The sequence below is a fragment of the Nicotiana tabacum genome, chromosome 19 (assembly GCF_000715075.1).
Source record: "Nicotiana tabacum cultivar K326 chromosome 19, ASM71507v2, whole genome shotgun sequence".
In the NCBI taxonomy this organism is placed as follows: Eukaryota; Viridiplantae; Streptophyta; class Magnoliopsida; order Solanales; family Solanaceae; genus Nicotiana; species Nicotiana tabacum.
Genome location: NC_134098.1, coordinates 109,148,501 through 109,220,589, shown reverse-complemented (window position 1 = coordinate 109,220,589; position 72,089 = coordinate 109,148,501). Strand labels below are relative to the sequence as shown.

The window sequence follows — 72,089 nt, the reverse complement described above, 5'->3', positions numbered from 1 at the left end:
GCGTGGGAGGTTGTTTTAAGTGTTTTATGTCCTGTAAATACACCTTCAAGTTTTTAATATCAACCCTAGGTGATTTCAAGTCTTCTAAAGTAATTCTAGTGCCGAAAAACCCGAATTAATTGCTAGTTTTGCTTCCTTGTTCTTGTTGCAGAATTGAAGGGATATTTCATGGAAAATTAAGGTCAAATTGGAGTTGTTCTTTCTGTTTAAAGGTAAGTAACCTCTTACTCTATATATATTTAAGATTATCCAAGTTGGAACTAAGTCGTTGAAGCTAGAACTTGTGAAATATATATCGAAAGGCTTGGTAGTAATGTTGTTGGTTGGTGGACTATTTTGGAGGCTCAATATGATTATTAATGATGCTGTTTGGGCTGTTTGGTGATTGTATTGACTTGTGGGAAGTCATATAAATAGGGGAGGTGCTTTCCGTTTCATCGTAAAATAGGTTGTGGTCGATACATAATAGTTACGACGCTTAAACGATAATGATAGTGTCATTTGTCTTATTGTAGACTAAGGAGTCGTGACATTTGCGTAGCTTGAGGTTGGGCAGTATATACAAGGTATGTGAGGCTATCCCCTTCATTCTTTTGCACGACTCCAATTGTACATAATGTAATGAACGAGCTCCCTAAGATACTCTACTCTTAGAAGCTAGCAGTACTTACATTGCTGCCCTTCTTATGAAACGATTGATATTGATGTTACTTCTCTTATTCTTATATTATCAATGTTGTTGGTAGTTCCTGATTCTTATAAGATTCTTGATGAAGAGTTAATCCTAATAACATGTACGAAGGATACCGACCTTACGTCACTCCGAAAGGTTCAAAATGTGATTCCAATGAGTCCAGCATGCATCATATATATGTATCTATTTTACTCTACCGAGCCGCGCTATAGTCGGCCGGGTATGGCACCTATTGTGCAACCACTGATCAGTTGGGTTTTACCGAGCTCCACGTGGCCGGGTACGATTCTACCGAGCCCTATGATGGCCGGGTATGTTTTACCGAGCCTATTATGGCCGGGTACGATATGATGATGGTGATTCCCACAAAGGCGTATGTTTTAAAAGTTTATGTATATATATGTATGTATCATGTATTTCATGTCAGTAGCCCTCAGAGGTACCCAGATGTCACAGGTTGTATATTCTCTATCCCTGTTTACATTACTGTTCTCACTTATGCTTTCCTGCCTTACATACTCAGTACTTTATTCGTACTGACGTCCTTTTTATTTGTGGATGCTGCATGTCGTGCTGCAGGTCCTGATAGACGGGTAGACGCAGCTCCCCCATCACAGTAGGCTATCCGGTTCAGCGGTTATTGGCGAGATCCCTTCTCCGGACTTGCCGTGGTCTTCGTATGCATTTTTGTTATAGACATTATGGGTATGTCGGGGCACTGTTCCGGCAATGTTGTAGCATTTATGTTCTTTTAGAGGCTCATAGACAGGTGTCGACTTATGTATGGTTTAGAATACCTTGTCGGCTGATTTTTGTTGTATAGTCTTTCATGGCACCATGGTAGCTCGTACCTTATATATAGTTTCTTGACAGTCTTGTCGTCCCATGTTATGAATGTTCATGACATTATCTTTCATTGTTGGATGTTCATGATCCATGTCTACTATTTATATTGATCTTGCTGGCCCTTAAAGATAATAAGGAAGGTTAGATAAAATGTACGTTGGTTCTCGGCAAGTATGGCCCGGGTGCTAGTCATGACCCTCCAGTTGGGTCGTGACAACGCTCATTTCGTTCTTGCTTGCTTTCATTCTGTTATGAGAGAGAGGTGTTATACGTCTATTCTCTTTAGACAAATGACTGTCCGCTGAAAAATATAAAGTAGGATTCATCCGTGTGGTGAATGAAAGAACATTCATTGAATGAGTTGACGCTAAACCTCCTGCTCTTTAAGAGAGTCAAGGTTGTATGCATTTTTGGGTTAATTAGAATTAATAGTAATAGAAACTAGGGTCCATGTAGACTATTCAGAGGAGGTATGCTAATCAATGATCTACTGATGTAGCTAGTGTTACTGAAGCGTTTGCTAGATATGCTATTGGCTTAACTAGCTCTAAACCCTCCCACCGGATAAAGGAATGGAATTTCAAGTACAAGTAGTCGTCTACACTTAAAAGCTTTCTTGTCTTCACTGATCAACATTTAGTTTGGCCTAAGATTTTCTAAGTCCGACACATCGCTTACTTTTCATCATCGTGGGTCTATAACCATTTTACTACCTATTTATGTGGTTGATATCTTGATCACTGACATAATCACTCAGCCCTTGAGGATGCCGCTTCTACGAATTGAGGTTATTCCCTGCTAGAACTGGCTAGGTGGGATGGGGGAGCGGCTGAGCGTGCAAAGGCGCAAGTCGAGAAAGGTATCTGAACTGAAATGTAAAAAAGCGTGCAAAAGAAAAGATCGGCTTTTCTTTTTGCTAACGATTCCAAAGATTCTATCATCAAATATCGAATTCTTGGCGGCTCTTTCCTTGATCCCTTCCTTGCCTCATCTCCCTAATCTCTCCTATACAACTGAAGACATGGTTCGAGGGGTGTTAAGCCACTTGACAGTAAGGAGAGGGGCTGTTGCTGTAGTTTCGCCGCTTGCATTGTAGTTCTCGCAAGTATTTAGGGCGGATAAGAGGTACCTTTTAGCATAAGAGCACTGTAGTCACGCCTCCCATCTCATTCTCCTGTCACGTATTCGTCCTATCTGTTCTAGGTCTCACTCATGGATGCTTCTGTTGGCGCTTAGTCGATTTTCAAGGAAAGATGTAGGAAGACTCTACGTGCGCATGAGTGAAGTGATCCCCATCCGGGAATCACGAACAGAGCTGTACTTTTTGTATAAAAGTAAGGGACTAGGGCTCTCAAGTTAGCCTTTCTCTAAGGTTAAATAGCTAAATATCCCTTCTCACAGTTCTGTCTTGAAATTTTTCTATACGTTATTATTCTCTTGAATGAAGAGTGAAGTGATTCCAGGGCTGGGATCACAAATAGGGATCTAAATAGAAAGAAGGCCAAGGAAAGAGATAGATCACATCTTCGCCAAATGCGAATCCTCTTGGTTTGAAAGAGAAAATGAGTGGAGTTTCTAGAACGAGAATCATATATACACTAAGACGCACCCACTACACAACACACACTCAGACGAATAGCGTGGTCCTTCCCCCATCAAAGATCCACGTATCCAGGGTTGACCACATCATCACTATTTTATCAAGATATGGCCACGGTCTCAATTGGGTCATTTGTTAGTATGGCCAAGCTTGACAATAGCTGTGGATATTTTGAGCCCCTCAAAATGCAACTCCATTATGAGTTGGAAGCCAAGACAAAGGGATTCCACTTCATAGATACCGTTCACGTCACGTGAAGGCTCTCATAACACACACCAAGGTTTTATTAGAAAGAAAGGAAGCGAACAAAGAGGAGTGCTTCACTCCGAAAGAGAAGGAACGGAAAGAGTAGGCGGCATCTCTCGTCGTCTTCACGGAATTTATTCATCTGAATGAGCGAAAAACGAGAGCCGGACTCTTTTTGTTTCATGATCGGAAAGGTCGGCCGATCAGGATCAAAGATAACTGCCCAGTGGCGATGAGCCCACTAGGAAGACCCCACCTTACAGAAAAAAAAGATAGAAGGAAGGATGAATTTCTCTCAGAATTTCTCAATTTGGCTGGAGAGGCCAGACAAGCATTTCGGTTAGACAGAGCATTCCATCTATCTCTCAATGCTTTGGTGACACCGAAACTAGAATTAGCTTCAGACTTCTTGATCACAGCCAGGGTCAGCTCTAGGTTGGCAAGTAACGAACCTGAGACCAAAGGTAGGATACTAGGAAACAAAGCCTAGTTTAAGGAGGACGGAAGGTAGAGTGTGGAGCATTTTCTTATTATGTACTTCTTTTTGACTAAGTCTTTTCTTTTTCCGGCTAGGTCTAAACCTTCTACACTTGAGTATCTCGTACTTTATTTATCTTCACCATACTTGTTACACCCTATATTTTCGTATGTAAAAATGCGTCGTAAGCAAACTAATGTAGGACAAAAAAATGAGATAATATTTAAAAGTATATAAAGTAAGTTAATCATGTTACCTCTGAGGTTACAAATATTGAAGATCATGAACAACAAGTACAAAGAGGGTTGGACAGTTCAGAAGCTAAAGCAATTAAATAAAACAATGTTTCATCGAAAGTCGACAAATTGGGAATGTTATAACATGTACCTTTGGGGTGAGACTAGGGTGATTAACATGATAAGGAGATTATGTTATGATTTATATTAGTCGTATGACATCCGTGTGTTATGTTTTAATGTCAAGCGAGTTGTGGAACAAAAGTCGATGAAAGTCATCACAAGTTACACTCATAAGTTTTACTGAAATTTTGGGTCAAATGTAACTGCGATTTTCTCCCAATATACTTAGAGTTATGGGGTGTTCCACCCATCCAATTAAAGATCTATGAGTCTATTTTCCAACGCATTAAACCGTTTGTCAATACGACATTGGAGTAGAAAGATATGGGCATTTGTGCGATACTGCGCAAGCTGCTAGGTGACAAGTAGGTGTGTCACCTACTTGCTTAAATGAAAGCCCAAAAATGGGCCATTTCGGGTCTTTTAAGGGCCTATTTTCTTCATATATTAGACTTAAAATAGAGCATAATAACCAGACATAAGCTCTGCAAAGAATCCTCCCAAAAATTTCCCACAAACCCTAATTGATTTTCTCTCCCTTTCAAGTTCCAATTGGAGGTAAAACCTAGAGTTTGAAGAACCAAGATAAGAGCTGAGTTATTCAAAAAATAAGGTGAGTTTACTTCTCTCTTTCATCCAATTTTTCTTCTGTAAATTCATGGTAAGTCGTTCTATACTTGTAAGAACTCACGGGACGGTGATCGGAAGCCGTGAGTTCGAGTTATTCACTTGTAGCGGACTGTTTTGTGGACTGTTTTGTGTTGCTGTTGGGCTGCGTGTTTTACTACTATTTTGTGGAGTTTTGGAGGAGGAAGGGGGTTTATAAACACCATATAAATGTAGGGTGGTTGGCTGGTCGTTCGTCATAACATTTTCGGGTCGTTTGACACTACTACGGTGGTCGTTTTGTGTACGAAGAGATTGGGGTGTGTTGGGCTGTTTTGTAGTATTTGATGGTGTATATAGGGCTGGAAAATGATGTATATATGTTGTTATTGTTCTGTTCTTGTATTGTTGGTGTTATCTTGAATTTGGAGGAAGTAAGGATTATAGGGGAGATGCTGCCCGTTTTAATACAAAATAAGTTTGTCGTTCGTTGTGCGATAGTTGTACCTTTCGTAACTTAACGATAGTATTATTATCGTTCTTGTAGATTAAGGTGCAAAGAGGTGAGTTCAACTTGGTGATTGGAAAGATTGTGATAAGGTATGTTAAGGCTAAGCCTTCCTTCATTTTGGCATGATCTCTTAGCTACATGTGTTAGTAATGAGACAAAAAGAGAAGTTCATATTCATGAATTTATTCACACTATTCTAGTCTCATAAGTTACAATATTATTCCTTATCGAGACTCTATATTCAATTTTAGTATTGTCTTCTTTCAGTCAAGAGAGCAGCAAGCCTATATATACAGTATTACAGTATTTTCATTACCATCGAGCTATAATCGATGGGCAGGCCCCTATTGGGCAACCTCTGATCAGATGGAAAGTTATATACCGAGCCTACTGTGGCCGAGCGCCTATGAGCGAGCCCAGCATGGTCGAGATACATAGCCTAGTATGGCCGAGCGCCTATGAGCGAGCCTACTATGGCACAGCAGTTATATATACCGAGCCTTATAAGGCCGTACAATTATTTTACTTACTACATTGAAGGAGTTGAGTCAGTATCAACAGGTAAGTATATCTCCAGATCATCTTTGACTCCCAGTTACTTCCAGTTATTATATTATCAGTTCAGTTTCGATTTTCAGTTATGTTATTGCCTTACATACTCGGTACATTATTTTGTACTGACGTCCCTTTTCCGGGGATGCTGCATTTCATGCATGCAGGTTCAGATAGACAGACGAGTAGATCTCCTCAGTAGGTGTTTCCCGAGTTCAGCCTGATCGGTAAGCTCCACGCCTTTCGGAGTTGCCAGGTCTAGAGTGTTGTGTACATCTTATGTATATCTGTATATATGTTATGGGTAGGTCGGGGCCCTGTTCCGATCATAGTACATCTATCAGTAGAGGCTTGTACACATATCCTGTTGGTTAGTGCAGTATGTTGGGTTTGTAGGCCTGGTATGTATAATTTGGTGGTTTTTCATCTGTAGTAGCTATGACGACCTTTTCAGCCTAGCTTTATATTGATGTTTAGTTAGCGCTAGTTTCCATTCAGTTTTATATTTTGCTTCGCAAATTGTCTTGCAAGGTGGCCCCATGGCCAAAGTATGACATTATGTGTTCAGAGTCCCTTAGTCACAATTTGGTACGCCAGGTTAGGTGAGGCACCGGGTGCTTGTCTCGCTCCTAGGTTCGGGGCGTGACAAACTTGGTATCAGAGCAGTTCTATCCTAGGGAGTCTACAAGCCGTGTCTAGTAGAGTCTTGTTTATAGATGTGTTGTGCACCACATTATATAAGCACGGCACTACAGGGCATTTAGGAGTTGGTTACCCTTCTTTAAAATCTAAATCGTGCTATAGAACTGAGTTATAGGAAATTTGAATTAAACTTATGTGTTGGTGTTTGCATGCACAGATGACGGTGACTAGGAAGACTACGGCTAGCCAGAGGAGAGATACAGTAGTAGGTGAGGGGACCAGCAGGGTACCCCCAGTAGATGGGGCCCAGTCTGAGGCTTAAGGTGAGACCCCTACTCAGCCATTACCGGCTCCTCCACCAACTACGGAGATTCCTAGGGAAACCGCACATCCAGTTCTCCCTCCACTTCCATCAGATCGGGACTTAAGGAGTGCGGTGCATTTGTTGACACAGTTGGTAGCTACCCAGCAACAGGCTAGGGCATCAGCTAGTGCAGGATACTATCGGAGGTTCGTAGAGGGTTTTTCTTCCCTTTCGGCACCATTGACGAAGTTGACACAGAAAGAAACTAAGTTTCAATGGACAGAGGCTTGTGAGCGGAGTTTCCAAGAGCTTAAGAACAGGTTGACCTCAGCTCCAGTTCTAACACTTCCAGAGGGTCTAGAGGGTTATGCCGTGTATTGTGATGCATCAGGTGTCGGGTTAGGATGTATCCTGATGCAACATGGGAAGGTAATTGCATATGCTTCAAGGCAGTTGAGGAAGCACGAGAGGAATTATCCGACCCACGACCTTGAGTTAGCTGCGGTTGTCCATGCACTTAAGATATGGCGGCATTATTTATATGGTGTTCATGTTGATATATTTACTGATCATAAAAGCCTACAATATATTTTCAAGCAGAAAGAGTTGAATTTGCGACAGAGGCGATGGCTTGAGTTATTGAAAGATTACGATGTTAACATTCTCTACCATCCAGGGAAAGCTAATGTTGTAGCAGATGCCTTAAGTCGCCGATCTATGGGTAGCTTAGCACATGTAGAGCCCGAGAAAAGACAATTAGCTAGAGATATTCATCAATTGGCTTCGTTGGGGGTTCGGTTAGTAGATTCTGAGGATGGTGGAGTTGTAATCCAAAACACTGCAAAATCATCCCTCATAGCTGAAGTCAAGGAAAGGCAGTACGAGGACCCAGAGTTGGTCGAGTTGAGAGAGCGAGTTCCGCAGCAGAAGAAGCCATTGTTAGAGCTCAAGGGAGATGGGGTTCTCAGATACAAGGGTCGTTTGTGTGTTCCAGATGTAGCAGGGCTACGAGACAGGATTATGTCAGAGGCACATTATTCATGGTATTCTATCCACCCTGGATCGACGAAGATGTATCATGACATTAAGGATATGTACTGGTGGAATGATATGAAGAAGAACATTGCTGAGTTTGTCGCCCAATGTACTAGTTGCCAGCAAGTGAAGGTAGAACACCAGAAGCCCGGAGGGCTAATGCAGACTATAGAGATCCCGACATGGAAATGGGAGGCGATAAACATGGACTTTATCATGGGTTTACCTCGTTCTAATCGTAAGTTCGATTCCATATGGGTGATAGTCGATAGGCTCACGAAATCAGCTCACTTCCTACCGGTCAGATCTACATATACAGCAGAAGATTATGCAAAGTTATATATTAAGGAGATAGTGCGGCTACACGGAGTACCAGTTTCTATTATATCTGACCGTGGGGCTCAGTTTACAGCACATTTTTGGAGGTCATTTCAGAGAGGTCTAGGGACTCAGGTGAATCTCAGCACAGCTTTTCATCCACAGACTGATGGACAAGCCGAGCGCACAATTCAGACGCTCGAGGATATGTTACGAGTATGTGTGTTGGATTTTAAAAGAAGTTGGGATGAACATCTACCTCTTATCGAGTTTGCATATAATAACAGTTACCACTCCAGTATCCAGATGGCTCCGTACGAGGCTTTGTATGGGCGTAAGTGTAGATCTCCTATAGGGTGGTTTGATGTTGGAGAATCTGGGTTACATGGGCCAGACCTGGTTCAGCAGGCCATAGAGAAAGTAAAGGTTATCCGGGAGCGACTGTTGACAGCTCAGAGTCGTCAGAAGTCATATTTTGACGTGCGGCGACGAGACTTAGAGTTCAGGATTAATGACTGGGTATTCTTAAAGGTATCACCTATGAAGGGCGTGATGAGGTTTGGCAAGAAAGGAAAGCTTAGCCCACGGTATATTGGGCCTTATAGGATCATTCGGAGAGTGGGCCAACTAGCTTATGAGTTAGAGTTGCCCTCAGAATTGGAGTCTGTCCATCCGGTTTTTCACGTATCTATGCTACAGAAGTGCATTGGCGATCCTACCCGAGTGGTGCCCACGGATGATGTACAGATTACAGAGGACTTGTCATACGAGGAAATTCCAGTTTCCATCCTAGACCGACAAATCCGCAATCTACGAAATAAGGAGGTAGCTTCCGTAAAGGTTTTATGGAGGAGCAAGAATGTAGAAGAGATGACGTGGGAATCGGAGGAAGAAATGAAGTCTAAATACCCCCACCTATTTCAAAATGAAGATATGGTTCGAGATGGGACGCTACAACATAGCTCTATGTAGGCTAGCAGGTCATCAGGTAAGCTTTTATTTTTCACTTTCAATATTTATGATTTACGGTCGGTGAGGCAAATTGCTGCTATTTATAAAGATTGGCCATGTGTGGCATGCATAGTATGTTTCTGGCTACGTGCAGGTTGGTTTTAACCTAGTGTACGAAGGATACTCTGGAAAAAGTTTCCAAAGTCTCCAAGAGTAAACATTCGAGGACGAATGTTCCCAAGGGGGGAGTGATGTTACACCCTATATTTTCGTATGTAAAAATGCGTCGTAAGCAAACTAATGTAGGACAAAAAAATGAGATAATATTTAAAAGTATATAAAGTAAGTTAATCATGTTACCTCTGAGGTTACAAATATTGAAGATCATGAACAACAAGTACAAAGAGGGTTGGACAGTTCAGAAGCTAAAGCAATTAAATAAAACAATGTTTCATCGAAAGTCGACAAATTGGGAATGTTATAACATGTACCTTTGGGGTGAGACTAGGGTGATTAACATGATAAGGAGATTATGTTATGATTTATATTAGTCGTATGACATCCGTGTGTTATGTTTTAATGTCAAGCGAGTTGTGGAACAAAAGTCGATGAAAGTCATCACAAGTTACACTCATAAGTTATACTGAAATTTTGGGTCAAATGTAACTGCGATTTTCTCCCAATATACTTAGAGTTATGGGGTGTTCCACCCATCCAATTAAAGATCTATGAGTCTATTTTCCAATGCATTAAACCGTTTGTCAATACGACATTGGAGTAGAAAGATATGGGCATTTGTGCGATACTGCGCAAGCTGCTAGGTGACAAGTAGGTGTGTCACCTACTTGCTTAAATGAAAGCCCAAAAATGGGCCATTTCGGGTCTTTTAAGGGCCTATTTTCTTCATATATTAGACTTAAAATAGAGCATAATAACCAGACATAAGCTCTGCAAAGAATCCTCCCAAAAATTTCCCACAAACCCTAATTGATTTTCTCTCCCTTTCAAGTTCCAATTGGAGGTAAAACCTAGAGTTTGAAGAACCAAGATAAGAGCTGAGTTATTCAAAAAATAAGGTGAGTTTACTTCTCTCTTTCATCCAATTTTTCTTCTGTAAATTCATGATAAGTCGTTCTATACTTGTAAGAACTCACGGGACGGTGATCGGAAGCCGTGAGTTCGAGTTATTCACTTGTAGCGGACTGTTTTGTGGACTGTTTTGTGTTGCTGTTGGGCTGCGTGTTTTACTACTATTTTGTGGAGTTTTGGAGGAGGAAGGGGGTTTATAAACACCATATAAATGTAGGGTGGTTGGCTGGTCGTTCGTCATAACATTTTCGGGTCGTTTGACACTACTACGGTGGTCGTTTTGTGTACGAAGAGATTGGGGTGTGTTGGGCTGTTTTGTAGTATTTGATGGTGTATATAGGGCTGGAAAATGATGTATATATGTTGTTATTGTTCTGTTCTTGTATTGTTGGTGTTATCTTGAATTTGGAGGAAGTAAGGATTATAGGGGAGATGCTGCCCGTTTTAATACAAAATAAGTTTGTCATTCGTTGTGCGATAGTTGTACCTTTCGTAACTTAACGATAGTATTATTATCGTTCTTGTAGATTAAGGTGCAAAGAGGTGAGTTCAACTTGGTGATTGGAAAGATTGTGATAAGGTATGTTAAGGCTAAGCCTTCCTTCATTTTGGCATGATCTCTTAGCTACATGTGTTAGTAATGAGACAAAAAGAGAAGTTCATATTCATGAATTTATTCACACTATTCTAGTCTCATAAGTTACAATATTATTCCTTATCGAGACTCTATATTCAATTTTAGTATTGTCTTCTTTCAGTCAAGAGAGCAGCAAGCCTATATATACAGTATTACAGTATTTTCATTACCATCGAGCTATAATCGATGGGCAGGCCCCTATTGGGCAACCTCTGATCAGATGGAAAGTTATATACCGAGCCTACTGTGGCCGAGCGCCTATGAGCGAGCCCAGCATGGTCGAGATACATAGCCTAGTATGGCCGAGCGCCTATGAGCGAGCCTACTATGGCACAGCAGTTATATATACCGAGCCTTATAAGGCCGTACAATTATTTTACTTACTACATTGAAGGAGTTGAGTCAGTATCAACAGGTAAGTATATCTCCAGATCATCTTTGACTCCCAGTTACTTCCAGTTATTATATTATCAGTTCAGTTTCGATTTTCAGTTATGTTATTGCCTTACATACTCGGTACATTATTTTGTACTGACGTCCCTTTTCCGGGGACGCTGCATTTCATGCATGCAGGTTCAGATAGACAGACGAGTAGATCTCCTCAGTAGGTGTTTCCCGAGTTCAGCCTGATCGGTAAGCTCCACGCCTTTCAGAGTTGCCAGGTCTAGAGTGTTGTGTACATCTTATGTATATCTGTATATATGTTATGGGTAGGTCGGGGCCCTGTTCCGATCATAGTACATCTATCAGTAGAGGCTTGTAGACATATCCTGTTGGTTAGTGCAGTATGTTGGGTTTGTAGGCCTGGTATGTATAATTTGGTGGTTTTTCATCTGTAGTAGCTATGACGGCCTTTTCAGCCTAGCTTTATATTGATGTTTAGTTAGCGCTAGTTTCCATTCAGTTTTATATTTTGCTTCGCAAATTGTCTTGCAAGGTGGCCCCATGGCCAAAGTATGACATTATGTGTTCAGAGTCCCTTAGTCACAATTTGGTACGCCAGGTTAGGTGAGGCACCGGGTGCTTGTCTCGCTCCTAGGTTCGGGGCGTGACAGACCTGCCAGACCGTTGATCTCACTAAAGCACTTGATGTCACAAATAGCAATAAGAAGGGGCAGGGTCAATGATCACTCACGTCAAGGGCAGCAGATCCGACGAGCTCAACTTCCACTGAAAAGAGAGGCTAGACCTCAACCTCAGATTCGAAGCCTGATGGTAGAGATTCCCCTGATCTTCTTCTTGGTGGTACGGCTCCAAGGGCTAGGAATTTCCTCTACAAGCCTATTAAGTTAAGTAAGCCACGTCAGTACTTAAGTTGGAATTCACTAGCCAGACCTCCGGGAGGACGCCAATCTTTTTCTCTTCTATGTTTATTATATTTTCGACAGAAAGGCAGGAATGCCAAGGACTCCCCCCCTTCCTCTTACCTGAATGGGAGGATTGTCCATCCCTTGTCTATTCATCAGGCTTTGGCACGCTCTCTCTCGGGGGCCGATAAACCTGGACATCAGTTTAGAAGGCAGATTTTTCTTTCTCTAGGAAATTTCTCCTCTTTGAAGGCTAGAAGCATTCTCAGGTCATTAAGGATGGTCAAAGCAATGGAGTTTTCCGAGGAGAGCAGAGAATTCCACTCCTTGATTAGGAGGTTACATCCCTGATTATGAATAAGTCGTGAATATGAATAGTCAGGAGCGAGGTTACGAGCTGGCAGAGATAAAAAATTTGGGCACTGGTGACTAGTTGAAGGTGTGCTCATTCCCCAAGAAAGGAAAGAAAGAAGAGGATTCTTGGGTAGTATATCAGCAGGTTCATCGCACAGCTAGCTCCCTTTTGGGAGCCCATTTTTTAGCACTTGTTGAAGAAGAAGAGGAGTAGAACGATGCCATAGACTTACTATGCACTGTGCCTTCGAGAAGATTAAGACCTATCTTTTTTATTCTCTGGTCATGGAAGACCCCTCTTGATATACGTCTCGGTCACGGAAAACTCCATGAGATGCGTCTTAGGCCAGTATGATGAAAGGTGAAGAAAGGAAAAATTACTACCTGAAAAAGAAGCTGACGGACTACGAGTCGTCATATTCGACCTTGGAAAAGACGTGCCTCGCCTCGATGTGGGCTAGGCAGAGGCTTCGACATTACCCACAAGGCCTATTCCATTCTCTTGTTGGAAAGGATGGATCCAAATATCTCTTTGAAAAGTCGGCACTCACTTTCCATCCACACTCAAAACTGTCTAACAAGTAAATAAGAACATTAGGTTCGCTATACACTCACGGAGCACTAACATCAAACCTGGGACCAGATAGTGCAAAATGAAAACCAATGCAAGGCAAGAACTCGATTATCGATGCTCTTCTAATAGACCCCCTCCTTTGAACAAAGATCCAAACTCCCACTCATAATGGTTACTTGAAAAGGATTGGTTGTCTTTCGAACATCGGATCTCGAGTACAAGCCAAGGAGAAAGACTTCCATCTCAGGCATACCATAGACAAAGTAAGAAAAGGACAGGCGAAAAATGCGCTACTCAAATCATATCCCTTCTTAGTCCCAGCTAACCAAGTTCATTCCAGCTCCCTATGAGCTCATAGTCGCTAAGAGGAAGAAAAGCTTATTCCATCATTTCCAAGGGAAAGCGAACTCAAGTGAAGTTTAGCCGAGTTTGCTTCACACCTTTTCTACCGGTCATTCACTGCCAGTCACTCCTAAATATACCTGGTATTGACTGCCAAATTGATTCTAATTAAAAAATCCTCTCTGAAGCCCATGCATATAAGTCAAAGATGTGACTTTCACAGGTCCGATTGCTCGTTGTCGTCAAATGGAAAGTTAGCTCACAGGGCTTTTCTGGTACTCTATGGAATATGTGTGAATTAGCCTGCTGAACCGATTTTTCTTAGGGCAGGTGACCATCTTATAATTGAAGATAAGCACTGAAAGTAAGAGTAGTGAGGCGTTCGAGACCTATTCTAGTAGAGGAACCAACCCCAGAAAACCTGACAATAAGTGGACATATAATAGTTGCGTCGTTGCGCCTAAAGTCTTATGGCCGAAGGTCCCCGGTATGTCATAATAGCCTACTGGTATACAAGCACACCGTGCTCTAGGTTGGTTATGCCTGTGAGCATAAAAAAGGAATTCTGTGCCAGAGATCCCTCTACACGAGATGCCGTGTAGAAACATCTTGTGGTCACCGAGTATAGGAACTCAATAAGACAGGCCTCTCCGAGCAACCTCATCATACCGGAAGTTTCTTAAGAGTCCAATTATATGTGCAAGCAATAGAATTTATAATACGAATAGTAGTAGGTTTGACGACAAGATGTGAAGGTATCATAAAAGAAAATACCTGCCTACTGATAGAAGCCTTTCTTCATAAATCATGCCACTGGAGGGGTCCTTCTCTGCAATGTATGTAGGAGGGTCAACTTCTACTTACTTACTTCTAGAAGCGAAGGTTGGAAAGGAATACTTATTCAGTATACCAATGTTAGAGAATCAAAATCTTTCAAAGAAGAGTCGGTAGGGGTAGCAAATCTAGTATCCAAATAAGTCAGAATCTTAGCGGAAGCTCTTCCTTTGATAGCTATTCCTATGTCAGCTACTACTTTGTTAGAGGCTAAGTTCCCTCTATCTTCTGGGAAGGGAGTAGAAGATGATGTCCTTGTGACTTGGCTACATAAATTATCACATCATCCGAATAGATTTACATTATCAATCAAATAGAGAAAGATAGTTTTTTGTACTTACCTTCCTACTAGTAATAGATATGATCGGTGATGCGGTCCACTTTCCTACCTAATTTAAGACTAATATTAGTTTACAAGAAGTTTTCTTATGAAAGAAAGTGGACGTTTCTTTTTACTCAGTGAATGTTGCCAAATCTCTCGTTCTATAGGAGTAATAAGCGAAAAGAGGATACATTAGGCTACTCCGCGGAAGAGTCAACGTGAAAGAATGGTGGTGTTCAATTTTCTATTGTCAATGTTCAAGTTCTATGTCATTGCTTATCTTATTCTTCTTGAATTTTCTCGAATTACCTACTGAGTTTGAGGGGTTCACTAGATTTTTGATTCCTTCTCCATTTCTGAGAGCTTGGAAAGGTAAATATTACTATATTCTTTCATCTCTCTCTTCTTCCTCCCTGACTTCATACTCGTTCTAACCCAATAAAAAGGGGCAGAGTTCTATTTGGTGGATGGGTATAGGGCGAACAAAAGAGATGTGTAGAAGAGGGCAGGTGAGGCATTGTGTCATGGAAGAGAAAGAAATTGGCTCTTCCATTTCTTATTTGGAGTGCCCCTGTGTTAGTAGGACATTTTGTCCAAGAACAAGGTTTGAGTTAGTGCACTAACTACCTTCTTTTTTCTCGCCTAATGGCTCTATCTCTAAGGTAACCCGGACTAGTAGCAACCGATTCTAATTAATAAGATATTCTTTAATAGAATTGGTTGCTCTTTCTCTCTCCTTTCTTTTATAGGAATTGAGTCCTTCATTTTGGTCTAACTTCCTTACTCTACCCCGGTCGCACTCCGACAGCGTACTATCCAAGAACAATGTCTATCCCGTCATTGATAGAAATTCATAGTTCTAGTACTTGCATTGCGGTCCGTCCACTAGTTCGATGATACTACAGCTACTACAACAGCTACTAGAAAAAGATTCAACACTATAGTCTCGCCCACAACGAGGAAGTTTAAGATGAATGGGAAAACGAGAGTCATGGAAATGATATATAGGAGAGCGGCTGAGGCGATCAAAGAACGAATGTAAGATAAGAGCATATGATCAAAGATAAAAAAAAATGGGATGAGGAAAGGCAAAGCTATTAATCTACCTTTGAGGTAGAGGTGAAATTTCACCTTCAAGATTTTGATTAATTGAATCTCCCGCCTCTACTTCTACTTAAGCTAGCTCCCCCTTCATCGTCCCTTTTTATTTCTTAGTTGCGACTTCCTCTCTATACACAATTCCTTTTTTGTGGGTTGTGTTGTAATAAGAAAGATCTTGCTATGACCATACCGATTCTCTCAACGCTCTCGACAGTTAACTATTTTGATTCTTTTAGTGTGGGCTAAGAATTTTTGCGTTACTTTATATTAATTGAGACCTAGCCTCTCTCATTTGGTTCGTAGCCTTGGGGTTATACACTTTTCCTTAAGACGGAGGTTTTTCCGCGCTAAGAAAGAATGGAACTTCAAAAACATGTACTTCATCGAAGGCAAAGAGGTTTCAGCAACCCTAGAGCTAGTTCAGCTTAAAGACTGTCTTTTTCTTTATACAGAATTCCTAGGAGTCCACAAAAGAAGGCAGTACCAAATAACCTAGAATAACGAAGTTTTAGACCCACTCAAGGGAACTAGCAAAGAAGCAAGATGTCCAGCCACCTGGTCTTTAGGATTCTTACGGTAGAAGGCGAGACTAAGCAGAAATACAAAGTGTAGCTAATTCTTTATCCACTCTACCGGATCAATCACATTTGACACCTAAGAAAAGAGAATTAGCGGCATCTCATTCGAGAAGAGCCCATATTATTATAGTAATACTATGAGATAGATTAGGAAAAACTTTATTTTCCTCCAACTCCGGGTCAATGTTTGCATTTAGCTGAGTTAGAAGTTCGTAAGCAAGTGGAAAGTCAAAAATGGGTCATTCTCTTCTAATTGAACTCCCCCCCTCCCCATCTTGTACAGAGGCTAAGCTTACTTGAATTCCTTCAAATTCAAGGGTTATAAAAGCCTCCTTTTCTTGAAGAAGAGGTGCATCCCCATTTCCTTCCGCCTTATTTCCATTTCCCCCTTCGGCATCTCCCTCTTCGAGTCGTCTTCGCTTCTTTTGAGAAGAAGGTTGTTCAAGCATAAGGTCATCGTCTCTTTTCTTTCTTTTGTTTAATTGGCTTCTTCGATAGAGGCTTATTGATAGGAATTGAAAGGGCGGTGAGGATTGTTCCTAGAATCATAGGGGAAAGGAATCTCCATTTCGAACTAAACAACCAGCGCGCTTGTTCCTATTTCATTTTCTTCTTCCAAGTCCTTGCACTGAGTTACTTACGGAATCTCAAATCTTGAGGCCGGGGCTCAGATGGATTAGGCAAGGATGGGATTTGAACCGATTACTTAAGTAATTTCTTATTATATGATATCTTCACCATGGAGGATAGGATTCCTCTTGGAAGTGAAGGTAGGAGAAAAGCCTATTGATTCACCAGTTTGCTAAACTACTTGTCGACTACCCACACTTTGTAACCATAATAGGTCTCTGGACTTAAAACCACCAGCTTTTAGAAGTTTGGAAGGCGGCGCCTAAACTAGTCGGACTTGCTTGAATCGAAAGGCTTACCAGACTTCTCTGTCTATTCAATTGATTTTGTTGCAGGCTCTTCCCCATGCCTATTTATTCCCCCATCCCTGTAGCTAAAGTCAAGCCTCTTCATTCATTCATGGCAATCGGTCTAGTAAGGAAGAAGTGAGCTCTAGCCTTAGTCTTAGTACGCGCACTCCGACCTATGGCTTTTCAATGATTTCGATTAGACAAAAGCTGAGAGTGGTGCTCTTGTTCCCACTAAGCTCTCCTCATTGTCTAAAACTTCTACTAAGATTGAAAAGAGTGTAGTCTTGCCTCCAAGGATGGAAGGATCTTCCACAAAAAGTAAGGTACCTGTCGTTCGTACTCATCGCTAACCTACTACCACTACCTTGGTCACGATTCCAGTTCCTATGAGTCACAAATGATGACACAAACCTGTATGTGTTGTCAAATTACAGATTCGACCTTATTTGCCCGGTTTTGATTATCGGAACCCTTCTTAACCACTTAAGTGACTAGTTTAGCAAAATCTCATCCGAAACCTTTAGATATCGATTTGACCAGTCCCGATAAGTCATAAATGACGGCTTGAACCTACAGGTTTGGTCAAATTACCATTTTTCCCTCAAAATCCAATTTTGAGGTTTCGGGTCGTCACAAAGAACATGATAAGAACAAATGAAGAATCCAAAGTGTAACAATGCAAATGAAGAAGAAAATTCCATTTGCTTATCCTAGCATGGCAGATCTGTATCCCCTGATAATGATGATTCTTATTCGATATCATGAATAGGTATGCCTGTCAACCATTTCTATATAGGAGATGGAGGGCTGCTTTGGTTTGGAGCTATTCCCATTAGGCTGCTTTCTCCTCGCCTTGTCGATATAACGCATCTTACAGCGCGCCTTTCATCAAGTAAAGGCTCGTGATAAGGCTCTTGTGGAACTAGGCTCTCTTAAGATCATGAAAAACAGTTCTTCTTTACCGAGAAGATTGGCATGACTATTTTTATAAGTAATAGAATGTATGAAGTCAGCTTGAGAAAAAGAAAAAAATTTACTTTTTGAAGTCAATAACAGATTGTATAATAAAGTGGCGGGATAGATAGCAAGAAAAACTAGATCAGTAATGGAAAGGGTGACTAAAATGGATAATTCTGTTTTACTTGGGGTCTAACTGGATACCTTGAAAAGCTCTCATCTTTTTGTCTAGAACAACAGAATCAAGAGGAGCAGAGCGAACAAAAGGCATTCTTTAGGCTACTCCGCGGAAGAGTCAACGCGAAAGAATGGAAGTATTCAACTTTTTATTGTCAATGTTCAAGTTCTTTGTCTTAGCTTATCTTATTCTTCTTAAATTGTTTCGAATTACCTGCGGAGTTTGAGGGGTTCACTAGATTTTTGATTCCTTCTCCATTTTTGAGAGCTGGGAAAGGTAAATATTACTATAGTCTTTCTTCCCTCTCTTCTTCCTCCCTGAATTCATACTAGTTTTAACCCAACAAAAAAAGGCAGAGTTCCATTTGGTGGGTGGGTCTAGGGCGAACGAAAGATATGTGTAGCAGAGGGTAGGTGAGGCATTGTGTCATCGAAGAGAAAGAAATTGGCTCTTCCATTTCATAGTAGGAGAGCCCCTATGTTAGTAGGACATTTCGTCCAAGAACAAGGTTTGAGTTAGTGCACTCACCACCTTCTTTTTTCTCGCCTAGTGGATCTATCTCTGAGGTAACCCGGACTAGTAGCAACCGATTCTAGTAAATAAGATATTTTTGAATAGAACTTGTTGCTCTTTCTCTCTCCTTTCTTCTAGAGGAATTGAGTCCTTCATTTCGGTCTAACTTCCTTACTCTATCCCGGTCTCACTCCGACAGCGTACTATCCCAGACCTCTGTCTATCCCGACATTGATAGAAATTCATAGTTCTAGTACTTGCATTGTGGTCCGTCCATTAGTTCGATGATACGACAACTACTACTGCAACTGCAAGAACAACTACTGGAAGAAGATTCAACAATATAGTCTCGCCCACAACGAGGAAGTTTGAGATGAATGGGAAAAAGAGAGTCATGGAAATGATAACTAGGAGAGCGGTTGAGGCGACCAGAGAACAAATCGAAGATAAGAGCGTGGGATCAAAGAGAAAAAATATGGGATGAGGAAAGGCAAATCTATTAATCTACCTCTGAGGTAGAGGTTAAATTTCACCTTCAAGATTTCGATTAATTGAATCTCCCGCCCCTACCTCTACTAAAGCTAGCTCCCCCTTCATCGTCCTTTTTACTTTTTTTGCTACGACTTCATCTCTATACATAATTCCTTTTTTGTGGGTTGTGCTGTAGAAAGATCTTGGTATGACCATACCGTTTCTCTCAGCCCTCTCTCTTCTTTTTGCTAGTTAACTATTTTGATTCTTTTAGTGTGGGCAAAAACTTTTTGATTTTCTTTCTATTGATTGAGACCTAGCCTCTCTCCTTTGGTTCGTAGCCTTAGGGTTATACACTTTTCCTTAAGGAAGAGGTTTTGCCCTACTAGGAAAGAATGGAACTTCAAAATAATATACTCCGTCGAAGGCAAAGAGGTATCAGCAACCCTAAAGCTAGTTCAACTTGAAGACTGTCTTTTTCTCTATACAAAATTCGTAGGTGTTACACCCTATATTTTCGTACGTAAAAATACATCGTAAGCAAACTAATGTAGGACCAAAAATGAGATAATATTTAAAAGTATATAAAGTAATTTAATCATGTTACCTTTGAGGTTACAAATATTGAATATCATGAACAACAAGTACAAAGAGGGTTGGACGGTTCAGAAGCTAAAGCAATTGAAGAAAATAATGTTTCGTCGAAAGTCGACAAGTTGGGAATGTTATAACATATACCTTTGGAGACCAGGGTGCTTAACATGATAAGGAGATTATGTTATGATTTATATTAGTCGTATGACATCCGTATGTTATGTTTTGAAGTCAAGCGAGTTGTGGAACAAAAGTCGATGAAAGTCATCACAAGTTACATTCATAAGTTTTACTAAAACTTTGGGTCAAATGTAACTTCAATTTTCTCCCAATATACTTAGAGTTATGGGGTGTTCCACCCATCAAATTAAATATCTATGAGTCTATTTTCCAACGCATTAAACCATTTGTCAATATGACATTGGAGTAGAAAGATATGGGCATTTGTGCGATACTGCGCAAGCTGCTAGGTGACAAGTAGGTGTGTCACCTACTTGCTTAAATGAGAGCCCAAAAAAAGGGGCCATTTCGTGTCGTCCAAAGAGGCCTTTTAAGGGCCTATTTTCTTCATATATTAGACTTAATATAGAGCATAATAACCAGACATAAGCTCTGCAAAGAATCCTCCCAAAAATTTCCCACAAACCCTAATTGATTTTCTCTCCCTTTCAAGTTCCAATTGGAGGTAAAACCTAGAGTTTGAAGAACCAAGATAAGAGCTGAGTTATCCAACAAATAAGGAGAGTTTACTGCTCTCTTTCATCCAATTTTTCTTCTGTAAATTCATGTTAAGTCGTTCTATACTTGTAAGAACTCACGGGATGGTGATCGGAAGCCGTGAGTTCGAGTTATTCACTTGTAGCGGACTGTTTTATGGATTGTTTTGTGTTGCTGTTGGGCTGCGTGTTTTACTACTGTTTTGTGGAGTTTTGGAGGAGGAAGGGGGTTTATAAACACCATATAAATGTAGGGTGGTTGGCTGGTCGTTCGTCATAACATTTTCGGGTCGTTTGACACTACTACGGTGGTCGTTTTGTGTACGAAGAGATTGGGGTGTGTTGGGCTGTTTTGTAGTATTTGATGGTGTATATAGGGCTGGAAAATGATGTATATATGTTGTTATTGTTCTGTTCTTGTATTGTTGGTGTTATCTTGAATTTGGAGGATGTAAGGATTATAGGGGAGATGCTGCCCGTTTTAATACAAAATAAGTTTGTCGTTCGTTGTGCGATAGTTGTACCTTTCTGTTACAACCCAAATTCGCATATCATAGATCACGCCGTAAGGTAGTCGACATAAATCCAAGAAGAGATTATCTTTGAGATGATAATAAGTTAATCCTATTGGTCTTAAACGATACAAGGGTGTATAAGAGTGGTTAACAAGTATTTGAAGTTAAGCTAATCAAGGATGTTGTAACCCGTATTTTCGGGTAACACTAGAGGTGATTAATTGTCCCAAGAGGTAATGTTTTAATGTATTTAAATCATATAATATCCGTATCATAAGTTTTGAAGTCAAGCAAGTTATGAAACAAAAGTCGATAAAAGTTGTCGCAACTTAGGTTTATAATTTAACTTAAACTTTAGGTTAAATGTTACTGCATTTTACTCCCAATGTGCTTGGAATTATGGGGTGATCTACCTATCAAATTGAAGATCTATGAGTCTAGTTTCCAACGCATTAAACCGTTTGTCGATACGATCTCGGAATAGAGAGATATTCGCATTTTCGCGAGAGTGCGCCAAGCTGCTCTCTATGGGGCCCACAAAGGCGGTTTAAGACATTTGGACATATATAAGATAACTCAACCCCGTTTTAAGTCATTATTTTTCAGTATATTCAGACCTTATAACCCTAAAAACATTCTCTCAAGGTTCTCTCATGATCCAAGACCCAAACAAAGGGCAAACAACACAAATCAAATGTCGGGAATCCCGTGGTGCTAGTAAGTTTCTTGTTTTTCTTGTTGTTGCTGATTTTTGTGTTGTTCCAGCTCGTGTGGGAGGTTGTTTTAAGTGCTTTATGTTCTGTAAATACACCTTCAAGTTTTTAATATCAACCCTAGGTGATTTCAAGTCTTCTAAAGTAATTCTAGTGCCGAAAAACCCGAATTAATTGCTAGTTTCGCTTCCTTGTTCTTGTGGCAAAATTGAAGGGATATTTCGTAGAAAATTAAGGTCAAATTGGAGTTGTTCTTTCTGTTTAAAGGTAAGTAACCTCTTACTCTATATATATTTAAGATTATCCAAGTTGCAGCTAAGTCGTTGAAGCTAGAACTTGTGAAATATATATCGAAAAGCTTGGTAGTAATGTTGTTGGTTGGTAGACTGTTTTGGAGGCTCAATATGATTATTAATGATGTTGTTTGGGCTGTTTGGTGATTGTATTGACTTGTGGGAAGTCATATAAATAGGGGAGGTGCTGTTCGTTTCATCGTAAAATAGGTTGTGGTCGATACATAATAGTTACGACGCTTAAACGATAATGATAGTGTCATTTGTCTTATTGTAGACTAAGGAGTCGTGATATTTGCATAGCTTGAGGTTGGGCAGTATATACAAGGTATGTGAGGCTATCCCCTCATTCTTTTGCACGACTCCAATTGTACATAATGTAATGAACGAGCTCCCAAAGATACTCTACTCTTAGAAGCTAGCAGTACTTACATTGCTGCCCTTCTTATGAAACAATTGATATTGATGTTACTTCTCTTATTCTTATATTATCAATGTTGTTGGTAGTTCCTGATTCTTATAAGATTCTTGATGAAGAGTTAATCCTAATAACGTGTACGAAGGATACCGACCTTACGTCACTCCGAAAGGTTCAAAATATGATTCCAACGAGTCCAGCATGCATCATATATATGTATCTATTTTACTCTACCGAGCCGCGCTATAGTCGGCCGGGTATGGCACCTATTGTGCAACCACTGATCAGTTGGGTTTTACCGAGCTCCACGTGGCCGGGTACGATTCTACCGAGCCCTATGATGGCCGGGTACGTTTTACCGAGCCTATTATGGCCGGGTACGATATGATGATGATGATGCCCACAAAGGCATATATTTTAAACGTTTATGTATATATATATATATATGTATGTATCATGTATTTCATGTCAGTAGCCCTCAGAGGTACCCAGATGTCACAGGTTGTATATTCCCTATCACTGTTTACATTATTGTTCTTACTTATGCTATTCTGCCTTACATACTCAGTACTTTATTCGTACTGACATCCTTTTTATTTGTGGACGCTGCATGTCGTGCTGCAGGTCCTGATAGACGGGTAGACGCAGCTCCCCCATCACAGTAGGCTATCCGGTTCAGCGTTATTGGCAAGATCCTTTCTCCGGACTTGCCTTGGTCTTGGTATGCATTTTTGTTATAGACCTTATGGGTATGTCGGGGCCCTGTTCCAGCAATGTTGTAGCACTTATGTTCTTTTAGAGGCTCATAGACAGGTGTCGACTTATGTATGGTTTAGAATGCCTTTTCGGCTGATTTTTGTTGTATAGTCTTTCATGGCATCATGATAGCTCGTACCTTATATATAGTTTCTTGACAGTCTTGTCGTCCCATGTTATGTATGTTCATGACATTATCTTTCATTGTTGGATGTTCATGATCCATGTCTACTATTTATATTGATCTTGTCGGCCCTTAAAGATAATAAGGAAGGTTAGATAAAATGTACGTTGGTGCTCGGCAAGTATGGCCCGGGTGCTAGTCATGACCCTCCAGTTGGGTCGTGACAAACTTGGTATCAGAGCAAGTCTGTCCTAGGGGTTGTCTATGAGCCGTGTCTAGTAGAGTTTTGATTATGGATGTGTAGCGCGCCACATTTATAATCAGGAGGCTACATGACATCTAGGGTTGTTACCTTCTTCCTGAATCTAGATCGTGCGTAGAGTTGAGTCGTAAGTGTTCATATCTAATATTCACCTTGTTTTTTTTAGCGATGCCTTCGACTAGGAAGCAAGCGATTAGTAAACGGCTTGATACAGCTGTAGGAGAGGGTAACATTCAGGTGCCTCCAGCCATAGCAGGCCAAAGTGAGCCTCAGAGTAAGATGCCGTCTCATACCTCTCTGTCTTCTCCAGAAGATATTAGGAGGCACCCAGTACATCCAGTTCCTCCGTCTGGCACTACAGACCACGATATGTGCAGTGCAGTGCAGTTGTTGAGTAGCTTAGTAGCTGCTCAGGCTCAGAGGCAGAATACCGGTGCTGTTGATAAACCGGTTAGTGCAGGAGTTCATGATTTTATTAATCTAGACCCTCCAGTGTTTACCGGATCAAGCCCCAAGGAGGACCCGCAAACATTTATTGATCAGGTTCATTGTACATTGCGTGTTATGCATGCTAGTGATACAGAGGCAGTAGAGTTGGCTTCTTATCGGTTATGGGATTTAGCGATTTTATGGTATGATAGTTGGGAGAGATCTAGGGGTCCGAACGCTCCTCCAGCCGTGTGGAAGGAATTTTCTGAGGCCTTTCTTCATCACTACTTGCCAGCTGAGATACGATGAGCTAGAGCTGATAAGTTCTTGAACCTTCGACAGGGTAATATGAGTGCATGAGAGTATAGTATATAGTTTGATTCTTTATCAAGGTATACTCCCCATATGGTGGCCGAGATGAGTGATAGGGTGACCACATCTGATAAATGAGTGCACAACAGCCTCCTTGGTAGAGGGCATGGATATTTCCCGTATTCAGGCTTATGCCCAGACCCTTCAGGATCATAAGTTATATGCTAAGCTCTCTAAATGTGAATTCTTGCTGAACTCAGTAGCATTCCTTGGCCATGTGATATCTGATGAGGGTATTAAGGTCGACACTCAGAAGATCGATGCAGTGAAGAATTGGCCGAGACCTACAACACCGTCAGAAGTCCGCAGCTTCCTGGGGCTAGCAGGATATTATAGGCGGTTTGTAGAAGGGTTTTCCTCTATATCAGCACCATTGACTAAGTTAACACAGAAAGCTACCAAGTTCCAGTGGTCTAATTCTTGTGAACATAGTTTTCAGGAGCTAAAGAATCGATTGACATCTGCGCCAGTGCTCACTCTCCCAGAAGGAACAGAAGGTTATGTGGTATATTGTGATGCCTCAGGTATAGGTTTGGGGTGCGTATTGATGCAACGTGGGAAGGTGATTGCTTATGCATCACGACAATTGAAGAAGCATGAAAAGAATTACCCGACTCATGATTTGGAATTGGCTGCAGTAATATATGCTTTGAAGATATGGCGGCACTACTTATACGGCGTCCATGTTGACATCTACACAGATCACAAAAGTTTACAATACATCTTCAAGCAGAAGGAGTTGAATTTGAGGCAGCGTAGGTGGCTTGAATTACTGAAAGACTATGACGTCGAGATATTGTACCATCCTGGTAAAGCCAATGTTGTGGCAGACGCTCTCAGCCGTAAGTCAATGGGAAGCTTAATACATATTGAGGCAGGTAGACAAGGGTTGACCAAAGAGCTTCACCAGCTGGCCAATATGAGAATCAGATTGTTGGACTCTGATGACGGAGGTGTTACTGTACAGAATACAGCAGAATCATCTTTGGTAGCCGAGGTAAAAGCACGGCAATATGAAGATCCTACCTTAGTAAGATTGAGAGAGGGAATTCAGCAGTGTAAGATTACAGCTTTCAAGATCGGAGGAGATGGGACACTGAGATACCAGGGCCGATTATGTGTGCCTAGTGTGGCAGGGTTGCGAGAGAAGATTATGATTGAGATTCATCAGTCCCGATATTCTATCCATCCTGGCTCGACAAAGATGTATCATGACGTTAAGGAGCAGTATTGGTGGGACAACATGAAGAAGTCTATTGCAGAATTTGTAGCCCAGTGTCCTAATTGTCAACAAGTAAAGATCGAGCATCAGAAACCCAGTGGATTGATTCAGAATATAGAGATTCTGACCTGGAAATGGGAGGTGATTAATATGGACTTCATTATTGGATTACCTCGCTCTTATCATAAGTTTGACTCCATTTGGGTGATAGTTGATCGACTTACAAAATCTGCCCATTTTCTACCAGTTAAGACAACTTACACGGCTGAAGATTATGCGAAGTTGTATATCAAGGAGATTGTTAGGCTTCATGGTGTGCCGGTATCTATTATATCAGACCGAGGAGCTCAATTTACGGCTAACTTTTGGAGGTCTTTTCAGAAGGGTTTAGGCACACAAGTAAATCTCAGCACTGCATTCCATCCGCAGACTGACGGACAGGCTGAACGTACCATTCAGACGCTTGAAGATATGCTACGAGCATGTGTTCTAGATTTCAAGGGGAATTGGGATGACCATCTGGCACTTATATAATTTGCCTACAATAATAGCTACCATTCCAGTATTAAAATGGCCCCGTATGAGGCACTGTACGGGAGGAGATGTAGATCACCAGTTGGATGGTTCGAAGTCGGTGAGACAGAATTATATGGGCCAGATTTGATTTACCAAGCCATTGAGAAGGTGAAACTGATACAAGAGCGGCTGAGGACGGCACAAAGCAGGCAAAAATCTTATTCCGATGTCCGACGTCGTGATCTGGAATTTGAGGTTGGTGATTGGGTTTTCCTGAAGATCTCGCCGATGAAGGGTGTTATGCGTTTTGGGAAGAAGGGTAAGTTGAGTCCACGGTATATTGGGCCGTACAAAATTCTTCGACGAATTGGACAGGTTGCTTACGAGTTAGAATTGCCATCTGAATTGGAATTTGTCCACCCGGTATTCCATGTATCTATGTTGAGGAAATGTATTGGAGACCCTTCTCGGGTCGTCCCTATCAAAGATGTACAAGTTACAAAGGATCTATCATATGATGAACTGCCAGTGGCTATATTAGATCGACAAGTCCGCAAGCTGAGAACAAAGGATGTAGCTTCCGTGAAAGTATTATGGAGGAACAAGAATATAGAAGAAATGACATGGGAAGCAGAAGAGGAGATGAAGTCTAAATACCCTTACCTATTCCAGAGTGAAAATAACGAGGATACCGGGGGAAAGAAGGACGCATTATAAGGTGAAACGGCTCTATGAGGTAAGCAATAGCTTGTGAATACTTTTTTTTTAACACAAAATGGTGATATGCAGATAATGTACATATCCATAATGCTTTGTATAGTCTTGTATGGCCATAGGTTGGGTTTAACTGCTTGCAAGTTTGGCTAGTGTCCATTTTATAAGGGAAACTCAGCCGGAAATCTCCGTCGGAATCCACGATGAGTTAGACACCCCATAAACCCTTACATTCGAGGACGAATGTTCATAAGGGGGAGAGGATGTTACAACCCAAATTCGCATATCATAGATCACGCCGTAAGGTAGTCGACATAAATCCAAGAAGAGATTATCTTTGAGATGATAATAAGTTAATCCTATTGGTCTTAAACGATACAAGGGTGTATAAGAGTGGTTAACAAGTATTTGAAGTTAAGCTAATCAAGGATGTTGTAACCCGTATTTTCGGGTAACACTAGAGGTGATTAATTGTCCCAAGAGGTAATGTTTTAATGTATTTAAATCATATAATATCCGTATCATAAGTTTTGAAGTCAAGCAAGTTATGAAACAAAAGTCGATAAAAGTTGTCGCAACTTAGGTTTATAATTTAACTTAAACTTTAGGTTAAATGTTACTGCATTTTACTCCCAATGTGCTTGGAATTATGGGGTGATCTACCTATCAAATTGAAGATCTATGAGTCTAGTTTCCAACGCATTAAACCGTTTGTCGATACGATCTCGGAATAGAGAGATATTCGCATTTTCGCGAGAGTGCGCCAAGCTGCTCTCTATGGGGCCCACAAAGGCGGTTTAAGACATTTGGACATATATAAGATAACTCAACCCCGTTTTAAGTCATTATTTTTCAGTATATTCAGACCTTATAACCCTAAAAACATTCTCTCAAGGTTCTCTCATGATCCAAGACCCAAACAAAGGGCAAACAACACAAATCAAATGTCGGGAATCCCGTGGTGCTAGTAAGTTTCTTGTTTTTCTTGTTGTTGCTGATTTTTGTGTTGTTCCAGCTCGTGTGGGAGGTTGTTTTAAGTGCTTTATGTTCTGTAAATACACCTTCAAGTTTTTAATATCAACCCTAGGTGATTTCAAGTCTTCTAAAGTAATTCTAGTGCCGAAAAACCCGAATTAATTGCTAGTTTCGCTTCCTTGTTCTTGTGGCAAAATTGAAGGGATATTTCGTAGAAAATTAAGGTCAAATTGGAGTTGTTCTTTCTGTTTAAAGGTAAGTAACCTCTTACTCTATATATATTTAAGATTATCCAAGTTGCAGCTAAGTCGTTGAAGCTAGAACTTGTGAAATATATATCGAAAAGCTTGGTAGTAATGTTGTTGGTTGGTAGACTGTTTTGGAGGCTCAATATGATTATTAATGATGTTGTTTGGGCTGTTTGGTGATTGTATTGACTTGTGGGAAGTCATATAAATAGGGGAGGTGCTGTTCGTTTCATCGTAAAATAGGTTGTGGTCGATACATAATAGTTACGACGCTTAAACGATAATGATAGTGTCATTTGTCTTATTGTAGACTAAGGAGTCGTGATATTTGCATAGCTTGAGGTTGGGCAGTATATACAAGGTATGTGAGGCTATCCCCTCATTCTTTTGCACGACTCCAATTGTACATAATGTAATGAACGAGCTCCCAAAGATACTCTACTCTTAGAAGCTAGCAGTACTTACATTGCTGCCCTTCTTATGAAACAATTGATATTGATGTTACTTCTCTTATTCTTATATTATCAATGTTGTTGGTAGTTCCTGATTCTTATAAGATTCTTGATGAAGAGTTAATCCTAATAACGTGTACGAAGGATACCGACCTTACGTCACTCCGAAAGGTTCAAAATATGATTCCAACGAGTCCAGCATGCATCATATATATGTATCTATTTTACTCTACCGAGCCGCGCTATAGTCGGCCGGGTATGGCACCTATTGTGCAACCACTGATCAGTTGGGTTTTACCGAGCTCCACGTGGCCGGGTACGATTCTACCGAGCCCTATGATGGCCGGGTACGTTTTACCGAGCCTATTATGGCCGGGTACGATATGATGATGATGATGCCCACAAAGGCATATATTTTAAACGTTTATGTATATATATATATATGTATGTATCATGTATTTCATGTCAGTAGCCCTCAGAGGTACCCAGATGTCACAGGTTGTATATTCCCTATCACTGTTTACATTATTGTTCTTACTTATGCTATTCTGCCTTACATACTCAGTACTTTATTCGTACTGACATCCTTTTTATTTGTGGACGCTGCATGTCGTGCTGCAGGTCCTGATAGACGGATAGACGCAGCTCCCCCATCACAGTAGGCTATCCGGTTCAGCGTTATTGGCAAGATCCTTTCTCCGGACTTGCCGTGGTCTTGGTATGCATTTTTGTTATAGACCTTATGGGTATGTCGGGGCCCTGTTCCGGCAATGTTGTAGCACTTATGTTCTTTTAGAGGCTCATAGACAGGTGTCGACTTATGTATGGTTTAGAATGCCTTTTCGGCTGATTTTTGTTGTATAGTCTTTCATGGCATCATGATAGCTCGTACCTTATATATAGTTTCTTGACAGTCTTGTCGTCCCATGTTATGTATGTTCATGACATTATCTTTCATTGTTGGATGTTCATGATCCATGTCTACTATTTATATTGATCTTGTCGGCCCTTAAAGATAATAAGGAAGGTTAGATAAAATGTACGTTGGTGCTCGGCAAGTATGGCCCGGGTGCTAGTCATGACCCTCCAGTTGGGTCGTGACACTTTCGTAACTTAACGATAGTATTATTATCATTCTTGTAGATTAAGGTGTGAAGAGGTGAGTTCAACTTGGTGATTGGAAAGATTGTGATAAGGTATGTTAAGGCTAAGCCTTCCTTCATTTTGGCATGATCTCGTTGCTACATGTGTTAGTAATGAGACAAAAAGAGAAGTTCATATTCATGAATTTATTCACACTATTCTAGTCTCATAAGTTACAATATTATTCCTTATCGAGACTCTATATTCAATTTTAGTATTGTCTTCTTCCAGTCAAGAGAGAAGCAAGCCTATATATACAGTATTACAGTATTTTCATTACCATCGAGCTATAATCGATGGGCAGGCCCCTATTGGGCAACCTCTGATCAGATGGTAAGTTATATATACCGAGCCTACTGTGGCCGAGCGCCTATGAGCGAGCCCAAGATGGCCGAGATACAGAGCCCAGTATGGCCGAGCGCCTATGAGCGAGCCTACTACGACCGAGCATTTACACGTACCGAGCCTTATAGGGCCGGACATTTATTTTACTTACTATATTGAAGGAGCTTAGTCACTATCAGCAGGTAAGTATATCTCCAGATCATCTTTGACTACCAGTTACTTCCAGTTATTATATTATCAGTTCAGTTTCGATTTTCAGTTATGTTATTGCCTTACATACTTGGTACATTATTTCGTACTGACGTCTCTTTTTCGGGGACGCTGCATTTCATGCATGCAGGTTCAGATAGACAGACGAGTAGACCTCCTCAGTAGGTGTTTCCAGAGTTTAGCCTGATCGGTAAGCTCCACATCCTTCGGAGTTATCGGGTCTAGATTTTTGTGTGCATCTTATGTATGTATTTATATATATAATATGGGTAGGTCGGGGCCCTGTTCCGATCACAATATATATATCAGTAGAGGCTTGTAGACATATCCTATTGGTTAGTGCAGTATGTTGGGTTTGTAGGCCTGGTATGTATAATTTGGTGGTTTGTCAGCTGTAGTAGCTTTGACGGTCTTTTCAGCCTAGCTTTATATTGATGTTTAGTTAGCGCTAGTTTCCATTCAGTTTTACATTTTGCTTCGCAAATTGTCTTGCAAGGTGGCCCCATGGCCAAAGTATGACATTATGTGTTCAGAGTCCCTTAGTCGCAATTTGGTACGCCAGGTTAGGTGAGGCACTGGGTGCTTGTCTCGCTCCTAGGTTCGGGGCGTGACAAACTTGGTATCAGAGCAGTTCTATCCTAGGGAGTCTACAAGCCGTGTCTAGTAGAGTCCTTTTTATAGATGTGTTGTGCACCATATTATATAAGCAGGGCACTACAGGGCATTTAGGAGTTGGTTACCCTTCTTTGAAATCTAAACCGTGCTACAGAACTGAGTTATAGGAAATTTGAATTAAACTTATGTGTTGGTGTTTGCATGCACAGATGACGGTGACTAAGAAGACTACGGCTAGCCAAAGGAGAGATACAGGATCTTTCATGTTATGCATGCCACGGAGAAAGAGGCAGTTGAGCTAGCAGCTTTTCGACTCCGAGATATAGCCATCCTTTGGTACGAGGGATGGGAGAGGTCCAGGGGACGTGATGCACCTCCAGCTATTTGGGAGAATTTTTCAGATGCCTTCCTTGACCAGTACTTACCATGGGAGATCCGACAGGCTCGAGTCGATCAGTTTCTAGCCCTCAAGCAGGGTAATATGAGTGTTCGAGAGTATAGTCTCCGTTTTGACTCATTGGCCAGATATGCACCATCCATAGTTGCTACTATGCGGGACAGGATTCACAGGTTTATAGCAGGGTTAGCCCCAGAGTTAACCGAGACATGTGCCACCGCTGCATTGCAGGATAGTATGGATATCTCCCGGATTCAGGCATTCGCCCAGAATATAGAAAGGGGTAGGCGTCGGCAGCAGGGTACAGAGAGGGCTGAGCAAGGGCAACGTAAGAGGATGAGATTTCCCAGGTCTCAGGAGAAATATCAGGGTAGTTATAGGACCCAGTACTTCGGACGACCACCTAGGCCTCTGCCACCTCAGTTATAGGGTTACAGGTATGACCGCTATACTCAGTCAGGACCAGGTGAGAGCTCATGGGCGTCGGGTTTGCAGCGACAGCGAGGATCTGCGCAGACATGGTCATTTCCTCCACGGTGTGACATCTGTGGTAGAGGACACTTGGGCCAATGCCGAGCAGGTTCTGATGCTTGTTATACATGTGGGCGTCCAGGGCATATGATGCGGGATTGCCCAAATAGAGATTCGGGGGGAATGGCACAACCAGCGAGTTCAGCAACAGGATCATCTATGTCCGTGCATCCTTCAGGGCGCGAGTCTCAGTCTTCGGCTGGTAGAGGTCGGGGCAGAGGTAGAGGTTCCAGTTCAAGTGGTAATCAGAACCGTATCTATGCTTTAGCGGGTCGATAGGACCAGGAGTCTTCACCAGACGTTGTGACAGGTATATTAACCATTTGCTCTCACGATGCTTATGCTTTGATAGACCCAGGATCTACTTTATCGTATATTACCCCATTTGTCGCGAGGAAGTTTGGTATAGTGCCTGAAATACTAAGTGATCCTTTTGCGGTATCTACACCGGTCGGAGAATCGATTATTGCTAGACGGGTTTACCGAGGTTGTACGGTGGCAATTTGTAGTCGTCAGACCTCAGCTGACCTAGTTGAGCTAGAGATGATGGATTTTGATGCTATCATGGGCATGGACTGGTTGGCAGCTTGCTATGCCACAGTTGATTGCCGAGCAAAGGCAGCCAGATTTCATTTTCCGGGTGAGCCAGTCCTTGAATGGGTAGGTAATACACCAACACCCAGAGGTAGGTTTATTTCCTATCTGAAGGCGAGGAAAATGATCGCAAAAGGGTGCATTTATCATATTGTGCGAGTTAGAGATGCAGATGCTGAGATACCTACACTTCAGTCTATTCTCGTAGTCAAAGAGTATGCAGATGTGTTTCCAGATGAGCTTCCAGGTATTCCTCCAGAGCGAGAGATTGATTTTAGCATCGATTTGCTTCCAGGAACTCAACCAATATCCGTCCCTCCGTATAGAATGGCACCTGGCGAATTGAAGGAGTTGAAGGAGCAGTTAAAAGATTTGTTGGAGAAAGGTTACATCAGGCCCAGTACCTCACCTTGGGGTGCACCAGTACTATTTGTGCGGAAGAAAGACGGCTCGCTGAGGATGTGTATCGATTATAGGCAGCTGAACAAGGTAACTATTAAGAATAAGTATCCACTTCCAAGGATCGATGACTTGTTTGATCAGTTGCATGGGGCTAGATGCTTTTCAAAGATAGATTTGAGGTCGGGGTACCACCAAGTCAGAGTTCGGGAAAAAGATATTCCGAAGACAGCCTTCAGGACCCGATATGGCCACTTCGAGTTCCTTGTCATGTCCTTCGGGTTGACTAATGCACCCGCAGTATTTATGGACTTGATGAATAGCCTATTCCGACCATTTTTAGATCTGTTCGTGATAGTATTTATTGATGATATTCTAGTTTATTCCCGTTCATAGGATGAGCATGCGGACCACCTGCGAGCGGTACTCCAAACCCTCCGTGATCGTAAGTTGTATGCTAAGTTTTCTAAATGTGAGTTCTGGTTGAAGTCTGTAGCATTCTTGGGGCATATTGTATCAGATGAAGGGATAAAGGTGGACACTCAGAAGATTGAGGCCGTGAAATCTTGGCCTAGACCTACCACTCCGACAGAGGTTCGTAGCTTTCTAGGCTTAGCAGGATACTATCGGCGGTTCGTAGAGGGTTTTTCTTCCCTTTCGGCACCATTGACGAAGTTGACACAGAAAGAAACTAAGTTTCAATGGACAGAGGCTTGTGAGCGGAGTTTCCAAGAGCTTAAGAACAGGCTGACCTCAGCTCCAGTTCTAACACTTCCAGATGGTCTAGATGGTTATGCCGTGTATTGTGATGCATCAGGTGTCGGGTTAGGATGTGTCCTGATGCAACATGGGAAGGTAATTGCGTATGCTTCAAGGCAGTTGAGGAAGCACGAGAGGAATTATCCGACCCACGACCTCGAGTTAGCTGCGGTTGTCCATGCACTTAAGATATGGCGGCATTATTTATATGGTGTTCATGTTGATGTATTTACTGATCATAAAAGCCTACAATATATCTTCAAGCAGAAAGAGTTGAATTTGCGACAGAGGCGATGGCTTGAGTTATTGAAAGATTACGATGTTAACATTCTCTACCATCCAGGGAAAGCTAATGTTGTAGCAGATGCCTTAAGTCTCCGATCTATGGGTAGCTTAGCACATGTAGAGCCCGAGAAAAGACAATTAGCTAGAGAGATTCATCAATTGGCTTCGTTGGGGGTTCGGTTAGTAGATTCTGAGGATGGTGGAGTTGTACTCCAAAACACTGCAAAATCATCCCCCATAGCCGAAGTCAAGGAAATGAAGTACGAGGACCCAGAGTTGGTCGAGTTGAGAGAGCGAGTTCCGCAGCAGAAGAAGCCATTGTTAGAGCTCAAGGGAGATGGGGTTTTCAGATACAGGGGTTGTTCGTGTGTTCTAGATGTAGCAGGGCTACGAGACAGGATTATGTCAGAGGCACATTATTCATGGTATTCCATCCATCCTGGATCGACGAAGATGTATCATGACATTAAGGATGTGTACTGGTGGAACGATATGAAGAAGAACATTGCTGAGTTTGTCGCACAATGTACTAGTTGCCAGCAAGTGAAGGTAGAGCACCAGAAGCCCGGAGGGCTAATGCAGACTATAGAGATCCCGACATGGAAATGGGAGGCGATAAACATGGACTTTATCACGGGTTTACCTCAATCTAATCGTAAGTTCGATTCCATATGGGTGATAGTCGATAGGCTCACGAAATCAGATCACTTCCTACCGGTCAGATCTACATATACAGCAGAAGATTATGCAAAGTTATATATTAAGGAGATAGTGCGGCTGCACGGAGTACCGGTTTCTATTATATCTGACCGTTGGGCTCAGTTTACAGCACATTTTTGGAGGTCATTTTAGAGAGGTCTAGGGACTCAGGTGAATCTCAGCACATCTTTTCATCCACAGACTGATGGACAAGCCGAGCGCACAATTCAGACGCTCGAGGATATGTTACGAGTATGTGTGTTGGATTTTAAAATAAGTTGGGATAAACATCTACCTCTTATCGAGTTTGCATATAATAACAGTTACCACTCCAGTATCGAGATGGCTCCGTACGAGGCTTTGTATGGGCGTAAGTGCAGATCTCCTATAGGGTGGTTTGATGTTGGAGAATTTGGGTTACATGGGCCAGACCTGGTTCAGCAGGCCATAGAGAAAGTAAAGCTTATCCGGGAGCGACTGTTGACAGCTCAGAGTCATCAGAAGTCATATTCTGATGTGCGGCGACGAGACTTAGAGTTCAGGATTAATGTCTGGGTATTCTTAAAGGTATCACCTATGAAGGGCGTGATGAGGTTTGGCAAGAAAGGAAAGCTTAGCCCACGGTATATTGGGCCTTATAGGTTCATTCGGAGAGTGGGCCAAGTAGCTTATGAGTTAGAGTTGCCCTCAGAATTGGAGTCTGTCCATCCGGTTTTTCACGTATCTATGCTACGGAAGTGCATTGGCGATCCTACCCGAGTGGTGCCCACGGATGATGTACAGATTACAGAGGACTTGTCATACGAGGAAATTCCAGTTGCCATCCTAGACCGACAAATCCGCAATCTACGAAATAAGGAGGTAGCTTCCGTAAAGGTTTTATGGAGGAGCAAGAATGTAGAAGAGATGACATGGGAATCGGAGGAAGAAATGAAGTCTAAATACCCCCACCTATTTCAAACTGAAGATATGGCTCGAGATGGGATGCTACAACACAGCTCTATTCAGGCTAGCAGGTCATCAGGTAAGCTTTTATTTTTCACTTTTAGTATTTATGATTTACGGTTGGTGAGGCAAAGTGTTGCTATTTATAAACATTGGCCATGTGTGGCATGCATAGTATGTTTTCTGGCTACGTACAGGTTGGTTTTAACCTAGTGTACGAAGGATACTCTGGCAAAAGTTTCCAAAGTCTCTAAGAGTAAACATTCGAGGACGAATGTTCCCAAGGGGGGACTGATGTTACACCCTATATTTTCGTACGTAAAAATGCATCGTAAGCAAACTAATGTAGGACCAAAAATGAGATAATATTTAAAAGTATATAAAGTAATTTAATCATGTTACCTTTGAGGTTACAAATATTGAAGATCATGAACAACAAGTACAAAGAGGGTTGGACGGTTCAGAAGCTAAAGCAATTGAAGAAAATAATGTTTCGTCGAAAGTCGACAAGTTGGGAATGTTATAACATATACCTTTGGATACTAGGGTACTTAACATGATAAGGAGATTATGTTATGATTTATATTAGTCGTATGACATCCGTGTGTTATGTTTTGAAGTCAAGCGAGTTGTGGAACAAAAGTCGATGAAAGTCATCACAAGTTATATTCATAAGTTTTACAGAAACTTTGGGTCAAATGTAACTGCGATTTTCTCCCAATATACTTAGAGTTATGGGGTGTTACAACCATAAAATTAAAGATCTATGAGTCTATTTTCCAACGCATTAAACCGTTTGTCAATACGACATTGGAGTAGAAAGATATGGGCATTTGTGCGATACTGCGCAAGCTGCTAGGTGACAAGTAGGTGTGTCACCTACTTGCTTAAATGAGAGCCCAACAAAATGGGCCATTTCGGGTCGTCCAAAGAGGCCTTTTAAGGGCCTATTTTCTTCATATATTAGACTTAAAATAGAGCATAATAACCAGACATAAGCTCTGCAAAGAATCCGCCCAAAAATTTCCCACAAACCCTAATTGATTTTCTCTCCCTTTCAAGTTCCAATTGGAGGTAAAACCTAGAGTTTGAAGAACCAAGATAAGAGCTGAGTTATCCAACAAATAAGGTGAGTTTACTGCTCTCTTTCATCCAATTTTTCTTCTTTAAATTCATGGTAAGTCGTTCTGTACTTGTAAGAACTCACGGGACGGTGATCGGAAGCCGTGAGTTCGAGTTATTCACTTGTAGCTGACTGTTTTGTGGACTGTTTTGTGTTGCTGTTGGGCTGCGTGTTTTACTACTGTTTTGTGGAGTTTTGGAGGAGGAAGGGGGTTTATAAACACCATATAAATGTAGGGTGGTTGGCTGGTCGTTCGTCATAACATTTTCGGGTCGTTTGACACTACTACGGTGGTCGTTTTGTGTACGAAGAGATTGGGGTGTTTTGGGCTGTTTTGTAGTATTTGATGGTGTATATAGGGCTGAAAAATGATGTATATATGTTGTTATTGTTCTGTTCTTGTATTGTTGGTGTTATCATGAATTTGGAGGAAGTAAGGATTATAGGGGAGATGCTGCCCGTTTTAATACAAAATAAGTTTGTCGTTCGTTGTGCGATAGTTGTACCTTTCGTAACTTAACGATAGTATTATTATCATTCTTGTAGATTAAGGTGCGAAGAGGTGAGTTCAACTTGGTGATTGGAAAGATTGTGATAAGGTATGTTAAGGCTAAGCCTTCCTTCATTTTGGCATGATCTCGTAGCTACATGTGTTAGTAATGAGACAAAAAGAGAAGTTCATATTCATGAATTTATTCACACTATTCTAGTCTCATAAGTTACAATATTATTCCTTATTGAGACTCTATATTCAATTTTAGTATTGTCTTCTTCCAGTCAAGAGAGCAGCAAGCCTATATATACAGTATTACAGTATTTTCATTACCATCGAGCTATAATCGATGGGCAGGCCCCTATTGGGCAACCTCTGATCAGATGGTAAGTTATATATACCGAGCCTACTGTGGCCGAGCGCCTATGAGCGAGCCCAGGATGGCCGAGATACAGAGCCCAGTATGGCCGAGCACCTATGAGCGAGCCTACTACGGCCTAGCATTTACACGTACCGAGCCTTATAGGGCCAGACATTTATTTCACTTACTATATTGAAGGAGTTTAGTCACTATCAGCAGGTAAGTATATCTCAAGATCATCTTTGACTCCCAGTTACTTCCAGTTATTATATTATCAGTTCAGTTTCGATTTTCACTTATGTTATTGCCTTACATACTCGGTACATTATTTCGTACTGACGTCCCTTTTTCGGGGACGCTGCATTTCATGCATGCAGGTTCAGATAGACAGACGAGTAGACCTCCTCAGTAGGTGTTTCCAGAGTTTACCCTGATCGGTAAGCTCCACATCCTTCGGAGTTATCGGGTCTAGGTTTTTGTGTGCATCTTATGTAGAGGCTTGTAGACATATCCTGTTGGTTAGTGCAGTATGTTGGGTTTGTAGGCCTGGTATGTATAATTTGGTGGTTTGTCAGCTGTAGTAGCTATGACGGTCTTTTCAGCCTAGCTTTATATTGATGTTTAGTTAGCGCTAGTTTCCATTCAGTTTTACATTTTGCTTCGCAAATTGTCTTGCAAGGTGGCCCCATGGCCAAAGTATGACATTATGTGTTCAAAGTCCCTTAGTCGCAATTTGGTACGCCAGGTTAGGTGAGGCACCGGTTGCTTGTCTCGCTCCTAGGTTCGGGGCATGACAGTAGGAGTCCACAAAAGAAGGCAGTACCAAATAACCTTGAATGAGGAAGTTTTAGACCCACTCAAGGGAACTAGCAAAGAAGCAAGATGTCCAGTCACCTCGTCTTTAGGATTCTTACGGTAGAAATTCCGTTTGCTAACATGGCATATCTGTATCCCCTAATAATGATCATTCCTATTCGATATCATAAATAGGTATTTCTGTCAACCATTTCTATATGCGAGATGGAGGGCTTCTTTGGTTTGGAGCTATTCCCATTAGGCTACTTTCTCCTCACCTTGTCGATATAGCGCATCTTACAGGGTGCCTTTCATCAAGTAAAGGCTCGTGATAAGGCTCTTGTGGAACTAGGCTCTCTTAAGATCGTGCGAAAGAGTTCCTCTTTACCAATAAGATTGGCCTGACTATTTCTATAATTAATTGAATGTATGAAGTCGGCCCGAGAAAAAGAAAAAAATTTACTTTTTGAAGTCAATAAAAGATCATATAATAAAGTCGAGGGTTAGATAGCAAGATCAACTAGATCAGTAATGGAAAGGGTAGCTAAAATGGATTGATCTCTTTTACCCGGGGGTCTAACTAGATACCTTGAAAAGCTCTCATCTTTTTGTATAAAACAACAAAATCAAGAGGAACCGAGCGAGCAAAATCTGCTTTGGGGTGAATTCCCTCCCCTGAAGTTGGCGCTAATTGAACCCTAGATTATGAGCTTACTGATTCAAAGCTCTCATGAGATCCCATTGGCATGCCCTAATAAATGTAAATAAAGTCACAGGAGCAAGTTAAAAGTTAAAATTCCCCGACTCCGTTCCTATTTATTAGCCTTCTTTCTACTTCAACATCAACATTGTTTGACTTATGCGATCTTGTAACAACGTTCTTTTTTTTATAGAGATTTCTGGTGAAAACTTCAATCTTGAAGCACGGGCAGGAGACCAGAATGTCCGAGGAAGGAGAACTAGCTAAACTTCTTCACAAGCGAAGGAATTGCAGCCAAACCATCTGTGGGATCGGAGACTTCGAGAGGCTCCCAAGTCTTCTTTCAATCTTTTCTTACTTATTTTAATGATAATCCTTCCCGCGCGTTCCTGCACAAGCATTTGTTCTCCTGTGATCCAGGTTTCTACAAGATGATTTGTTCTATCCTCACTTCCTTTTTTATATTTTATCTTAAGGACATCATCATTGAATTTCATCTTCACTTGGGGATTACTTCCGTTCTCTAAGTTCATTCTATCCATTATTCGTTGTATGCAGCCCAATAAAGTGGCTACCACCCTCTCTTCTTGGAGATCATTTACCCTTTCGTGGAAGTGAAGGACCGTGAATCTTTCGTGGAAAGGCCCATTCATAGCAACACACTCTGGTAGTTCATTCGTTATCATAACAACTGGAACATTCTTTTTCTTCGTAAAAAGTCTTTCATACTTTGAATCCAGCTGGACTTCCTGCCCATCGAGTACTTTTAATAATGTATTGGCATAGGTGGTCCCCGTCTCAGTGTAGGAAGCATACCCACTACTCTCCTGTTGTGGCCGGTGAAACACATCGAAGATCCATATGTCGTGGTAATCGTGTGCCCCTGTGAAGTCATTCTTTCTGGAGCTCGCAGGATATATCTTTACTACTTTTGAGAGTGAATGAAAAACAAGGTTTATTGGGTACTGGGATCGCCTATTATGAAAAGGTCCTTCATTTTTATGGGTCGCTGCCTTAGGAATTGAGTCGTTATCCAATCAATTGCCACATACTTTTCTTTTATTTCATCGAATTCGTACACCTCCGGCCATCCCTTTTCTTCCATATACTTTCGTACCCATTCTTTCTATTAGGGTTCCTGCTTCAATTAGGTTGAGGACTTGTATGTCCTCATAGGAGCCCTTCATGCTCGGGTACCTTTGTAGAACAATATGCTTCAACTGTTCGTGCCTGAACACTTCCGGCCACGAATTTAGTCCCGCAAGCTGCTCTATAATGCCGGTTGCACTCATAGGAGCACCCCCTATTTTTTTCTTTCCTTCCTAATCCTCTGCTACTTCCATAACTTGTGCCCTTGACGATTTCGCCCATATATGTGGATTCTTATCTTCTTTAGTTATGTATGCGCAGATCATACCCCAACCCTTTTTGGCACGGATGTCGCATTACATTTGCTCGAACTCAGGAAACACTTTCCTAGTCTAGCTTCTAAAGCTATTATTAGGTCCCCTCTCAACCTTTCCACCGATGTTCTAATATAACCTTCCGATTCTATGGTTCTCCCTAGCTACGAGGCCTCACACGGGTAGACTTTGGTATTCCTTTGTTGATGGTTGACCCCGCTATTTCCTTTCACCGGTAGATAAGTGCATCATATTCCTATTAAGCGGGGTGGTAGTTGCTGAATAAAAAGATGGCAATATTCCCGCTAAAGAAAATGCAATTCTTTATCCAATCTCTGTTCCAGATTCTGGTCTTACAAAGTCACCTTTCTCTAAGGATAAATAGCAAAATAGCTAAATATCCCAGTACTCGTTTTTCCTCTTTTGGTTATTCTTTCATGTTGAGCTTTCGAAAGCCACTGAGAGGGAGAATGAACGATCGACTGCTAAAGATCTTGAATAAATCATTGATATATTTGCAAAGGAGAAAAACTTTGATTCTCCTCGAAGGTGTTCCTTGCATGCTTAAGTGAACAGGGGCGGTACCAACTCCGACTAGAAAACGGTCACTCCTGTCAATGAATACCATTCATAGTTGTATATGTTAGTAGCATAGCCATAACAACTTTGTTTTACTGCTTAAGGTGGTTATAGATTTTATATATTTGCTTAATTATAAGCTTGCATAGTGCTCTTCCAACTTGTTTTCTTAGCTTTCTTCTGCCAAACCGAACGAAGACTGTTTCTTGTATCTCTGTACCTATTGCACTGATATCTTCTCTTTCACTCTCTTTCTTCATTCAAGAAAGGTGAAGATTGAATCGGGAACCAAAAACAAAGCAGGAACATACTTGTCCTTTGGTCAAAAAGTCTTGTACGGTTCCTCAGTCCGGGGGCACTGCAAGTTTGCCTATGTCACTTGTAGAGTCCTCTAACATGGTAAGTGTGCCATATCCATCTTGACTTCAAAATCTGATTCTGAAGAGAGAGACACCGACCCTAGTCAGTCTAAATGATGTAGACAGAACCCGCTCCGAGCTTGATTACAACCGAAAATTTCCCGAGACGGTAGAATGTAAACTCTAGGGTTAAGAAGAAAGCATTGCCCGGCTTAGACGAGCCTTTCGATTATGATTTGTTAGCATAACTAGCTAATGTACCAGCTAGAATTACCTTACTGAGGTTGTCACATGACATCCTACAAGTGTCCAGGCTCGATCAGAAGGCGATAAGTATGCACCCCATGTACACCAGATAGAGGTGAATGATGTACCTCAAGAAGAGAACCGAGGCATACAAGAGAAGATGAAGGCGGAGGAGCCAGACCTCACATTTTATCGAGAAGACTTATTTGTTGCTAGGGGACCTTCACCATAATCGTCCACTGTACCTTTCAGGATATATTGGTGAAGTAAAACTCCGACAAGTGCAAGTACATCCGGGAGTCAGCTATAAATGGTATACCTCTAAAAATGAACCAGGAAGCTGAACAGCATTAAGACCCACGGTACAATGCTGTGTCTCAGAAAATTATGGGCAAGATTCTCCTGAAGTGCCAGATTGAAGATCTTAAGACAAAAGTAATTTGCTCTGTGATCGAGAACGAGACTTCCAACAACCATTCTAAGGGAAGGCCTTGGATTATGCAAATGGAATCTTTACCTTAAAGCTGCTGAAGATTCTTAAACGTAATTAACTATTCCACTTGATGAGCTCAGAGCGATGAAAATGCACTTTAGGGAGAAGGGTAACGGAGACCGGGAAAGTGGGAAGCGTCAGTCAGCCTTAAGGCATGGAATCAACATTCCCATTAGCATTTTTAGTTGAGGTAAGATATAAGATAAGGCCTGCAAGTTCGTTTCTTGAAGTATTGGCCTCTTTGTTTAAGCTCTTGGATGATATAATCCATCTAATCAAAAGCAAGGAAGGATAGACAGTCCAGCAGGTGTATAAGCATGAAGTGAATATGAAGTAACCATGGCTTTGTTTGCGCGCCTCTGGAATTCTGAAATCCTCTTCTAGGCATGTTCCCGATACTATACTAGTCAAAGAAGTTCCTTGCCTTTTGTTTTGCTAGTGGGCTGGTGCAGAATGAGTCTATAGTTATGGTCTTGGGAAGATCTTTGTCCCTGTGATGAAGACTGCCAGAAGAATCGTGGGGCTTGTCGGGGTACAGCTTTTCTAACGGATTTCCAACTGGAAAATCCAATTCAAGCTCTGCCTTTAGCTTGACCCCATCTGCTATCAACTATTCACCTATTTTTCAGTATGAACCGAAATTGAGCCTAACTCTGCTCATCCAATCTGGGATTTTAAGCAAAAGTTGGGTCTTCCGGTACGCTTTCCCGAAAGTGTAAAAGACTTTTTCATGTTAGAGTAGTGAAAACATCGTCAACTCGTAACCGGGGAATATAAGTCCGCCTCCTAAGACTACTCAATTTGTGCTCTATGTCCTGCTGCTAACCTCAGCGAGACAATTGGAGTGCGTCTCATTTGAATAGAAAGGCTTTACCTATCTTTTTGGACGGGACTAAAAAGTCTTTTTCCAAAGAAAAGTCTTCCGACTGAATAAAGGGAACAGGTTGGATACTAAAAGAAATAGATACAACGGGGGGGAGGGGAGGGGGTATCACGCCCCAAACCGAGGAGCGCAACCGGCGCTCAACTGAGTTAAACCGACTGAGCAAGCCTGTTAGATTCCTTCTACCCAAACTCATTCATGAATAAAGAGAATATATGTTTTCCTTAATTAAACAATAAAGTGGTCATGTCTGCAGTTACCAATTTCTTACCATAAGTTTCACCATTTTTAAAGTCTCAAATGGACAAGTAATACAACCACAACATATCATAGTTTGTCTTTCCCAGCACCAATACACAATCCACACTATGCCTACGGAGCCTCTATAGATAAAGAAGAGTGCAATGATAATGCCGGCAACAAGGCCCCGGCTATACCCCAAACGAAATACACAAAGTACAAAAGATTCATGACCCCGAAATGAAGTGGGGCTCACCAAGTCAGCTAGGAAGAAGGTGTGCTGCTATCACTGATCAATATCTTCTGCTGTGGAACCACCTGCATCGATTTAAAGATGCAGCGCCCCCGGCAAAAGGGACGTTAGTACCATCGAATAGTACTAGCATAAAAACTAAACACTAATTTAAGAATTCAGAAATACAAGATGAATATTATGAACTAGTGCAGCAATAGAATAATATAGATAACCGATTTAACCATAGAAAGCTTATTAAAAACTATTAATAACATTTATAGGATTTAAGATGAGATCCTCTGTAACCATGTTCACACAAAGCGGCCCCGCTGCCTCACCCGATGTATGTAGGTGGAGGTGTATGTACAATACTACAACTCTGTTCAAGAGGCCCTGCCGCCTCACCCCAATGTATGCGGGAGGACGTATAACCACAGTATCAAGAACCTACACAAAGCGTCTATGTCGCCTCACCCCGATGCATGCGGGTGGAAATGCATCAACGATACCAATACCAACACAAAGCGTCTATGCCGCCTCACCCCAATGTATGCGGGTGGTGGTGCCACAACAATACCAAAACTATACATAAAGCTGTCGTACCGCCTCACCCCAATGTAAGCGGGTGGAGGAGCAGTCCCACAATAACATAATCCCTACACAAAGCGGTTATGTCGCCTCACCCCAATATATATGTGGGTGGAGGTGTATCACAATCACAATCTCTATACCATAATCCCCACACAAAGCGGTCATACCGCCTCACCCCAATGTATGCGGGTGGAGGTGTAGCACAATCACAATCTCTACACAACATGGCATAATAACTTTCACAAAAATCACTACTAGAAATTATAACATGTGGATACATAATCCATAGTTTGGGACACATCCTTAATTTATAATGCAATATGATAAGAGCATTTGAAACACGAGTTGAACATATATCTTCATCTCAAAACGTATCAGAATAATCCATTTATAATCAACATCTTAGAACTTACAAGGATATTAGGAATTCCAATTCTTAAAGAAGAGTTTAGCCAACATACCTCAATTGAGCTTCCTTAAACTCTAAAATGTTCCGGAATTCTTAGAAACTTCAAACTATTTTAGAAATATAACAAATTGAACCATAATTAGGAAGATGATTAGGGTTCTAGCTGATTTGAGCATTTTATCAAACACTAGGTGTGCATTAATGTTTCGAAGTCCTTTTACGGAGGATTCCATAATCCCACAACCCAATATTTACCATGCTTAGTTCAACAATCATCCTACACCCCTTGATATCACATTCATGTAAGATAAACAACTCTCATGCCCAAAATTATCTTGCTAATTACCCATTTTCAGATAATTTCGAAATCAGGGTTTAGGGTATAGAATCTTACCTATAGGATGAAGCCCTACAGAGCTTCCCTTCTTAATCTTCCAAAACATGAGCAAGAATTGAAGAACAATAATTGAAGAACACCTTCTCACTCTAGGGTACTCTCTCTCACTCTAAAATATTAGATTATGGCTCAAAAATGTCGCAAAGAGTGTATTTAACGAAATAGGGTCGGGTTTTCAAAATGCAAAAATGAAGCTCCAGAATAGTTTATGTGGTCGCATATGCGACTGCATAATGGTTATGCGAACCGCATATCGGTCGCATAATTGGTGTCTAAAATGACAAAAAACATGCCTGAGTCTGCGGTCAGTATGCGGTCCACATAACTCTTCTGTGGTCGCATAGTATACCGCATAACATTTATGCGGTCGCATAGTCGACTGCATTATTGCTTCTAACTGACCCAATTAAATGCCTCACTCTGCGGCCATTATACGGTCCGCATAGTGATTCTGTGGTCGCATAGTGGACCGCAGAAATGCACTTTTCCGCCAAACATTTTCCTTTACTTTTCGGTGCATTGTTCAAACCAAAAAGTTTGAGCCGCGGCGAGCATGATCGCCGCGAAGAATTTCTATAATACTCAACATGTAAAACCAATTCGGCACCACGAAATATTATTTTCTTTGCAAAATTTTACCGGGCTTACCACTTAAGTACTTCAAAATTTTTCGGGGTGTTACATTCTCGCCCGCTTAGGATCATTCGTGTTCGAATGAGGGTAAAAATCTGTCATTAACATCTTATGCAACTTAGTTTGTTTTTTTATACCACACACTAGCAGCCTCAAATTTGACTAACTCCCTAAATTTCCAAAACTTTTGCGAGAGTTTCCTTTGTAACTAGGCATAGCTACCTGCCAGAGATTGTGGCCAAACAACATATAGGTAATCCAACAACGTAACATAATACAAAACAACAGAAATTGTGGTCTGACAAGCAATGTATTTCCAGAAAGGAACACCCTTAACGCCAATTGTACAATTGATACAAAATTCATAGAAAGTAAGTCTTATAATTTTCCTAGATCATAACTTTATAAATACATAGTTATTCAAACAAATAATGATACTTTTTCTTCATTTCTTTCTCGGCCTCCCAAGTAGCCTCTTCAACCTGTTTGTTTCGCCAAAACACTTTCACGTATGTAATTTCTTTATTTCTCAACTTCCGGACTTGCCGATCAATAATAGAAACCAGAATCGCTTCATAAGTCGATGTCTAATTTACCTCAATAGTCTCAAATAGAATAATGAATGTCGGATCTCCAACTATTTTCTTTAACATAGACACATGAAACACCGGGTGTACCAATGACATCTCAGGTGGTAGCTCAATCTTGTACGCCACCTCACCGATCCTCTGAATGATTTTTTACTATCCGATATACCTCGAACTCAATTTCCCTTTCTTAACAAATCGCATTACCCCTTTCATGGTGGAAACTTTCAAGAATACCCAATCATCTTCTTTGAAATCCAATCCCGCGACGAACATCCGAATAGGATTTCTGATGACTCTTAGTAGTCTTCAACCGCTCCTTAATGATTTTAACTTTTTCCATGGCCTGATGCACGAGGTCTGGCCCTATTAACAATGCTTCCCCAATTCTTAACCACCCAATGGGAGATCTACATCTCTTACCATATAAAGCCTCGAACGGTGCCATCTGAATGCTAGCATGATAGCTATTGTTGTATGCAAATTCTATAAGTAGTAAATAATCATCCCAGCTATCTTTAAAGTCTAGCACACAAGCACGCAACATATCCTCAAGCATTTGAATAGTCAGCTCTGTCTGCCCGTCAGTCTACGGGTGAAAGGATGTACTATGATTCACCTGAGTACCCAAACCTTGCTGAAATTTCTTCCAAAAATTAGTAGTGAATTGTGCTCACTGATCAGAAATGATGGAAACTGGGGTGCCATGCAACCTGACTATTTCTTTGATATACAACTGAGCATACTGCTCCGCTATGTTGGTAGACTTAACCGGCAAAAAGTGTGTTGATTTCGTGAGTCAATCCACAATCACCCAAATTGAGTCATACTTGCGCGGAGTGCGCGGTAATCCTACCACAAAGTCCATATTAATCATTTCCCACTTTCACATTGGAATTTCTATGTTCTGTGCCAACTCACCAGGCTTTTGGTGTTCGGCCTTCACTTGCTGACAATTCGGACATCTTGCCACAAAGTCTGCTATATTCCTCTTCATATCATTCCACCAATAGACTTTTTAAGATCATGATACATTTTTATAGAACCTGGGTGCACGGAATGCCTAGATGTGTGAGCGTCAGTCATAATCCTTTCCCGGAGACCATCCATATTTGGAACACATAGTCGCCCTTGGTACCATAGTGTACCATCATCCATGCCATGAGAAAACCCATAGTTTTATGTTTTTGAATCCCCTCCTTCAGTTGTACCAAAAGAATGGATCGTTGTATTACTTCTCTTTGACTTCCACAACAGGTGATGATTCAGCTCTATTTTGTACAATTACCCCTTCTTCAATAGAGTTCGCAATACAAACTCCCAAACTAGCAAATCGATGAACTTCCTTGGCCAACAGCCTTTGACATGCCTCCAAGTGAGCCAAACTACCCATGGATTTCCGGGTAAGAGCATCCGCCACAACATTGGCTTCCCCGGATTGTATAGAATATTGATATTGTAATCCTTACGTAACTCATGCCATCTTCTCTATGTTCGATTCAATTTCTTCTATTTGCAAATATATTGAAGAATCTTTTGGTCCGTGAACATGTCCACCTGGACCCCATACAATTAATGACACCAAACCTTTAATGTAAAAATCACAACCGCAAGTCCTAAGTCATGTGTTGGATTGTTTTTCTCATGATTCTTGAGTTGCCTAGAGGCATACATGATCATCTTGCCATATTTCATCATCAGTGGAACATCTATATTAGATTTCTATTTCATATGACCTACGAATTGAGTTCTACAAAAATATCCTTGATACGGTTACAATCTTATTAGTTCTTGCAACTTGTTTTTCTAAATTTATCAACAAAAGACATTACTAGGTCAATTTTCATATGTGACCATATGTTTCAAATGAATAACATCTATTAGCTCGCGCGCACACCGTGATAACATCAACATGCATGGCATTGTCTCGATATGTGAAGTAACATTGTTCTCATACCTTTGTTAGCCACCCTCTTTTCTCCTTATAAGTCTTATAGGATTTTAAGAAACCACTCTACTTCCCTCGTAAACATTCTCACAATCCCTCTTTACTTCTAAATACTTCCCAAAACACATATCAACACCCTTCATATATATATTTAGCTCGAACAAGGACTTTTCTGAAACTTGAGATCCTCCTAAATTCTTCAACGACGACTTCTTGTTTTCCTTATAAGTGTAGGACTTAGTCCACCTGATTCCATTCTCGATGAGTAACTCACCTTATTACTAGTATTGTAGTCACCAATATTACTTCATGGTATTGCAGCCTAAGAGCTATCATGTTAAACATGTTTGGTTCGTAACAAGTGTTCATCCTCTCTTAATCTATTTCAAACATTTCCCCTTTGGTCTAAACAATATGTTTGTACTACATTTTCTTTGTGACTAGAGCATTCACTCCCATCCCATTTTTCCGTTAATTCATAGTTGACAACCTTATTGTGCCACACACGTGTTTGCCTCCCATTAACTCGTAGTATCATTATGCCTGTGTTATTGAGTTTATCACACCACTGTTTCATCACCGGTAGTCTCACTTTTCAATGCAATATGTAGACATGAACTCCCTCTATATCTTTTAGTTGATATTCAATGTCAGTCAAGTCAGCTGCATTATAGTCGATCCTGTATATCTTTTATTAACACTTGTGCTCTAGGTGAGTCCACTATTCTGGTAGGAACTATTTTGCGATAACCATCATGCACATTCTCTTCCAATTCTTCTGACCTCATTCATCCTAGTTAGTGAATAACCATGCTTTCTTCCATATGTTACGTGGCATTTTCCCTTAGTTGGGAATTCATCATGCTCGCCTCTCGACAGTTGTTGGGATAGCCGTGGGAAAGTGTGTTCATCCGTGTATCACCTAACACTTCCTTGCTTGTAAGATTCTTAAAAGACTATCCATCAAGTCCCAATGCATTCTTGGGTTACTATAACATCACATTTATCTCTCCCACTCGTTTTATTTCTTGAAGACTTGGAACTTTAGCTAAATCGCAAATCCGTGATTAACTCATTCTAAGAACTCGCAAGCCTTTCACATTTGATCTGTAGTACATCCTTGGCTTCCATTGTCCCTGACTCTCTAACAAGTATAAAACCCTTTTGCAAACCTTACTCTTAGTTTCTAGTATCGTTGACCTTGTCATGTATATTCCCATGTATGAGGAATTTACATTTCTTAAACTTCCACGTTATTTTTGTTCTAGTGGTTTATCTTTTGCATTTCCTTTCAGAGAATCACGTTATCCCTTACCACTTTTCTAGACTACACGTCTTCAACAAAATATCCAAATATCATAGCTACATGGCCCTACTCTCGTTTTATTGCACTTAAGTAGCCTCAACATTGTCCTTCCCTCCCCACTTGGGGTGAATGATTCACATTTTGAACAAGTTTTGAATTTAGCAATTTGAGGGAGACATTTTCACATCTCTAGTCCTCCTGTATATGATTGACTATTAGGGAGATTTAAGTCCCCATGTTATTAACCTCATAAGTTCTCGACTCTTATTCAGACATATAGGCTTGGGATCCAAATACCTCGTGTCAATACCCTTTTTGGAGTGTAACACCACTTCGTACATTCCTGAGATTTTTATAGCATTCATATTGCTAGGGTCTTCTCATTGTGGGTTCACTTAACTCTCATTTCATAACTTCTTGTCTCTCGTGAGAGACCTACACATTTATCATTACTCTCCAGGCCATGCCTTTCATATATCACGTGCCTACGTAACAAATTTACATCTTAGAATCATACACATGGTCCCCACACTATCCACATATACAAGTTAGGCTTGGGTCTCATTTATAACGTCAAATCCTCTTTGGAGGTGGGTAATCACTTCTAGCACTCTTCTCATATAAAGTATGCTCATGGTACTATATACTTGTCTCATATGGTCATACTATTCATTCAACATGATACATGTGCCATTTGTTTAATATTCAAGCCTTTACCCCTTCGTCACGTCACATGACAAAATTACTTGGAATAAACCAAAAGAGCATTTAAACGTACCTTGAACCTCAACGCACGAGTTGGAGGAAGAACAATTTCACAACTAGTTTCATCACACGATTCAGAATATCAATGATGGGTATTATTCCTAAATGCCCATATAGCATCATAATTATAGATGTGGTCGACAACACATCGATAATAAGGACTCTACTACACAAGGCTCCGCGACATCCTAGGACACTTTAAAAATTTAGGCTCTGATACCAAGTTTGTCACACCCCAACACCGAGGAGCGCGACCGGCGCTCAACCAAGTGAATTGGGCCGAGCAAGCCTGTTAGATTCCTTCTACCCAAACTCATTCATGAATATTTTCCTTAATTAAATAATAAAGTGGTCATGTCTGCAGTTACCAATTTCTTACCATTAGTTTCACCATTTTTAAAGTCTCAAATGGACAGGTAATACAACCACAACATATCATAGTTTGTCTTTTATGGCACCAATACACAACCAACACTATGCCTACAGAGCCTCTATAAATAAAGAAAAGTGCAATGATAATGCTGGCAACAAGGCCCCAGCTATACCCCAAACAAAATACACAAAGTACAAAAGATTCATAACCCCGAAATGAAGTGGTGCTCACCAAGTCAACTAGGAAGAAGGTGTGTTTCTATCACTAATCAATATCTCCTGCTGTGGAACCACCTGCATCCATTTAATGATGCAGCGCCCCCGGCAAAAGGGACGTTTGTACCGTCGAATAGTACTAGTATGAAAACTAAACACTAATTTAATAATTCAGAAATACAAGATGAATATGATGAACCATTGCATCAATAGAATAATATAGATAACTAATTAAACCATAGCAAACTTATCAAGAGCTGTCATTAACATTTATAGAATTTAAGATGAGATCCTCTGTAACCATTTTCATACAAAGCGGCCCCGCCGCCTCACCCCAATATATTCAGGTGGAGGTGTAAGCACAATACCAAATCTCTACTCAAGCGGCCCTGCCGCCTCACCCCAATGTATGCGGGTGGATGTATAACCACAGTACCAAGAACCTACACAAAGAGGCTATGCCGTATCACCCTAATGTATGCGGGTGGAAATGCATCAACGATACCAATACCAACACAAAGCGGCTATGCTTCCTCACCCCAATGTATACGAATGGTGGTGCCACAACAATACCAAAATTATACATAAAGCGGTCGTACAACCTCACCCCAATGTACACGGGTGGAGGTGCAGTCCCACAATAACATAATCCCTACACAAGCGGTCATGCCGCTTCACCCCAATATATATGCGGGTGGAGGTCTATCACAATCACAACCTCTATACCATAATCCCCACACAAAGCGGTCATACCGCCTCACCCCAATGTATGCGGGTGGAGGTGTATCACAATCACAATCTTTACACAACTTGGCATAATAACTTTCACATAAATCACGACTAGAAATTATAACATGTGGATACATAATCCATAGATTGGGAAAAATCCTCAATTTATAATGCAATATGATAAGAGCATTTGAAACACGAATTGAGCATATATCTTCATCACAAAACTTTTCGGAATACTCCATTTATAATCAACATCTCAGAACTTACAAGGATATTGGGAATTCCAATTCTTAAAGAAGAGTTTAGCCAACATACCTCAATTGAGGTTCCTTAAACTCTAAAACGTTCTGGAATTCTTAGCAACTTCTATATATTTTAGAAATATTACAAATTGAACCAAAATTAGGAACATGGTTATGGTTCTAGCTCATTTGAGCATTTTATCAAACCCTAGGTGTGCATTAAGGTTTCAAAGTCCTTTTATGGAGGATTCCACCATCCCACAACCCAATCTTTACCATGCTTAGTTCAACAATCATCCTACACCCCATGATATCATATGCATGTAAAATAAACAACTCTCATGTCCAAACATTATCTTGGTAATTACCCATTTTCAGATAATTTCTAAATTAGGGTGTAGGGTATAGAAGTTCAAGTCTATAGGATGAAGACCTAGTGAGCTTCCCTTCTTAATCTTCCAAAAATTGAGCAAGAATTGAAGAACAATAATTGAAGAACACCTTCTCACTCTAGGGTACTCTCTCTCACTCTAAAATATCAGATTATGGCTCAAAAACGTGCCGAAGAGTGTATTTAACGAAATAGGGTTGGGTTTTAAAAACCCAAAAATAAAGCTCCGGAACAGGTTCTGCTGTCGCATATGCGACCGCATAATGGTTATGTGGACCTCATATCGGTCGCATAATTGGTGTCCAAAATGACCAAAAATCTACGTGAGTCTGCGGTCACTATGCGGTCTGCGTAATTGTTCTGCGGTCGCATAGTACACCGCATAACAGTTATGCAGTCGCATAGTCGACCACATAAATGACCCAATTAACTGCCTCACTCTACGATCATTATGCGGTCCGCAGACTGATTCTGCAATCGCATAGTGGACCGCATAAATGCACTTTTTCGCCAAAAAGTTTCCTTTACTTTCCGGTGCATTGTTCAAACCTATAATACTCAACACGTAAAACCAATTCGGCACCATGAAACATTATTTTCTTTGTAAAAATTTATCGGGCTTACCACTTAATTACTTCAAAATTTTTCGGGGTGTTATAGGGGGAATGAAGGTTCCCCAATTGGATAATACTTTTTTATGCTGACATGACAGGGGAAAGAGGTTTGCAGAGTATGTCTTTGATGAACGAATAAAGGAGAAAAATAAAACATTAAGGGCCACCAAAAAGAAACAAACGTACATCATGCTCGGCTTCTAAAGGGAAAGAAATTGGAAAGGTGCTAAAGATTGATTATACTACCTCTGATGCTGAGGGCGATCGTTCTATTTTATTGTGTGCAGAAGTTGATCTTACTAAGCATCTTTAAGTTTATCTATGTTTAAATCGCACTTTGTGGAAAATTGAGTATGAGAGCCTTCATATGATCTCTTTTAATTGTGGCAAAGGCAAATATGGCCTTAAGGATGATAATTGTCCATTAAAGCAAGTTGAAGGCCAAATTGATACAGCGAAAGATCCAGTTGATGGTCACGGGAACAGTAGCGATCGGCAGAGGCTAAAGCAGACCTTTCCTATTTTTTCATTATAATAAATATATGAAAAGATGAAAGGGCTTTTTTATAGAGAGGGGCTAAAAGTATCTCAGAGAGAACGTAAAATTTGCCATGGGAGTAGATCTGTGGAGTTTATGATCATAAAGAAAAGGCTAACCTCGCTTACAGATCATTTCACTTGCTTTACGGGTTCGTTTTCTAGGTTACTCACTTCTATTCTATTGGAATGAACTAGCAATATGAGAGTTAGCTCGTCTTCGATAACTGGTGATTCGGCAAGCAATTGATTCGGCGCATCTAAGCATTCTCTGCTCTCCGACTTGCAAGCACTCTTTATTCTTTCCTATCCTTTCTTGTTAACTCGTCCCTGAGAATGAGTTGGCTTTGGAAGTTAGGCTCAGATAGAATGTATAAGTAGGCTTATTGGAATAGAAGCCCTTAGTGAGAGAGTTGAGAAGAGCCGAGGATTCCTCTGTTTTCGGGGATTCTTTTTTATATGACGTAGTTGCAATCCAATCTAGGTAATCAAAGGCAGGGATTCTATTCAAATGCCCTATATTCTGCACTGGGAAATAGACTAGAGAATCTTCTCCTTCAGAGTTAAGGCTGTTTGAACCCCAGCTAGTATTGAGATTGAGAGCCGTAAAGAGTCGGGAGATCAGTCATTTGACTTTGGAATCCCGTCCAGCTTAAGATAAGGTAAGATAAGGGATTCAATTCAAACACTCGTAGATTCTATGTAGACTAAGATTCAGTTCAAGTCCCAAGGGATTCAATTTAAGCAGTCATAGATTCTTTGCCTTCCTCCGCTCTGATGTTCCTACCCTTAAGTCACTTCCTTTCCTTTATAGTTGAGTTCAAAGTTACAACCTTTAGTAGATAAGCCAGAGTTAACTCATAATAACTCTTAGCCCTTACTTCCGATGAAAGAGAAGTCTAGTTAGGCAGTGGAAACCCTGGGAAGTCAGGAAGTTCAAGTTAGAGGGCGTATGAATATGAAATAACATATGAAGAAATTGGTAAATATTTCTCAATGCTAGACTAAAGAATGCATTTTATGGGTCTAGCACTCCCGTCATGAGACGTAGAACAAAAACAAAAAGAAAAAGCCTAGGCTGATCATCCAACACCCATTGATTTTACTCCAATTCTAGTATCTGGTTGTTCTTCATCTTACCCGGGAGGAAGTCGAGGACAGAGTTACCGCTTTAGATGAAAGATTGATGTTTCTATTCGAATACAAGGCCCTACGCCTTATGGCTTGAGGATATTAATATAGTTGAGCTGCAAGCATCCTTAGATTTAACTGCTAGGAAGTTTTAAGCAACATCTCATTTTTCGTTCCTGTCATAGCTAAAGGAGGGTAAATTTAAGAATCAATTTTTTCTGACTTAGTTGTTGTCGTATTTATTTTCTTCCCAGTACCATGAGAAGAGATTAGGCTTATGCCCGATCGAAAGGAAATAGAGTAATGAGTATGAGTCAAGGGTGCACTTCTTGGGCAGGTAAGGTGGCAATGAGGAAAGAAAGGACAACACTTGGAAGTAGATCAATACAATGCTAGTAAGCCTAGGACCATAAAGGTCCAGTTTCAGTATTGAAGGAAGCATTGCATAGAAAGTATTTTTGTATAAGGTTCCCACATCCAATAGATAAGGGATCTTGCCCTATAACATAGTGAATAGGGAAAATAAGATCAAAATATATGACTTTTTTAACCTATAAATCTATTTCCAAATACCCTGAAAGCAGCAAAGAAAGTAGCAAGTGAAGAGATAAGGTCTCTAATTTCCATTAGGGCAGATGCATTCCCATTATAACGGCGGCGGAGGGTGCCTCCGGGTCGTAGCGGTTCTTCCATGTCAACTAAGTTGAAAAGCATCCTAGAGATTGATTGGATTTTCCAATACTAGGCTTTTGCTTTCTTGTAGTTCTTCTCTTTACATCTGCCTCCAAAACAAACAAAAAGGACGATGAAATTGCTATATCTATATATAGAAAGATGTGGACTGTAGAGTTTTGATTGAGGTCACTATGCTTAACCCATCGTAGTTGGACAGCTTACCGAAGAGAGGAGAAAAAAAAAACCTTTTTCGTAATTTTGAACTCTAATGACAAAGCGTCCGTTCACGTCAAGAATAGAGGCCGTTAAGGATGTACTTACTTTTCCTTTTTTCGTCGAGATTGGGTTGGTGTTCAGTGTACTAAGGTACAAGATCGAAAAAAATTAAAAATGCATTTGTTAATGACCGATAGCGCTATAGGATCACGTTCTTTGATCAATAGATCTGGAAGAGGAGGATTAGTCGAATATATAAGATAAACAATGCAAGAATTCTTGGAAGCTGTAATGCCTTTCTTGGGTCCTTTACAAAAAAATTTGAGCAGGAGATACGGGGCGCTCCCGTAGGGTCCTGATGCCCTTCCTTTGCCCTCTCAGGTTCAACCACCGCAGGGTCCCAATTCTCCTGCACTCGAACTAGTTGCTCAAGAAGCAGAGGAACCTTCTGCATGAAAGCGAAAACAAGTGAGCGATCAAGAAATGCAAAGAAACATTCTACTTCTTCTAAGATAGAATAAGAATAAGCATAATTGGTTAAGTAAGGTAGTCGCTTCTTTTTTTGATATACCGCTCTGCCAGCAGAGCGAATGAACATAAATCTTTCCGAATATCATAAATATCCTTTTTGTTCTTTCTCGGCTCCATATTTTTGGTGATAGTGTTGGTTATACTTGTTGATTTACAAGTCTTTTTTTTCTTCCTTTTTGGAAGCAAAGAATGTTGCGATGATTTCCCCTCTTAAAGAAAATATCACCCAAGGCGTATATAACTATATGCTTTTTTATTTATCTAATTCTATTAAAAGTAGGAGTATCGCTTGGATACCTCTTTATTGATGAACTTCAAAGGGCTGTCGCTTTATTTCTTCATGCATCGAGGGGGGGATGTTTGGGTTTGAAGGAAACCTGGGGGGTAGCACTGGAGGCCCCGGTTGGACATCCTTCGGTGTAGGACTATTTGCAGATAATAGTAGTTATGAAAATAACGAAGAGTTCTCCCAGCCAAACCCCCAAAACGCGCCCCCTAATGTAGTGGAGGCAGTCCTTCCAGAACCGGATCTTCCAGAACTAGATATGGATTATGTGAGGGGTGTCATAAAGCGGAGGTTACTTCTGCACCACATGGGTCAGACAAATTTCTCTGTTTCCAATAATGAAATAGATAAAATTGTAAATCTGAAGAACGACATTCTAAATAGAATGGGCGAATTGGACCCCGACCCCTTCTAGACTAGCCATCAAAGGAGGCTCATTCGGGACTACATACTACAGCCCGTGGCCGGGGAGTATAGAATAAATGTTTTACAGAAAAAATTAGACTAATTATTGGGGGAAAGTACAAGCAGCTCCTTCCTCTATAAGCATCTTATGAGAGAGAAAAACTCGTTCTTTATGGATGTTCCATTTCGAGGCCCTAGATAGAGCTGAATCATATGCGGTTTGTCTGTTATGATCGGTCCTGAGGGACGGGGAGGGCAGTGCGCTGGTGATGGTACTTAGTTGATGGATCTCTACACCACTTTCTTTCTATTGTATAACGGAGGGTCCACGTTAAAATGGGCTCACAGACTACTTCAGGGCTGGAGTGAACAACTACATAGGGTGTGAGACTCACTTCCTTGAAAAGAAGGAGAGGGGTTATGTAGGCAGTAGCCCTTTAAGAAATGTAGCGGTTGCTCGACCAAAGCCGGTCAATAAGACAGATCCGGATCCTAGTGTTTTCGAGATGGGTCGATCGATAGCAAAGATAGGTAAAGAGAAGACTTCCAACAAGTATTAGATCTCCCTAAAAAGGAGGTGATCCAGCCACACCTTCTAGTACGGCTACCATGTTAGGACTTCACTCCTGTCACTTGAGGTGCAGTTGACGTACATTTTAGGTAAATTATAAGGACTAAATGCACTGATGAAAGGGAAAACGTAGGATAGAATAGCTAAGGGGAATCCTTCGTTTGAGGAAAGAGATGATAAATTCAGTCATAAAAAAAACCAATTTGTTTTAAGGCTCTCATGAGGCCTCAGGGCGAATTCCTCTCACATTGGAAACTGTGCTCAATTTCTATATTATTCGCGCACCTACCTACCACAATCTGGTTCAATTCCTTTATTTTAAAATAGAGGCGTATTTCAACTTTTCTCTCTTCGGGACTAAGAGAACTTACTTACTAACTAATTGAAAAAAAAACAAATAGAACGAGATTTTTTTTACGTGATCATAAATCACCCGTCGGTGATGAACTAGTACGCACTTAGGATAGCACTTTAGGAGAGTGAGATCCAAGTGGCATATCAAAAATACTTATCAAAATCGCCACCATATGAGACTTGCAAGGCATGCCCGCCAGAAAGTGAAGAGAGGTTTATAAGCACCCCGACTTAGGAATCATGACCCACCGAAGAAAAGATAAAAGTATACCGCGATGCACCTATCTTTGGTTAAGCATTTGAAGATCCGAAGCCAAGCAAGCACACCAAAGCGCTCGAAGATCAAGAATCAGTCTTTCATTATTAAATTGACTGGAAGTCTTTGGCTAGTGCGCTGACCTATTTGCCTTCACCTAAATAAAGACAACGTTTTAGGAAGGTTGGCGCCTGGTGTCTAAACCGGAGACATCGCACCGGAATACATCTCCCACAGCAGATAAGAATCCGAACTGAGGAAATTTAAAAAAGCAAATAAAGTCTCTTAGGGAAAAGAAATAAAATTCGCGATTTCCGACAGCTATGGTAGTAGATCAAAAGAGGCACAACTTATGAGAAAGAGGAGTTCTCTCTTATACTCCTGGGTATTGAACCGGGGTGCTTTCGTACTAGACCGGGCGGCCGAGCCATAATCACAGGGGTAGAAAGGAACAAATCTTTTCATCCTCTGCCAACAAGCAGAGCCGACACCGAGATACTTCATACCTTTTTCATTCAAACGGGAATGACTCCACTCTCAGTCCCAGTGTGGGTTAGACTAGTAGAAGGTGTAAGGATGCTAGACCGCTGCTCAATACTGGATAATCCACATTCATCGGTCTGCAGCAAGCATTGACCTTTAGGGGGCAGTAACTAAAGAGGTAGCAAGACTAAGCGCAATTTCAAGAAGATATTGTAGCTCAATACAAATAGGCCGTGACAAGTAGGCAAGCACGTGGGTTGTACCGGTCAGCTTTGAGTTGTCGAGTAAAGATTGCTCAATCTCTTAAGAAAGGACGCAGGGGTCTATCTTATAATAAAGAGGGGGGGGGGTACTCTCTTTTCTGATGTACGCTATATTATTATGTCATATTCCTTAAGGAGTGATCCGGGATTAAGCCACATGGCGATACCCGCCAAAAGAAAAGGGGCCTTTCGTCCGGATTGGAGTACGAAAATAATTATTCAACATACTAATATCTAGTGGATAGGGTACCATATTCATGAAAATACGGGGTTGAAACATGTTATGAAACTAAGACAACAATTATTTCTAGTAATAAGAAAGAGTTAAGTGCCTCCAAGACCTATAAATAGAAGCTTCTTTCAGTCTATATTTTCAAAGAGATACGTAGAAGTCAAAAATAAATAGTTTCAGTAAAACTTATTCCAACAACACTGAAATGGATATCGTCGGAAGACTTACAACAATTCAAGCCGTCGAAAATAAAAAAGAACAAAGGCAGCAAACCCTAGCTGACTTTTTGGAACACCTGCCTCCTATCGATCATGCACTTGTGGTTGCGGCAATGCAGCGAATCCGGGACCACATTAGCATCCTGGAAGACAGGAAACGGGCCCTCCTCTAAGAACATGAAGACCTAATTGTAGGTGCTGTCATCCATCGTCGCCAGGGACACTAGAATAAAAGAGCCCGTCGACTCTTTTTAGTTTTAGAAGGTTTAAATAAGTGTTTGTAGATACAAAGTAGTGTATTTCTTCTTTTTATTTGTTTGGTGGAGATCTACTCCTATTCTAAGTAGATTGCGTTTTTTGGGTGTGTTTGCATGCATCACTAGTAGTCTTCAATGCTTCCGTTGTTAACTTTGTAATGTTGTGTTTAGTTGTGTGGATGGTCTATGTGTGTGTAAGCTTCCTATTTGATGTATTCCCATGTAACATTTATTAATGAATAAAAAGTGCTGGTGTACTTTGTTAAATATTCCTTATGTATACATAATTAATAATCCCTGAGGGAATCCAGATCTTGAGTGAACCTCAAAGCCATGCCATCCTGGAGTTAATTCTTTGTATGGACAGCCTTTTTTTAAGACCTAATCTAGGCATTAGCCATTTAAAATGATGGATTTAGGTTTCGGAGGTAGATCAAAAACCTCAGCGAAGGTCACCGAACATGAACAAGATACGAAAGATGTTATACAGCGGACCACTTAAACTACTTAGTTATAGATTGTTTGCTATTGCTTATGCCTCAATAGAGAAGTAAAGTTCTGCTCTCCTCTCTTTCTCTTACGTATCTAGTTCTATAGCTTAACCCTGACTTTTACGATGTAAGGGCAGAACGTAATAGTAATAAAGCAAAAAGCAAGGTGTGGCGGTAAGTCAAAACCTTTTGGTCTCCATGTTCCGGTCCCGGAAGAAGCTTATTTTTATCACTATAAGGCCTAAGTAGTGAAAGTAGTAGACCTCCTACTTATGATTCAACATTTAGCTCGATCTATTCTAGATGTCTTTTTTACATCTATGGCATCAGCTGGAGCTTGCACCGAATTGCTTACCCGCGGAACTAATTTAACCTAACCCTACATAAGTACCAATGTCCCTTCCCCTTTCACCTCTAGGAAAATTCTCTATCCCAGACCAGGCTCCAATCAAGGCTTATAAAAGAATCAACCTCGTCCTAAAAAGACTCCTTTAGCTTTGGGGTTGATTTACGTGGATCAAGACTTTGAGTCAAGAGGTCAGGTGTTCAGAAAGGTGGTGATGCGGCATTGGCATTTTCATCAAATTCATCAGATAGCTTGTCTTCTTTTCGTTTACGTGGCTATATACTTGTAGCAATCAAGGGGAATATTTATTATTATTTATTATTTATATAAGAAAAAGGTAATAGTATGGGCCTTTGCTTCGAGAACAATCGTATTAGCGCCTTCGCAACCTGCCTTTCCATTCTTCGAGTGCAGTTCCTTCTTGAGCCTTTTCTTGTTGACTCCTACCGAAGCAAGCCTCTCAAGTGCTAACCTTTTTTCCCACCTTTGAGCAAAGCAAGCCTCTCAAGTGCTGACCTTATTTACCCCCTTGGGTGAGCTGACCTTCTTGTGTCACGAGTGATGTCAAACCTCCTACTTGTCTTTTTTTCCGGGAAGTGGTATAATAGGTCCCCTAAGGGAAGCCCTTTGGCAGCTATTCGTGCCTTCCCTTGTTTGTGCCTTTAGGCTTTCTTCTTGTTTTTTTGTTTGCACTTTCGAATCCGCTTCTGTAAAGAAAGGAGAAGAGAGAGGCGTTGGCTCACTAAGGACGATGATGTAAACTATTCCAGAAAGGTAAGCAAGAAGAGTCTTCACTACTAGGTAGTATTGAAAAAAAAAGGAAGGCCTACCTTCGCTTTGTGTGCTAAGAGCTTTCTTTCCTGTAGGATAGGAAGAATGGAATAGGAAGATAAAAGGACATTCTTCAGAGTAAAACTGAACCAGACAAAGGCTTTGCTCTCTGCGATCAACTTCCTTTCGTAGTACCCATACCCCCAGGGGAATTCGAATCCCCGCCGCCTCATTGAAAGAGAGGTGTCATAACCACTAGACTATGGGGGTATATTGAATAGACTTTGACTAAGAATAAGCTTCCATTCTCTTCCACTCTATCTCCTTATTGGATTGGTAGGTACATTCCTCTTTCTCTTCTCTTAGTCGACTAGACTTCCCTCACATCCTACTCTTCATCATAGAAGGTTCTTTATTCCAAATACTGGCGAATCACCTTCATTCAACTCTCAAGCTCACCCCTTTTTTGCTTTAGTTAGAAGAGACTCTCTCCTCCTCGAGTTCTAAATCAGCAAGAGAAGAGGGACCTATAAGACAACAAGTAAGTTTGATTTACATAAAACCTCTTGCAATAAGATTCTACCCATCAAGTAAAGCCCCTTTGACTAGAAAGTAAAATATCCATCAAAGACACATATAAAGGCTTGAGCAGTTAGGAATGAAACTGCCTACGGGATGAGTGAGATCTTCCCTCTCACCTTCAGCTACTAAAAAGGAAGGAAGATTGGTGCGACAACAGTAATGCCAAGCCAAAATCTGCATATTTTCATCCTCATCTTAGGCATACACAGAATTCACTCGCCTGGCCTTGAATGTCCTTTATAGCCTTAAGGCGATCTATCCAACTATCTAAAGCCTAACCCAGTATAGATCTTATCCTAAATCGCTCTACGCTTTGAGCCGGCTAACTCTTTGAAGCCCACTGATGCCTTTTGAAGACCTTCTTCTCTCTACTCTGATGAAAAGAGTTCCAGTGAGCTCGCCAAGGAAAGCAGATTAATTCTATCAAACTCTTTCTTCCTAGACAAACTAAAGAAGATCTAACCCTCCTCTTCCACTGGGGCACTTCCTTCTTACCATTTAGGTATTTTCCCCATCGAGAAAGAGATCGAGGATAGGTCGGAAGCTTCTTCTTTCGAAGGATTTTCTCCTTCATCAAATGAATTATCTCCCATTACCCCATTCAATCAATGCTACCGGGTATTCACCCGCTTATTCAAAATCTTGCCATACCATATTTTCTATTTAGTCGGCACTCTTGTCTATCAAGTACTTTTAGTAGTCTTGCTCTTCCTTCCTCCATTGCTGAGGTTAGCTCTGTATTTTTGTCGTGTACTTTTTCTCTCTTTCTAATTCTAAGGATTACGTCTTCTGCTAACATAACAAAAAAGAAAGGAAATCAGGGAAGAGGACTAAGCTCTATCCGAGAAGATCGAGTATTCAACTTAATTAATGCCGAGCGGCACGAGGGGTAGCAGGAACTGGAACAGATTATTCGACCTAATCGATTTGTCTGCCCCAAAACATGTGCTTCCACAAGGTATGGTTCAACTCGGGCTAGCTATGGAACAAGCTTGCGAACTAGTGACTCCATTTTGGGATCTTCATCAACTGGATAAAAGTTTCCACTAATGGGGAGGTTCTTTAACTGTCTGATTGACTTAGTGAATCGGCTCTGACGCTCCCTGCGTCAGTGGGATCAACTCCACCTTAGAGATCTTGTAGATCCGGAACTACAAGCTCTCGAGTGGGAACATGACCTCCTATTGCTGATAGGTATTCAATCGAAGCATCTAGCGAGATATGGAGAGGATATGCTCGAACCGGACCGCATCTCCATTTTCACATAGATAATGTGCTGCCCCATTCTTTTCTTCCAAACTTGGTCGACATGTCATTAACATTTGTGGTGGATCGACGAGAGTGCGCCTAGCCAATAGTGTGGTTGGTGTCACCTCCCATGCGCTAGCTCTTCCTTTGCCGGATCATTATTCGCCCACTCCTTCACAGAGCGATGACTAAGAGCCGAGAATTCTGAATTCTCTTAGTAGAGCCTGAAAGTAGCCCTTGGATCCATTCCTACTGTGGACGGGTATACATTTCATCCATATCACCGGGCCTCACATGGACGGAGATGCTTATATTTATCATATCACGGCTTCCTAAGAAACTAACATAGGGGCTACTATTGCTACGAGAGCTTATTGGTGGAGCACGAAGAGCGGAGATAGAGATATAGGCTAGATAAATTGTCACGCCCCAAACCTGGGGGGAGGGGTGAGACCGGCACCCGGTGCCTCACCTAACCTTGCGTACCAACTTGCGACTAAGGGACTCTGAACATATAATATCATACTTTGGCCATGGGGTCACATTGCAAGACAATTTGCCAAGCAAAATATAAAACTAAATGGAAACTAACGCTGAAAAATATTAATATAACGTTGGGCTGACAAGGCCGTCATAACTACTACAGCTGACAAACCAACAAAATATACATACAAGGCCTACAAGCCTAACATACTGCACTAACTGATGGATGTACTGTGATTGGAACATGGCCCCGACCTACCCATAACATATATACCGATATATATAAGATGTACACAAAACTCTAGACTTGGCTACTCCGAAGGACGTGGAGCTTACCGATCAGGTTGAACTCGGGCAACACCTACTGAGGAGGTCAATCCGTCTGTCTTTCTGAACCTGCATGCATGAAATGCAGCGCCCAAAAAAGGGACATCAGTACAAAATAATGTTCAGAGTATGTAAGGTAATAAAATAATTTAAAGCTGAAACTGAACTGATAATATGATAACTGAAAGTAACTGCGAGTCAAAGATGATCTATAGATATACTTACCTGCTAATACTGACACAACTCTCTCAATATAATAAGTATAATAAATTCCTGGCTCTATAAGCCTCAGAACGTGTAACTGCTCCGCTGTAGTAGGCTCGCTCATAGGCGCTCGACCATACTAGGCTATGTATCTCGGCCATTATGAGCTCGCTCATAGGCACTCGGACACAGTAGGCTCGGTATATAACTTACCATCTGATCAGAGATTGCCCAATAGGGACCGGCCCACTGATTATAGCTCGATGGTGGTGAAAATACTGTAATACTATATATTTATAGACCCTCTGCTCTCTTGACTGAATAAAGACAAAACTAAACTGAATCTGAAGTTCCGATAAGGGAGAATACTGTAACTTATGAGACTAGGATAGTGTATATAAATTCAGGAGTATGAACGTCTCTTTATGCCTCGTTATCAAACACATGTAATTACGAGATCATGCCAAAATGAAGGAAGGGCTTAGCCTTAACATACCTTATCACAATATTTCCAATCACCAAGATGAACTCACCTCTTCGCACCTTAATCTACAACAACGATAATAATACTATCATTCAGTTACGAAAGGTACAACTATCGTACAACGAACGACAAGCTTATTTTATATTAAAACGGACAGCATCTCCCCTATAATCATTACTACCTCCAAATTCAAGATAACACCAACACCCCTATAATCCTTACTTCCTCCAAATTCAATATAACATCAACAATACAAGAACAGAACAATAACAACATATATACATCATTTTCCAGCCCTATATACACCATCAAATACTACAAAACAGCCCAATACACCCCAATCTCTTCATACACAAAAAGACCACCGTAGTAGTGTCAAACGACCCGAAAATATTATGACGAACGACCAGCCAACCACCCTACATTTATATGGTGATGAATTAGAAAGTAGACTCATATATAATCAATTTGATTGGTAGAACACCTCGTAAATCTAAGTATATTGGGAGAAAATCGCAATTACATTTGACCAAAGGTTTCAGTAAAACTTATGAACGTAACTTGTGATGACTTTCATCGACTTTTGTTCCACAACTTGTTTGACTTCAAAACATAACACACGGCTGTCATACGACTAATATAAATCATAAAATAATCTCCTTATAATGTTAAGAACCCTAGTCTTACCTAAAAAGTACATGTTCTAACATTCCAAACTTGTCGACTTTCGACGCAACATTGTTTTCTTCAATTCCTTTAGCTTCTGAACCTTCCAACCCTCTTTGTACTTGGGGTTCATGATCTTCAATATTTGTAACCTCCGAGGTAACATGGTTAACTTACTTTATATACTTTCAAATATTATCTCATTTTTGGTCCTACATTAGTTTGCTTATGACGCACTTTTAGGTACGAAAATATAGGGTGTAAAATCATTCCCCCCTTGGGAACATTCGTCCTCAAATGATTACTCTTAGAGACTTTGGAAATTTTTGCCATAGTTTGAATAGAGCCAGAAAACCAACCTGCACGCAGCCAGAAAACATACTATGCATGCCACATATGGTAAATGTTTATAAATAGCAACACATTGCCTCACCGACCGTAAATCATAAATACTGAAAGTCAAAAATAAAAGCTTACCTGATGACCTACTAGCCTGAATAGAGTTGTGTTGTAGCATCCCACATCGAGCCATATATTAAGTTTGAAACAGGTGGGGTATTTACACTTCATTTCTTCCTCCGATTCCCACGTCATCTCTTCTACATTCTTGCTCCTTCATAAAATCTTCACGGAGGCTACCTTTGTATTACGTAGCTTGCGGATTTGTCAGTCTAGGATGGAAACTGGAATTTCCTTGTTTGACAAGTCCTCTGTAATCTGTACATTATATGTGGGCACCACTCAGGTAGGATCGTCAATGCACTTCTGTAGCATATATACGTGAAAAACCAGATGGACAGACTCCAATTTTGAGGGCAACTCTAACACATAAGCTACTTGGACCACTCTCCGAATTATCCTATAAGGCCCAATATATCGTGGGCTAAGCTTGCCTTTCTTGCCAAACCTCATGACGCCCTTCATAGGTGATACCTTTAAGAATACCCAGTCATTAATCCTGAACTTTAAGTCTCATCGCCGCACGTTAGAATATGACTTCTGATGACTCTGAGTTGTCAACAGTCACTCCCGGATAAGCTTTACTTCCTCTATGACCTGCTGAACCAGGTCTGGCCCATGTAACCAGATTCTCCAACATCAAACCACCCTATAAGAGATCTGCACTTATGCCCATACAAAGCCTCTTATAGAGCCATATGGATATTAGAGTGGTAACTATTATTATATGCAAACTCTATAAGAGGTAGATGTTCATCCCAAGTTCTTTTAAAATCCAACACACTTGATCGTAACATATCCTCGAGCATTTGAATTGTGCGCTCGGCTTGTCCATCAGTGTGTCGATGAAAAGTTGTGCTGAGATTCACCTGAGTCCCTAGACCTCTATGAAATAACCTCCGAAAGTGTGCTATAAACTGAGCCCCACAGTCAGATATAGTAGAAACTGGTACTCCGTGCAGCCACATTATCACCTTAATATATAACTTTGCATAGTCTTATGTTGTATATATAGATCTGACTGGTAGGAAATGACATGATTCCGTGAGCCTATCAACTATCACCCATATGGAATCGAACTTACGATCAGAACGAGGTAAACTTGTGACAAAGTCCATGTTTATCGCCTCCCATTTCTATGTCGGGATCTCTATAGTCTGTATTAGCCCTCCGGGCTTCTAGTGCTCTACCTGCACTTGCTGGCAACTAGGACATTAGGTGACAAACTCATCAATGTTCTTCTTCATATCGTTCCACCAGTACACATCCTTAATGTCATGATACATCTTCGTGGACCCAGGATGGATGGAGTACCACGAATAATATGCCTCTAACATAATCCTGTCTCGTAGCTATGCAACATCTGGAACACACAGACAACCCCTCAATATGAGAACCCCATCTTCCTTGAGCTCTAACAGTGGCTTCTTCTACTGTGGAACTCTCTCTCTCAACTCGACCAACTTTGGGTCCTCCTAGTGCCTTTCCTTGATTTCAGCTGTGAGAGATGATTTTGTAGTGTTTTGGAGTACAACTCCACCATCATCAGAATCTACTAACCGAACCCCCAAACAAGGAAATTGTTGAATCTCTCAAGTTAATTGTCTTTTCTCGGCCTTTACATGTGCTAAGCTACCCATAGATCGGTGACTTAAGACATCTGCTACAACATTAGCTTTCCCTTGATGGTAGAGAATGCTAACATCATAATCTTTCAATAACTCAAGCCATCGACTTTGGCGCAAATTCAACTCTTTATGCTTGAAGATATATTGTAGGCTTTTATGATATTTAAATACATTAACATGAACACCATATAAATAATGCCGCCATATCTTAAGTGCATAGACAACCGCAGCTAACTCGAGGTCGTGGGTCAGATAATTCCTCTCGTGCTTCCTCAACTGCCTTGAAGCACACGTAATTACCTTCCCATGTTGCATTGGGACACATCCTAACCCGACATATAAGGCATCAAAGTACACGGCATAACTCTCTGTACCCTATGGAAGTGTTAGAACTGGCACTGAAGTCAACCTGTTCTTAAGCTCTTGGAAACTCCCCTCGCAAGCCTCCGTCCATTGAAACTTAGTTGCTTTCTGTGTCAACTTCGTCCATGGTGTCGAAAGGGAAGAAAGACCCTCTACAAACCTCTGGTAGTATCCTGCTAAGCCTAGAAAGCTACGAACCTCTATCGGAGTGTTAGGTCTAGGCCAAGATTTCACTGCCTCAATCTTCTGAATGTCTACCTTTATACCTTCATCTGATACAATATGCTCCAAGAATTCTACAGACTTCAACCAAAACTCACATTTACAAAAAAAGCATACAACTTGCGATCACGGAGGGTTTGGAGAACCGCTCGCATGTGGTTTCCATGCTCATCCACTGAAAGGTAATAAACCAGAATATCATCAATAAATACTATCACGAACATATCTAAATATGGCCGGAATTGTCTATTCATCAAGTCCATAAATACGACGGGTGCATTCGTCAACCCGAAGGACATGACAAGGAACTCGAAGTGGCCATATTGGGTTTTGAAGGCTGCCTTCGAAATATATTTTTCCTGAACTCTGACCTGGTGGTACCTCGACCTCAAATCAATCTTTGAAAAGCATCTAGCCCCCTACAACTTATCAAACATGTCATCGATCCTTGGAAGTGGATACTTATTCTTAATAGTTACCTTGTTCAGCTACCTATTATCGATACATATCCTCAGCGAGCAATCTTTCTTCCGCACAAATAGTACCGGTGCACCCCAAGGTGAGGTACTGGCCCTAATGAAACCTTTCTCCAACAAATCTTTTAACTGCTCCTTCAACTCCTTTAATTTGGCAGGTGCCATTCTATACAGAGGGACAAATATTGATTGCGTTCCTGGAAGCAAATCGATGCTAAAATCAATCTCTCGCTCTGGAGGAATACCTAGAAGTTCATCTGGAAAAACATTTGCATACTCTTTGAGTGCGGGAATAGACTGAAGTGTAGGTATCTCAGCATCTGCATCTCTAACTCGCATAATATTATAAATGCACCCTTTTGCAGTCATTTCCTAGCCTTCAGATAGGAAATAAACCCACATATGGGTGTCGCTGTATTACCTACCCATTCAAGGACTGGCTCACTCGAAAAATGAAATCTGGCTGCCTTTGCTCGGCAATCAACTATGGCATAGCAAGCTGCCAACAAATCCATGCACGTGATAGCATCAAAATCCATCATCTCTAACTCAACTAGGTCAACTGAAGTCTGACGACTACAAACTGTCACCATACAACCTCGGTAAACCCGTATAGCAATAATGGATTCTTCGATCGGTGTAGATACTGCAAAAGGATCACTTAGTATTTCAAGCACTATACCAAACTTCCCCATAACAAATGGGGTAATATACTATAAAGTAGATCCTGGGTCTATCAAGGCAAAAGCATCATGAGAGCAAATGGTCAATATACCGGTCACAACGTCTGGTGAAGACTCATGGTCCAGTCGACCTGATAAAGCATATATACGGTTATGATTACTACCTAAACCGGAACCTCTACCTCTCCCTCGACCTCTACCAGCCAAAGACTAAGACTCGCACCTTGAAGGATGCACGGACATAGATGATCCTGTTGTTGAAATCGCTGGTTGTGTCATTCCCCTAGAATCTCTATTTGTGCAATCTCGCATCATATGCCCGGACACCCACATGTATAACAAGCATCAGAACCTGCTCGACATTTGCCCAAGTGTCCTCTACCACAGATTTCACACCGTGGCGGAAATAGCCATGTCTGCATAGAATCTCATTGTCATTTCAAACCCAATGCTAGTGAGCTCTCGCCTAGTTCTGACTGAGTATAGCGGTCATAACTGTAACCCTATAACTGAGGTGGCGGAGGCCTAGGTGGCCGTCTGAAGCACTGGGGCCTATAACTGCCCTGAGATTGCTCTTGAGACCTGGGAAATCTCATCCTCTTACATTGCCCTTGCTCATCCCTCTCTGTACCCTACTGCCGACGCCTACCCCTTACTATATTCTGGGAGAATGCCAGAATCTGGGAGATATCCATACAATCCTACAATGCAGCGGTGGCACATGTCTCAGTTAACTCTAGGGCCAACCCTGCTATAAACCTGTGAATCTTGTCCCGCATAGTAGCAACTATGGATGGTGCATATCTGGCCAATGAGTCAAAACAGAGACTGTACTCTCGAACACTCACATTGCCCTGCTTGAGGGCTAGAAACTGATCAACTCGAGCATGTCGGATCTCCCGCGGTATGTACTGGTCAAGGAAGGCATCTAAAAAATTCTCCCAAATAGCTGGAGGTGCATCACGTCCCCTGGACCTCTGCCATCCTTCGTACCAAAGGATGGCTATATCTCGGAGTCGAAAAGCTTCTAGCTCAACTGCCTTTTTCACCGTGGCATGCATAACCAGAAAGATCATGTAAAGCTGATCTATGAAATCCTGCGGGTCCTCCCTCTGATCTATCCCCGTGAACTCTGGGAGACTCAAAGCAATATACTCTCAGACCCTTGAACTCCCAGACCCCTCAGAAGATCCTGCAGTAGTTGATGCCCTAGCCGTTTGCTAGGTAGCTACCAACTGTGTCAACAAATGCACCGCACTCCTCAAGTCCCGATTTGATGGAAGTGGAGTGGGAACTGGATGTGCGGTATCCCTAGGAATATGCTCAGGTGGTGGAGGAGCCAGTAATGGCTTAGTAGGGGCCTCGCCTTGGGCTTCAGATTGGGCCCCATCTACTGGGGGTACCCTGCTGGTCCCTCACCTGCTGATGTATCTCTCCTCTGGCTAGCCGTAGTCTTCCTAGTCACCGTCATCTGTGCATGCAAATACCAACATGTAAGTTTAACTCAAATTTCCTATAACTCAGATCTATAGCGCGATTTATATTTGAAATAAGGGTAACCAACTCCTAAATCCCCAGTAGTTCCCTGCTTATATAATGTGGTGCACAACATATCTATAAACAAGACCCTAGTAGATACGGCTTGTAGACACCCTAGGACAGAACTACTCTGATACTAAGTTTGTCACGCCCCGAACCTGGGGGGCCGAGACCGGCACCCGGTGCCTCACCTAACTTTGCGTACCAACTTGCGACTAAGGGACTCTAAACATATAATGTCATACTTTTTCCATGGGGCCATATTACAAGAAAATTTGCCAGGCAAAATATAAAACTGAACAGAAACTAACACTGACTATACATCAATATCACGTCGGGCCGACAAGGCCGTCATAACTACTACAGCTGACAAACCAATAAAATATACATATAAGGCCTACAGGCCCAACATACTGCACTAACTGACAAGATATGTCTACAAGCCTCTACTGATAGATGTATTGTTATCGGAAACGGGCCCCGACCTACCCATAACATATATACCGATATACATAAGATGTACACAAAACTCTAGACCCGGCAACTCCGAAGGACGCGGAGCTTACCGATCAGGCTAAACTCGGGCAACACCTACTGATGAGGTCAATACGCCTGTCTGTCTGAATCTGCAAGCATGAAATGCAGTACCCCCAGAAAAGGGACGTCAGTAGGAAATAATGTACCGAGTATGTAGGGAAATAAAATAAGTAAAAACTTAAACTAAACTGATAATATGATAACTAAAAGTAACTGGGAGTCAAAGATGATCTGGAGATATACTTACCTACTGATACTGACTCAACTCTCTCAATATAGTAAGTAAAATAAATGTCTGGCCCTATAAGGCTCGGAACGTGTAAATGCTCTGTCGTAGTAGGCTCGCTCATAAGCGCTCGACCATACTAGGCTAGGTATCTTGACCATTCTAGGCATGCTCATATGCGGTCGACCACAGTAGGCTCGGTATATAACTTACCATCTAATCAGAGGTTGCCCAATAGGGCCTGCCCACCGATTATAGCTCGATGGTGGTGAAAATACTATAATACTGTATATATATAAACCCTCTGCTCTCTTGACTGAATAAAGACAAAAATAAATTGAATATGAAGAAAAAACTAAACTGCGTATGAAGTCCCGATAAGGGAGAATACTGTGAATTATGAGACTAGGATAGTGTATATAAATTCAGGAGTATGAACTTCTCTTTATGCCTCGTTATCAAACACATGTAATTACGAAATTATGCCAAAATGAAGTAAGGGCTTCTCCTTAACATACCTTATCACAATATTTCCAATAACCAAGTTGAACCACCTCTTCACACCTTAATCTACAACAACGATAATAATACTATCATTATGTTACGAAAGGTATAACTATAGCACAACAAACGACAAGCTTATTTTATATTAAAACGGAAAGCATCTTCAAGATAACACCAACAAGACAATAACACAACAATAATAACATATATAAATTATTTTCCAGCCATATATACACCATCAAATACTACAAAACAGCCCAACACACCCCAATCTCTTCATACACAAAACGGCCACCGTAGTAGTGTCAAACGAGCCGAAAATGTTATGGAGAACAACCTTCCCACCACCCTACAGTTATATGGTGTTTCTCCACCCCATTACTCCTCCAGAACACCAAAAAACAGTAGTAAAATACGCAGACCAACAGCAACACAAAACAGTCCGCTACAAGTGAATAACTCGAACTTGTGGCTTCCAATCACTGTACCGTGAGTTCTTACAAGTATAGAAAGACTTAGCATTAATTTACAGCAGAAATAATTGATGAAATATAGAAGTAAACTCACCTTATTTGTTGGATTACTCAGCTCCTATCTTGGTTCTTCAAACTCTGCGTTTTACCTCCAATTAGAACATGAAAGGGAGAGAAAATCAATTAGGGTTTGGGGAAAACTTTTGGGATGATTTTTGTAGAACTTATGTCTGGTTATTATGCCCTATTTTCAGTCTAATATATTAAGAAAATAGGCCTTTAAAATGCC

At 41.1% G+C, this 72,089-nt stretch overlaps 1 non-coding gene across 1 annotated transcript; it reads right to left on the bottom strand.

Annotated features, from left to right (window-relative positions):
• Nucleotides 1-60,894: 60,894 nt before the first annotated feature.
• Nucleotides 60,895-60,966, bottom strand: TRNAE-UUC (transfer RNA glutamic acid (anticodon UUC)). The gene has a single exon. It is a non-coding gene; the product is annotated as a tRNA-Glu (tRNA).
• Between the last annotated feature and the right edge of the window lie 11,123 nt (nt 60,967-72,089).